At 47.5% G+C, this 71,692-nt stretch overlaps 5 protein-coding genes across 5 annotated transcripts; 2 read left to right on the top strand and 3 right to left on the bottom strand.

Annotated features, from left to right (window-relative positions):
• The first annotated feature begins 13,573 nt into the window (after positions 1-13,573).
• Positions 13,574-17,477, top strand: LOC135384709 (keratin, type II cytoskeletal 3-like). Its single transcript, XM_064613920.1, has 2 exons — positions 13,574-13,585; positions 17,049-17,477. The coding sequence occupies exons 1-2, from the start codon at positions 13,574-13,576 to the stop codon at positions 17,475-17,477; spliced, it is 441 nt and encodes a 146-aa protein (XP_064469990.1).
• Positions 17,478-22,351: 4,874 nt separating this feature from the next.
• LOC135384635 (uncharacterized) lies at positions 22,352-23,527 on the bottom strand. The gene has a single exon (XM_064613849.1). It carries the CDS (start codon positions 23,525-23,527, stop codon positions 22,352-22,354), a length of 1,176 nt encoding a protein of 391 aa, XP_064469919.1.
• A 20,344-nt stretch (positions 23,528-43,871) lies between these two features.
• LOC135398140 (uncharacterized) lies at positions 43,872-47,970 on the top strand. The gene is made up of 3 exons (XM_064629573.1): positions 43,872-44,007; positions 44,763-45,352; positions 47,907-47,970. The coding sequence occupies exons 1-2, from the start codon at positions 43,996-43,998 to the stop codon at positions 45,300-45,302; spliced, it is 552 nt and encodes a 183-aa protein (XP_064485643.1). The 5' UTR covers positions 43,872-43,995; the 3' UTR covers positions 45,303-45,352; positions 47,907-47,970.
• A 5,133-nt stretch (positions 47,971-53,103) lies between these two features.
• LOC135384572 (uncharacterized protein K02A2.6-like) lies at positions 53,104-54,318 on the bottom strand. The gene is made up of 2 exons (XM_064613789.1): positions 53,754-54,318; positions 53,104-53,444 (listed from the first exon to the last, which is right to left on the bottom strand). The coding sequence occupies exons 1-2, from the start codon at positions 54,316-54,318 to the stop codon at positions 53,104-53,106; spliced, it is 906 nt and encodes a 301-aa protein (XP_064469859.1).
• Positions 54,319-55,971: 1,653 nt separating this feature from the next.
• LOC135398131 (uncharacterized) lies at positions 55,972-57,327 on the bottom strand. Its single transcript, XM_064629562.1, has one exon. The coding sequence runs from the start codon at positions 57,165-57,167 to the stop codon at positions 55,980-55,982; it is 1,188 nt and encodes a 395-aa protein (XP_064485632.1). The 5' UTR covers positions 57,168-57,327; the 3' UTR covers positions 55,972-55,979.
• Positions 57,328-71,692: the final 14,365 nt, after the last annotated feature.

Genomic DNA, 71,692 nt, shown 5'->3' with positions numbered 1-71,692 from the left:
GGCGCAGGCATGAGCGGTCACTTGGCGGTTGCTGGTGGGCCACGAGTACCGTCGAGGAGGGTGGCGAAGGCAGGCAGGGCTTGTGCGGTGGGGGCGACGTGAGCCGTAGTCACGAGCGTGTTCAAGCATTGCCGAGCTGACGCGTCGTCAGGGCGAGTGTGTCGTTGCGGTAAGGGAGCACGTTGCTCGACCAGGTGCCGCTGGTAGATCCGGGGAATACCATCACGATGTACGTGGAGGCCTGGCGAAGTGTGAGAGACCACGGCCTACTACGGCCTACCGCGGCCGGTACGGGGCGTCGAAGCCGAAGGGTGCCGGGTCAGAGCGAGAAGATAGTGGCCTCCTATTACGAGACCCCGGTGGAACGACGTATTCGGGGACTGACGAGTTGTGCCGTAGCGCCATCAACTGCTGTCTGCACTGGGATTGGTGGTGGTGAGGTGGGCCGACCTTATGCCTAATGGTGGGGGTGATTGTCGAAATTTGGGATTGTAAGATGCCGAATTACGCCGAACATGGTGTTCTTCGTTCGGGTCAACAAATGTAGAGGAGGCGGTGTTCCTATACACGAGTTCTGACCGGCGATGATGGAATGTCCCAGCGGGCAGATGTGCGTGGCCTCACGCTAGGACGGTGCCGGTAGAACTGACGAGCCAGTGCAGTAGCGCGTGGCAGCAGGGGCACATCGTTGTTATCATCGGTGGCCACCACAAAGGAATGCTGCTGCGAACGGAACGTTCAGTCGCAGGCGACGGATGACGAACCCTAACAGCCTTTGCACCTTCGATGGGAGGTAGTATGTGCAGTCGGGGTCGATTCGCGCGAGGGACGAGTGATTCATGACGTCGCCTGTCCACATGGTCTTAGAGAGGCGATTACGTAGGGAGGCGAGCAAGTACTTCAGATTGCTTGAAGATTTTATGAGTAGTTCTGTTACGGTTAGCAATTCGAGCAGTCTGGTCCGCCTTCTCATTTCCACTGATACCGCAGTGCCCTAATATCCACTGGATGATGATGTTGTGACCTTTTGTTTCTGCAGAGCTGTATGCTGCGATGACACTGCAGACGCCCGACGCAGTGAGGATTTCGTCGAACCTTGCATTGCTTTGAGGCCAGATATTGAGTCAGAGAAAATAATCCATGAAGTCGGGGTTCCTTTTGGCGCTATGTGTAGGAGAGCCTCCTCGATGGCGTAGAGCTCTGCAGCAGTTGAGGACGTCCTGCGAGACAGATGGATCGCACGGTGCTCTCCCGAGGACGAAACGACGAATGCGCATGTCGACGACTCTTGTGATGTGGACGCATCTGTAAATATCTGCTGGAGTTCAGAGCACTGAGCAACCACATCCCGCGGGAGCTGCATTACAACTGGCCCTGGAGTGTCCTTCTTTGACATGAGGCCTGGAACCTGTGGTGACACTGTAGGTAGTTTCAGCGTCCAGTAGGGAATGAGAGCTGTAGGCAGAGGCTTGAACCGATGTATTTCATGGAAGTAGGGCGCCAGAGCTTGGTGAATAGTCGACCTTGATCGCGTACGAATCCAGCGGGCCAACGGGTGCTTGACATGCCGAGACACCAAACGTGTATAATGCCTGAGGGATTCCGTCACTCGCAAAACAGATATGACACAAAAAGGCGTACGGCCCCCTCTCTCTTCGAATCGAAAGCGATGACACCGTCATTCATGACAATGGTTGGCGCACAACGTGCTGTGCGGTGAAGTTCTGTTTTTAAAGTGTTTTGTACATTTCATTTCATTTCATTTCACTTTATTTTTCCATACACAATTAATATGGACGGAGGCGAGGCAAAAAGCTTAGGGAAGCTTCAGGGGAGACTCTCCCCCGGGTTACAGTAGCAGCAACTGTTAAAAAAACAAAACCGGAGGCAAGCCACGTTGGTTTCGGCTAATAGAAAATGATGGTTAGGGCAAAAAAGGAATAATACATTTTGTACAAAATCCGAGAAAAAGACATGGAAACAAAACTCAAGTAGAACACATCAAACATCCAAAAGAGAACACATTAATAATTGATCCACGGCAATGACGTCTGTACACTCAAAAATTGAGACAAGTACAGGGTACACAAGCGCAGCATCAATATCAAACATTATCACCTTTAGCTCACAAAAAGAAATCCGTTCTATGTCAATGTTTAGACGATGAAGATAGTTAAGAAGACGGGGCACGACTATCTCCAAACTCTGCAAGCCATAGTTAGATCGAGAATAGGGTACGTGAAACATTGTGCTTACGAAAAAGCGGCTCAGTCGTTGCATTAAAAGCAATCCCCTCGATGACACGAAGAGCTCTTTTTTGTAAGATGAAGTTGTTGGAGCAGGGTTCTGGAAGCTGTGCACCATACTAAGCTGCAGTAGTTTAGGTGCGACTGAACAAGCGCTTGGTAAAGTAATCGTTTGCTCCAGGTTGGAAGCATATATTTATGCTTTTGGAATAAACCGATAGTTTTGCTAATTTGGGATGCAATATAAGAAATATGATTATGCCAGAGTAGTCTGTTATCGAAAATAACTCCCAAAACCTTAATGTGCTCAACTATCTTGATCTTTGAGTTAGAGATAAACAAATCATGAGCGAGAGTAAAGTTAGAGCCACGAGGGGCAAAAAGAGTGCCAACAGTCTTCTGAACATTAATATTTAGCTGGTTGTGAGATGCCCAAGTGGCTACACTGGAAATCATAGCATTTGTATCGCGAAACAAGGCATCGATAGATGACCCACTGACCAAAAGTGACACATCATCAGCATAAAGCACAATTTCAGGATAGTGTAACTATATCGTTGATGAACAGCAGGAAAAGTAAGGGGCCTAAAATGCTGCCTTGTGGAACTCCGGAATAAATGGGGAGTGTAGCCGAAGTGCTAGCTTCATCTAAGTAAACGTATTGACGGCGATTAGATAAATATGATTGAAAGAAAATCATGCGCGGCATGATGCACATTGCATTTTTCAATACCGATTTACTGAATTGTAGCCCACAACAATAATCCCAAATGTTCTAGTGGCAACAATTACCTTCACGTCCTCCGGACAGCGACACCAGCATGCTTCGTAAGTCGCGCTATGTTTTTCGCCGGTACTGCTCCATGGCGTCGTAACAGGTGCGTTCACACGCAGCATGGACTAGTCACCCGATGTATACCCGATGCACGAGTTGAAGCGGCGTTCACTGCGAAAGAGTCCAGTATAATAATGATTGTAGCTTCGCAACGGAATCAAAGTTTTGAATTACGTAAACAAGTGCGAAATTAACACAGCCTGGAACGTAATTTAAGTTGTGGTGGCATGTCAGTGCCCCTTTAAGTCGTTGATTTGGGACAAACGTCGCCAATGCGTGAGATATGCCATTTTTTCAAGCTTGGTTCAAATTCTAATAAAACTGAAGTCGAAGAAGTTTAGATCACCAATAAATTCGATGGAGAGGTGAATGAGTTAGCCCTGGCCAATCTCTCTTGGTGGATGACGGCCAGAGACGAACGTGAAAAGAACCTCAGGTGGTCGAAATTATCAGCAGCCCTACCCTGCGGCACGTGCAACATGTCGCCATACAAATAGGCTGACACACTTTCCGTGTAAATCGACTCCAATTACCTTAGAGGCGGAAGAAGAAGAGGTTGATGATGATGATAAATGAGTGATCCAGGTAAAAAATTTTAAGAAAAACTACTCGTTCTTAAAAGTGCTAGGGAGTTCTTTTGCACAAAATGCTGCGAGAGAGAGTCCAATTTTTGGAGCAAGCTCCACCTCCCTCGGGTCGGTCTTCGTGGCTGAGACACAGTTCACAGCATTCATTCACATAATTCACAGCACAGCAAAGCATTCGCATTCCAACTATATAGTACAGTTGTTCCCTACATCGCGCATTTGTGCAGTAGACTGCGCTTTCCAACTCGGTGGCTGCATGGTGTCGATGGCACCACCTCAATTGTTCACCAACCTCAACCGCAATTGTGCACCACCTCAATTCGCACTGCGTTTATAACTTAAGCTCTTCTCGCTACGTATACTGTCTCCTATGTTCGGTTGAGTCTGTGAGTACACAGTTGAGTTGACCATCTACAGCAACGTTTCTTTGGATGATAAGAAGTTGCTCTACACCGTTGCTCGCAGTAATTTGGGTGAAGATATAATGAAGAGCCTGACAGTGAGAATCGAAGTCCCACAGTGTCCAGAAAGGTGAGCAATGCTTTAGGGCATGGTGTCTGAGCTGGAAAGGAGGGATATGTAAAAAAAAAAAATATATCATGCATGAAGATTGGTCACAAAAAAATTAGGACCTGTTACTCTGAATTTATAGGTTGTTAGCTGCTGGCAAATGATCCATGTGCCACCAAAATGAAAGCAGGGGTGTCAAGTTGGTGTGATCTACCAAACTGCATTGCACCAGAATTGACATGATATGCTAAAGACGAGACTTGTATCCGGAAGGAAATGTCCAAGTATATAGTACTATAACAATGAATTCGCAAAAAGGCCAAGCAGTAGCCCCCAAACTGAGCTGCACTTGAGCATGGACCAAGCAATTTTGTGGTCCTACAAGAAACACACGTCTTCATGAGAATCACGGCCTTCTATATTCGACACCTGTATCTTTTTTATTCCTTTAGAAAACGAACATATTGCTGTGGCGTGAACAGAAGAATGCCAGGGCAGTTAGTGGTGACCTTTCCTCGAGTTTCGATCTCGGATAACGACCCGCAATGAAAGTGCAGGAAAATGCCGAGGAACCGCGTATTTGATCACATTCTCATCACGTATACAATTCCTGACATCTGCTTCGTCAGAGGGTACAAGGTGGCATTGACCATGGACGATGAACTACATACCAATATATATATATACGCTCACGTGGAGCCGTCGCTAGTGGGTTATGAGGGCGTTTATGCGACATAAGAAAGGTATAAATGCCGGCTTTTGCAGAACTTCAACACACCAAAAGCTAGAGAGCTGAGAAACGGACAATGAACGCTCTTGTAAGTACCACCGTATGCTCTTGACTACATATAAGCCTGCTTGTACAGACATACCAACAGAGTGTATCGTTGTGTCTTACGTGAAGGGAATGGTTCAAGAACCTTACTATCCAAAGCGCACTGCGTTCAGGCGTGTAATTTCAAAGGCATATATGAAAGACAAAGGAATAATGGCACGACGTTTCATTGCTGACCGACAGAGGCCTCGTGCTGTTCATTCCCTTCGTATGAAAGGGGAAGTTGACGGAGAACGGGTGCCCAGGAGAATTAAGGAGCTTTAGCAACGCATTTCGGAAGATACTTTATTGATAGAATTTGCTACTAATCCGTTCAACGTCATTTGCATTTTCTCAAAATGCGAAAGTACGAAATAAATATGGAACTTTATCAGGCGCTGAATAATAGTGCGACTATATATGTGAAACGTGGGATGCCAAAGAGGGAAAACAATGGACAACACAGTCTCTGTCAGACTTTTAGCCTGTATTGACTATACTACGTTCTGTATCTGTCCTGCAGTGTGTGCTCAAACTCGAGAAAAAGCTGCCAGATTCACGTGTACACCATAGAGCTTGTCTTCCCCTGCACAAATAATGGCGAGTCATTGAGGTTTACATTTTAATATGTTATGTAATTATGCAGATATCGAATAATATAAGTAATTAGTACTGTGCTCTACTGAAGGAATATTGGAGCGCTTAACGCGGTGATGTCGTGTCACAAAATCACAAACGGACATAAAATTTATAAATCATCGCATGAAAATGAAATTGTCCTACTCGTAAGTCATCTAATTTTTTAGTTCCTCACTTGTTTTATTATTAACATGATTTCTTTCAGTATAGTGCATGATGGGCCACACTCGGTTCTTAATATTAATAATCTTTATTCTTATCATACACGTACATTTCTTTAACGGCTGCTTCAGCCAAATGGCTTGAATTCCAGAACCATGTACCAAGACAGTACGCGGAGCACAAAATATAGCCGACAGTTCAGACATGTCTGCAGCTCTCCTTCTACGCACCCCTTTATCATGGGTGGGACGGAGGTGGGGGTCTCCATCTGTCCACATTTTAAAGGAGAAGTGAAATTTCATGTAGGACTGCTCGGAACCCTGTTTCGTTCATCAAGCGGTCTATCAGCAGCAACCATGCAAAATATTTCGGCATAGGAGGCGTCTAATCCCAGCGCAATTAAATTTTGAAAAACAGTCTCAAAAGGCAGCCTTGTGCGGAGCGCGGTCTCCGTGGAAATTGGCTCGATCTGTTGCCCTGACGTAAGGCAGCGTTCACACGGGGCAACTTTTCCCAGCAACTATGAGCAATTTTCGAGTTGCTGGCAGCCGGCCGACACCGGCAACCTCCAGCAACTCGAGTTGCTCGAAATAGCTCCCCGACTGAAAACTTGAAGTTGCTCGCGCACCGGCCAATCAGCGAGGGGAGCATTGCCACGTGACTCCCGATGGCGTGGTGGATTTCGTTCGTGGATTCATGGGTTCAAATCCTGCAGGTGCAGCTGAGAAATAACTTTTTAGTCACGAAAGTCATAAACTCACGAAAACATGTCAATTGCCATTTTTTGAATGTAATAATGATATATTCGCGCAAACAAAAAATCTGACTAAAACTTGAGTCACAGCAGCTAAAGAAAAGACTCCAACAGTTCGATTCCAACCCGCATTCTCCGGTCGCCGTAAGATTGCTTGTGGGTGAAGCTATCGAGTTGCTACGTGTGAACGCGGACTCGAAATTGCTCATAACACGTTGGTTCGAGTTGCTTCGAGTTGTTGGGAAAAGTTGCCGCGTGTGAACGCCGGTTAAGGAGCACAGTGCGAGCGAGCCGTCCTGCCGGTACTCGCATCGGGTCCCCGTGACGTCACGGAGTGACGTTAACTACGCTCATTCTCTTACGGGCTCTCTGAGGGAGTTGAGGGCTTCCTAGAGGGTGTGCAGGTCAAAGACCTCTCTCTCTCGTGCGCTACACGTCAGCTAGGATCATTGCTTTTGTGCAAGAACGCTCGTTGCATCACGTGCAGCCCGACGCAGCATGAAAGCTTCTCAGGGGCCATGGATCCATCGATTACCCTAGCGATTTGTGCATCAAAGCGCTGCTACGCTTCCTCACGAACACCCGATGGGCTTCTCATGTCTGTGTCTCTGTGATGTTAGGCTGAGGTGCCCTTCTGTGGATCGCACGCTCGTACGTTGCGCAACAAGGACATATGTAGTTTATAGCCTCTGCCTGACGCAACACACGAGTGTGGAGTAGCAGGTCCTTATAGCTTAGGCCAACCTCCCCACGTATTCCCTTTTACATATTCCCTCCCACATTTCTTTTTACTTCAACTCCCGAGCAATCGAAGTTCAGTCTGCACTGACATCCTTGACTTCTTGTACAGAGAGTATTGTCCGTGAGGTAACCGAATCTTCGTTTGCCAACACAAAGAAAAATACTGTCAGCGTGCCCCCTGTAAGAATGGCGTGTATGAATTCGAACAGAAATAAGCTGATAAATTCTAGTAGCGTAACGCCACCTTCAGCATTAGTGTCGAACGGACTATACGAGCCCACGACAATTCCAAATCACTCAGATCAGTGGTTTATCCATAATCCCAAACATAGGGGGGAGGGGGGGCAAAAAATGGGCCAGGGGAAATAGCAAAATCCACTCTTGTAGGGAGTGCCCAGGTAAAAAAGTTAGGGGGTGTCACCAAACATTTGGGGAGGGTTGTGGGATCTGGATATATCACTGATTCAGATCGACGAGTTTCAGTGCTATTTTATTCTCTTGGCAGGTTTTTGTATTATCTGCGCTGGTGGTCACCGCTTATGCCGGCGGTGATGAAGAACAATCCGTTGTGAGAGCAATTCATGCTGCAAGTGCACAGGGCGGAGGCTTCGGCGGCGGTCTCGTCGATGGCAACCTACCTGTAAGGGCAGTAGGCGGTGTGGCGCCTGGAGTAGTAGCAGTGGCCGCAGGTCATCCCACTCCAGTTGCTTCTGTCACCTTCCTGAAACAGCCTGTCCTTCATATGCACTACGTGACGAAGCCCGTTCTTCGATTCGTCAAGCAGCCAGTGGCTACTGTCCACCATGCCATCAGGCCCGTTGTTCACGTTACACACGCCGTACGTGTCGGTGACGTTGATGGCGGTGGACACGACGCACTCGGAGCACTTGGTCTCGGTGGCTTCGAGCTTGGAGGCCACGGTCCTCACGCACTTGTCAGTCACGCTGGCGACGGCTTCGGGGCTCATGGATTTGGGGATTCGAAATTTAGAGGACCCGTTGTTGTGAAAGCCGCTCACCTGGATGCAATAGCCGTCAAAGCAGCACCCGTCTCGTATGGAAAGGGACCGTGGTCTTGAATGTGTGTGTGATGTGACAAATGCGACCTTCGGATATAACAAGAAGCCGCCACACCAAGACCACAGCGTTTCTTTTATGTGAAGCATTACGGTAATGAGCACTGTAACTTCGCTGGCATGTTTGATGACACAGGTGTCTCAAGTATTTATCGAAGTGAATAAAGCATCAAAGTTGCTTAGTTCGTATGCTGTTCATGGGAACAAAAAATTGTTCTTTTGATCCTGCGAAACAGGTGCACTTGCACGGCAGTCACCAATGCAGCGTTGGCGAGGTTTCACGACACTCACATGCTATGCTACTTTGTCCCCTACTATATTTTTGCCTGCGTGCTTGAACATCGACACTCAATACCGCTTATTGCGACGTCATTGTGTCAATTTGTAGCTTTGTGTACCCCAGGGTACACTGGTTACATGAAGACATAAGACGCAGTCTATATAGCTGCTCACGTACACGATGAAAGAAAGACCCCGTCTCAGGGTTTTTCTCCCATTACACTGATTAGTACGAGTTATGAAATGATGAGGTGATGGGATGAATAATGATATTACATCCTTGCCCTTGGCATGACTTGAAGCCCTCATGGCCAGATAATGTCAGTGCACAAGCGTATAAAAGTCACAATATGAATCCAGCTCCACTAAAGAGTGTGAAGAAGACCAGCGTTCCTAAGAAATTCGATGAAGAAAAGCAGTGGATGACGGCGCTGCATGATATTGGGCTAGGGGGCCTATGCCAGCATGAACGGTGCCGCCGTGATATCATTCATCCGTCTCGTAGGGCCTCTCTTGCATCACACTACAGATCAGTCTTTCTCTTGTTTTTTGTTTTTGATTCCGTGTTAGCGCCATGAAGCAACTGTGTCTATGAGCGACGTACATATGCGGACAGATGGAGAGAGGACAGCAGAAAGGGGTGGGGGACAGGGGGTTAGTATGCGTCCTGGGCAGATTTTAGGGGGAACTGTGCCGACATTCGTCTGGAAAGTCTTCGGAAAATCCAGGGAAAACCTCAGACAGCACTACCGGTGGTAGGATTCGAACCCACCACCTCCCAGTCTTCAACACAACCTTGGCTACCACCAACGAGCGAGAGCACAGTCTGTGATGTCATGCCCGCTGTCTGCCAACGCAGCACAGTTGGAACATACCTGTGTATCACAGATAGGCAGCCGATTTGGTAGGAGGAGGGCAACTGTGGCAAGACGGGACAAGCAGTAAAAGAGTAAAGTACAATCGAAAAGAGTAACTAGAAAGGTAAGGTTATCTGCATCTAATATTTTTACTTCAGTCTGAAGTTTAACTTATTCATTTCTGTTAAAGGAAAATTTATTAAACTCAAGAACGGACCATGAACTGCTACTTTACACCTTAGTTGACATACGACTTACATACAAACACACGTACACACCTACTTACATGCTTACTTTACCTACACCACATAGTACTCCTTAACACCACTCTAGATGTCTGCGATTATCTACAGTGTGGAATGCAGTACATAATGAGTATTTACAGGGCAAATGAGAGCACGTGAATGACGCTCAGGGGGGCGCACCAGAGACGGTCACACGCCCACTGTGAAGCAAGATAGAAAGGTGATGACGCCATTTGCGCACGAACTCTTGCACACCTAAAGCAAATAGTTTATGCTGTAACACTTTGGTGAGCAAAACGCGCACGTTGCGAGAGAGAGAGAGAGCGAGAGATACATGATGACGATGATATGGGATGTTGCGAACTACATGCCGAGATCTCCTTTTCCCACGTGTTCATGGATAAATCATGTTAGTGAACACCCAAGGAGCACAATGCTTTTTAACTTTCATGTTAACACCGCGAGGCAACTGTGGCTATGATCAGCGTGTACAGACGTGGACTGATTGAGAGAGGACAGTAGAAAGGAGCGGGAAACAGATTAGGTTAGTATGCGTCCTAGGCCGACTTCAGGGGAGCAGTGCCGACATCCGCCTAGAAGTCTTCCGGAAAACCAAGGAGAACCCTCGAACAGCACCAGCCGGTGGCAGGATTTGAACACACCACCTCCCAGACTTCAGCATGATAGTGGAGGTACCACACACGAAGGAATGCTGTATCTTATACTTAGGGCCTGACTTTTTCGGGTTTTATTTTTGGCCAAATTCGGGGGGTAAATATCGGGTGATATTTTTCATTTGAAAATTCGGGTGTATTCAGGTTAAATCCCGTTACGGCATATTCTGTCGTCAGGAATTCGGGTGATTTTCTTTTTTTTAATAAAAATTTGTCTTAACATGGAACTAATGTTTAGCAATGTTATCAAACTTTATTTTAATGCACGCTTATGAGTGTGCCACGTGACCCGGATGTTTTCAGGTAGATTCGGGTTAAACCCGAATTTTACAGATTTCGTTCGGGGGGTAAATATCGGGCAGATACGGGTTTAACCCTAAAAAGTCAGGCCCTACTTATACTCTGCAATGTCGCTAGTGCAGCACAATATTCTGAAAGTGTAAATACATAGGGGTGGACGGATAATTACGAACAGTCAAGCTAGGTGACGTCGCGGCGCGAGCCACTTGATTGGCGCTCCTTTCGTCGTCACAGAGTGACGTCAACGTTACTTGTTCAGGTGGGGTTATCCGAAGGAGTGCGAGAGATTCTAGAGTGCGTCAAGGTCAAATGACCTCTCGCGCAGGCCATAGGTAAGCTATACGCTCATTGTTCTTGGGTCGGAACATTTATTTGTCATACAGTGCATTGCAACAAAAAATGAAAAAGAAAGTGTAGATAGGGCTGCCGCAGCTGCTTTAAAACACGCAAACACGAATTTGCGCAACGTTGGATGCATGAATGATTTTTTTAAACAGGTAGAAATGAGTCACTTCACACCGAGGTCTAACTTCTAAAGGAATAAAAGAAACAGAAAACGAGGCGAGACGGGAAATGACTAAGGGGAATACGTAATCGTATTCCCGATGAAGTGCATTGAACGTGCTCGTCATCGTATCACTGCGGCTGCCTTTTTAGATATCAAACCAGCGTCGGTCAGCTACAGCCACGCCCTCTATGCTCTGTACAGCTGAAGGATCCGCGGTCGATCCCTCCGTTGGATTGTAGACTACCTCACCGGCAGGACAGTGTATATGCATACTGAAGATGGAGGCAGTGATCATCATGATCTTTCAAGTGGAGTGCCCCAGGGCGGTGTCCTGAGCCCTTGCTTTTCAATGTGGTTATGGGAAGTTTACCACATTGTCTTCCCAAAAATGTGCACATTAGTATATACGCCGACGACATGTGTCTGTGGTCTTCCGGAGTACAACTACCGGCATTGCAGCAGCGCCTCCAGAATGCAGTAGATTGTATAGTAGTCTTTTTAGCCGAAAGGGGCATGGATGTATTCGCCGAGAAGACTGTTTTCCTTCCCTTTACTCGAAAAAAAAAAAGTCACAGTTTCAACTGAGTCTTAATGACCAGGCAATAAAGAGGGTGTTCCATCACCGGTTCTTGGGAATAGCTATTGATACACAGCTTTCATGGGCTCCCACCTAAGCTCCTGAGCCCATAAGTTCCCGAGATTATTTATGCTCATGAACTACTGTATGGAGATTAGTTTGATGTAAAAATATGAAGCTGATCTGCATTCATTGTTTAACTAAGCGATCGAGAATATCGACCATTCGTAAAAAATGACACTTTTGGGATAGTGTTTTCACATACTTGAGGTCGTGTAGCAAGTCAAAAAAAAAAAAAATATCGTACCATTTGTAGAACAAATTCTCTCCTATAATATATTGAAAGTCTACAGGTGTATTGTTTGTTACACGAGAATTTTCCTTTTTTTTTTCGTCACCATATCCGCTGCAGCTCATTCGTCAGTTGAGGTAGTTTAGGATGTAAAAAGTGATGCCTTTGTAGCCCTCTCAAGAGACTGTCTCCGTTTCCGTTTTCAAAATCTACAGGTGTATTTTCTCTTACGCGAGAAAAAAAAATCGTCACTATACTTATCTGCAGAATCTTCGGGATCAAAGATTCCTCGGGAACGTAATCCCAACATACCTTGTCTAGTTCTTAGACGGGTAGAAATCCAGCGAACCAGTAAGGAAGTATGAAGGGAATTGCCTCAGGACGAGAGCCACCCATATTTCGAACAGAGACTGTTCTTCTTCTGCTCTTCTCCTTGGTCGAAGATCAAGAAGAAGGTAAGCTGGGAGCACTCCTGTAGTTGCATGCGTTGTCACTCTGTATATATTTCCAAATACCCAAGGACCGGCTGCTTAACAGGCCTCCTCTCCAAAAGTGAATCTTGCACAAGCTGTTTGAGGACACGATTGAATCTCTCGATCTGAAAATTTGCCCGCGGGTAATACAACGATGAATTTATATGGTCCGTGCATCGATCTTGAAGAAAACGTTCGAAGTATGTAGATGTAAACTGCCTCCCATTGCCTGTCACAATACTGTCTGGGTACCCTTCTTGAGCAAAGAATTCCAACAAAAATCCTACGACCGACTGTGAGGTTATACCGTGGGTACGAACTGCATATCTGCAACTTCTGCATTATACCTTTCCGGTCTCAAAATATTTTTAGTTTCGCTGAAAAGTTGATGGAAAGTTCGGTGGCGGGACCGGAACCCACACCTCTGCACACCGATGTTTCAGCTTTTTCGTTGTGACTTTAGTGACCTACGTTTGATTTGGTACCGTATTTCAAACTCTTTTCCGAAACATTTCGCGTGACACTCACAGTTCCCCGACTCCCTACTACAAACCTGCAATGACACTGACCTATTAGTATTGCTGACCGTAACACCTTTTATTACCACCCCGGGGCAACAAGGTAGACGACTTCCTCAACTAAGACAATCACGCGCAACAGCAAAAATCTGTTTCATTTCATCTCGAATCAGACCGCGCAGGGAAAAGGGAGGTGAAACTTTCAAACGCGCGCCAAATAGGCCGAGGCGACGCTTCCGAGCGTGCGTACGAAATATCACGTGCAGGTCAGCATTTTTCTGCGCCAGGCTGACGAAATCCAAGGTTTTCTACTTCCTGTTATCCAAACCGACCGTTTCAACCGAATAGCTGCAGACGCCTCCTATCCCAGCCCTTTGAGTTTACGTAACAATATTCTCCTCTCGCCCTTGTAGGATCCATATAAAAAAGGTCTCACACTCCCCAGCTTGACATCACTGCTGGTCATCGAAGTACTACTTGATACGACATGAACGCTCTCGTAAGTACACCTTGTCCTTGTCGGTCATATTATGTACTTGCGCTTACTGTGCAAGGTTTGTAAACGAATTTGCGAGGTTCCCATGCAGTTATTAGTGAGAACTGAGCTTGAAATGTCTGTCATGTTGGCTGACCGTGAGCTTCACAGTGTCAGCCATCATGGCAATCCGCCGGACGTTGAGGAAGCAATGCAGTTCAACCTGTTCATGCACTCTTAAAACAGAACTTCACCGCATGACATGCCCCTATTCAAACTATCATCCTGACTGACATTATTCTGTCTCCCGATATGTTCAAACGAGAGACATACGCCTGTTTGTGACATTTATAGTGTTATGTACAAAAAGGCGTATGCTCCGCGCTTTCCACAAATCAAGAGTGATAACGGTATCATTCTGTGCAATGACTGGCTTTCAGCGTGTTATGTGGTAAAGTTCCGCTACAGTTCCACTGGGAGGTATAGCCGAGTTCCGCGGCTGTGCTGTCTGGGGTTTTTCCTGGGTTTTACTCAGACGCTGTCAGACATAGTCGGCATAGTTTCCTTAGAAGTCGGCCCAGGACGCACATTCCCCCAGGGCCTTAGTCGTGACGTTGCCCACCTCTGTGAGGCCGACAACGCCGAGCTGCTTCGGCACTATACCACCACCGCTACAGTTATCACTTCCAATCTGAGGAGAGAGCGGGGCGTACGCTTACTGCGCCATTAACATAAATAAAAGTGACACAAGGTGGTGGTGCTTCTGAAAGAGCTCGCCGTTGTCGGCCTCACAGAGGTGGGCAATGTCACGACTAACCCTCTGGGGGAATGGGCGTCCTGGACGGACTTCTAAGGGAACTGTGCCGACATACGTTTGACAGCGTCTGAGGAAAACCCAGGAAAAACCCCAGACAGCACAGCCGGCCCGGGATTCGAGCCCAGGTACTACATCCCAGTCTAGACGCGACGTACGTGGTCAGCACGCTAACCACTCAGCCACGCAAGCTGGTAAAAGTGACACAAAAAAGCGTACGCCCCCATTTTCAACAAATCAGGAAAGGGGGCGATATTACTCCGGAAGAGAGATATGCATAGGATGATAGACATATGGAGAGGTCGGTCGCGGGCATGAGGATCCACTTCTCTGCATTTGTGCGTTGCTGCGAGTATAGAGCCACCAATTGTGACGATGGTTGGCTAGGGGGTCGAGTGTTATGCGGTGAAGTGCTGCTTTTAGAGCGCGTATATAAACTGTTCAGGCTCCTTTTTGCTGGTAATTTCCCCACCATACCTTTGTTCGATTGCCAACTACTGTGCGGCCCGGGAGTTTTATGTAGCATCACTGTGGAGAATGAGGATAATCGAAGTGCAACAGAAATCAAAGGCCGAGAATGACAGACACTAAAAACATCCATGTGGGCCGCATGACGCTAAGTGGGCCTGAACCTTCTGTGTTCCGTGTCTGTAAACGAGAGTGCTGAGACGGACGCTATTTATTTATTATGGTACCTCAAGGACCCCATAAAGTATAGTATGATGTCGCCTTGAAAATATAATTGTTAACACCAACAGTGTGCGAAAGTTATTATTCATTTGATGCGAAGTAGTGAATAAAAAAAATCAATAATGAATGTACATGGAAATCAGTAATGAGTACCAACCATGACCTCATCCCTGGACGAACATTCTAGCCAGTTGAGGTTTTTACAGGAAAGGACTCCGAGAAGTACTTAGCACGAGGGATGACTTGTTTTACGTTTTCCTAATCTAGCCAAAATATGTGTGTCGGGAACAATGTAACAAGAACGTATAAAGGAGTTATGAAAAAAAAAATCGAACTGGCAAGGACGAGAAAACTTATGGCAAGCGAAAAGAGTAGGGAGTCCACGAGAAGTTCTCGGAGCGCAGACGGCGCCAAATTAAGTAGTCCAGGAAGTAATGAAACACGCAACTCTATTTTAGACAGATTCCACATAATTGGAATAGTATGCTTGATGTGGATCCCATATAGCAGAAGCGTATCCAAGTTTAGAACGTAGTAGGGAGAGAGAGCGAGGGAGAGAGTATAATGGCGAGTGGGAAGTAAGTTAATGACTGCGTCTGATGAAGCCTAAAGATGAGCCAGCGTTAACAGCATGGTTAGTCCTCGTGAGATCTGAGGAGCAAGACAAGTCAGGACTAAACGTAGAACCCGAGACAAGGAAACAGGAAGGACGAGGCGACAAGTTTATAATCTATCAAGTTCTGTAATCCGGTAGAGTGGGAAAAGTCAGGTCCAATAGTAGAGCAGAATAGAATAGAATAGAAGTAGAAAGAAAAAAATGCAAACGTAGGTCGCACTGGTGGGTTCAGTTCTAGTTCTAGTAGCAGTCCTAGCAGTTCAAGTTCTAGAATCTTCAGATAATATTCTACTGACTTGGTTCTGGAAAGTTGTTTATTGTCTTTGATCGTTTTGTTATATATACCTGCACCGCAAACGTATTTGTGTAACCTTAAGGAGTGCAGCCTCTTGCACGAAAGTCTCGTTTATAATAAACCTTAGTCATAATAATAAACCTTAGTATTATTAATTCCTTAGTAAAGCTCTAATAAACAAAGGGTATCTGACGGCGAGACATCCCGTAAATTATTCATCGTAGGATGAAGAAATAGCAAAAAGGAACGCAATAACATTGGTCGATATATGAAGAAAGTAATACTCGTACTTAAAGCCAACGTAAATAAGCGATTGTATTTTATCTCTGACACCTTAGTAGACGTTGTGAGTAAAACTTTAAAAAAAAAAGTTAAAGAATGAATCTCATTATGACTGAGCTGTAATATGCTTAGATCCTTGTGTTTTCGGAGTTTGTTTTTGAAAATCGGGTAGCAAAAATCAGGCTTTATTTCAGAAGCCGTACAACAGGGTAAAATCCGGGAGATACCGGGTGGAAGATTTAAAAAAAAAAAAAAATCTCGTATTTTTTTTCATTCCGTGTTAGCGCCGCGAAGCAACTGTGGCTATAAGCGGCGTACAGATGTGGACAGATGGAGACAGGACAGCAGGAAGGAGTGGGGGACAGGGGGTCAGTATGCGTCCTGGATCGACTTCAAGGGGAACTGTGCCGACATTCGTCTGGAAAGTCTTCGGAAAACCCAGGGAAAACCTCAGACAGCACAGCCGGTGGTAGGATTCGAACCCACCGCCTCCCAGTCTTCAGCACGACCTTGGCTACAACGTATTTTACGAGATGCCAATGCTGCAGTGCTCAATGCGCAGTGCTTAGCTTTCACTAGTACCCGTGTTAGTGGCTGAATTTGACTAGTACTTTGACAAGTTCATTTTCGGGTTTTTTCGGGTTTTACCCTAAGTGACGATGATGCAAGTCGGGGGATAGGGGCACAAACTGGTTTTACCCTAAAACGTAAGGACCTATACTATATATATTGGCGCTTTCAACAAACGTTGTGTGTCGTGTAGTTCACAAGAGTTGTGTACGTTTCCCAGGTAGTTTTTGCTGCACTCATTGCCTACGCCTATGCTGGAGGCTATGGAGGAGGCTTTGGTGGCGGCTTTGGCGGAGGGTACGGAGGCGGGTATGGTGGTGGACTCGGCCTCGGCGGTGGATTGGGAGGTTTCGGTGGTGGCTACGGTGGAGGTCATGCCATCGCTGTCCCAGTAACCAAGGTGGCCTACATTAAAAAGCCCGTCGTAAGCGTCGGCTACGTCACGAAACCCGTGGTTAGCTACGTCAAACAGCCCATTGCCCGCGTCTCCCATGTGGTGAAGCCTGTTGTGTCCGTCGGACACGCAGTGGTTTCTAGTGGCTACGGCGGTTTCGGCGGTGGCTACGGAGGAGGCTATGGAGGAGGATACGGCGGTGGCTACGGAGGATTTGGTGGTGGATTTGGAGGAGGCTATGGCAAAGGCTGGTAAAATTCATCACGAACCAGGGACGGTAAGTGTAGTACGTGTGTAATAAGATGTCGTCAAAACAAACTGTTCATCCTGGACAGCTGACGCCTTGCTGTGAGTTCATGACACGCAACGAGATCCAGCTACATAAAGAAAGGGGGAAAAAAAACGATCCAGCTTTCACAAGCTGTCCTCCTTGTACTGTAGTGTTAGCAACAAACGTCATGGGAGAGATAAATAGCAAGACCTCTGGCTATAATAGCGAAAATAGCGAAATACAAGACTGCTAACAACATTCAGTTGGTTTAATTCGCGTAAAGCGCACAGTTTGTTCCTTTCTTTTTACCTTGGTGACCCGTTTGTTGGGTCACCCTTCATATGAGCAGATGTCGTTTCCTGGAAGCATCTGGGCTACAGAACGCAGCAGTATATAAGCGAAACCAGAAAACCATTAAGGTATTTATTTCCAACTTATTGCCCGTGAACATTTTCGTGGAACCCCTTGAAAAAAAAAAAGGAAAGAACCCAGGGGCTACTGTTCTTCACTGGGAATTGCGTCGCCATATTACGAAGAAAAAATGAAGAAGGTAGTAAGTGCAGCTGGCAGCAACGACATTCTGTGTGGCACGATTACAACAACACAAAAATATTTCTGAACTGCATGCCTAAGCACTCATGTGGGCTTCTTTTTCAGGTCAGAAACTAGCTCCGTCACCAATCAAGAAAGCTCCGATTTCGACTACCCAGTTCTGTATTTATTCTGTATAGTTTTTTTTTACCATGACGAATAAAGATAACATGTCTGTACGCAAGCAACATATGAAATCGTGGTGATTTTCTGACTTTAAACGCTACACTATAGTTACACAAGCTGTCATGTAATACGCACGGGACTAGCTCGTCCTTACGCGAGAGCAGGGCGCCTGTACTTCCGCTTTTACTTTCAAGACCAAACTAACCGCCACCTCGCTTGCCTTCCATCGCCTCAGCAACCCTCAGCGACTCTACTGAGGGCTGGAACCGGAGACATGGAAGAAAAGAAAATCAACGTGTTCCCTTCTGGCGTCAGTCGACTCTACTGAGCATGAACTCAGTATATGGTTTCATAAGCTCCAAGGTTTATTTTATTTTACTAATTTACTAACTAGCTAACTAAGTGAGCTGCAAGTTGATTTGTATCTAACCGTTGTATTCTTGCTCCGCCCTGAGGGATCGCTAAAGCCTTATTGAGAGGGACCCTTGAAGCGCATCAGACTCGAGGGATTTGTGAGGGGGGGAGCGAGAATGTTACCGCCGTATTCCCAAAGTTTTATCAGCTTCGCCCCCAAAGGTCCCTGTCGTCCCTGTTATAGGGGCGCCCTAAGCCGAAGCGCTTCCTCACGGAATCGTCGCTTTCCGAAACAAAAACGCGCGCGCCCTAGTCAAGGGCAGCGCATCAGAAATCCCTAGTTTCCCTACAGAGTTCCCGCCGGCTGAAAAGCACGCGCATGCGCAAAACCACTGACACAGCACTTCCGTTTCTGTCCATCGTGTTGCGCAGGTTGTCGTCTGCTACGCTTTTTACGTTCGTCAACTTGTCGTTTTCTCTTGTTTTCTTCATCACTCCTGTGCTAGCATGGGTCCGCGTGCCCAATACTGTCCTGAGGAACGCGAAATGTTTCCAAAACTCGTGGAAAAGTACCAAGGAGCAATACGAAACAAGAAATTCGACAGCACGTCACTGAGCACGAAAGCGAAAGCTTTCTTACAGTTAGCGAACTAATTTAATGCCCAGGGCATTTCGCAGGAAAGGTCCGTTACACAGCTTAAAAGACTCATGGAAAATACAAAAGCCAAAGCTAAGAAAGATAAGGCTTCAGAGGTTCAATCCTGGAGTGGCACTGGCGGCGGGTCAGCAACTTTTTCTAATTACCCTATTTCAGAGAGAGCAATGCCGCATCTCAACCTGCGACGACCTAATGGGTAAGCAATGCCTCTAAGCAATACTTAATTGAACCTGTGACAGGTAATCATATGCGGCGGATGATGATATCAATTCAAACTGAATGATAGAGACGAAAGCACCTGTATTTTCAGTTATGACAGCGACAGTGTGGCGGAAATACAGCACGAACGAACTCATCTGGTCGCATGTACTGTGGTACAAAATGTAGAAGCTGGAACCATAACATTACATGACGTTGACCTGGTATTCATGTGATGTCACTGCCATCCAACAGATCCAGCAGCGGCAAGGCCCCTATGAGCAGCAGCGTCATTTGCAATCACAGAATCAGGATCCTGTAAGAATGTATGTTTTACATTGCTAGTATGCTGCACCAAAATTGGCTGTTGATCAAGAGCAGCACAGAGCTGGTGCGAACAAGACGTGCTCAACGAATTTTTGTAGCTGTAACATTTCCATCAGGATATCGTTACAGCTCAACTAGCGTTGCTGCCTTATGCGGAATCCCGGTTGTTAATGAAAGCTGTTATTCCCTTGCGTTCTTTTCGTAGTATACGTACAAGAAGCACCATATATGTGGGGAGTTAGTGCAGCAGGGTCACCAGGGTGAAAGACAGATCAGCTCAGATCTTGCAGTTCACCATATAGCTATCTCATCTCGATCAGACAGCTCCACTGTAACGATCTCTGTGAACTTATACTAATAGGAAAATTACTTGAAATCCGAAAGCTTGATATAGCTAATAATTCCAATGCCTCATTATAAATACTCGCAGCTTGTCTTAGATGCAACACGATTAATTTTGTCGGTCATGCTTGGGCTATCCTTGTGTATAACCGTTTTATTTTACGTCTATTGATTTGTTGATCTCTACAGTGCTAGACAGGCAACCAAAATCCACGCGGCGCCACCTGAATGCAGCCGATGTCATCGAAGCCGAGTTGAACGCACGCCTATAGAAAATTTTGCTGCAGCGAAAAAAGGCTAAATGGGAACTATCAACTCAAAATGCAATTGTGAAGCCGATAATGGAAACAAAGCTTGAAGCACAAAAGCAGAAACCCAACAATGTCAGACTAAAGGAAACTTTATTAAAACACGTGTACTCTGCTCCTTAAACGTGTTGCTGAATAAATGCTCGCCTGAGCGCTGCACCCAATATATCACTTTGTCGAGCGTGATCTGTGATGTCCTGCTCGATGGTTGTTGTCCTGATTATGTCAACACGCGCTTCGTTCTTCTAAAGCGCGTTCAATGGAATTCTGGTTCTTCGCGTGAGCCCCGTTGTGATTGTGAACAAAATGTGTTCTCTAGGATTCTGCTGTCATGTCTAGATCCATGCCAGCGAGTTACAATGACATAGAACTCGAGTTTTGAACCGGAAATGACCTACAATGTTTTCCTCTTTCCTGTGTCTCAGGCATAATTATCATGCACTGATACAATGGCATGCTTCTATCGCCTTACGAGCACCAGAACACTACCGGGGGGGGGGGGGATTTATTGGCAGAAAAAAGAAAGGGGAAAGGTCAGCCATGCAGCACGCCGGTTTGCTATGCCCTAAAAAATTTAAAAAGAAAGGAAAAATATAAACAAGAGAAAAGGAAATAACAAAAAGATAAATAAATAAATGAAAACAAGAAAAATTGAAAAAGACACTCGGCTCACAGGGAGCGCAGGAGGCCCGTGTCACGCAGAAAGCGGTGCACCGCTTTTGTGACTCTCCACTGGTTAGCTCGCTGCACAGGGCCAAGGAGTGTTGCGAGAGAAACGTCTGTCCGTCCGTCCGTGCACCGAAGCTCTGAGAGGTGTTGCCAGAGCACGGCCCGCTGATGGTGGTGACGCTGACAGTGGAGGAGCTGATGAGAGATATCGTCTTCTACGGCGCAGCAGGGGCAAGTGGGAGATGAGACGTGGCCCGTTTTGAACAGCAGTGAACGGGTGAGGGCAACGTTCAGCCGAAGACGATGTAAAAGGGACTCCTCCTCGCGGGTACAGCGGCAGCTGATGACAAACTCCCGTGAGGGGTCGATGGACTGCAGGAACGCATTAGGTCGGATAGCGTCTACAACAAACTGGCGGGTGCCGTCACCGCAGAGACGCCGTATAAGCAGGAGACACGCAGACACCGGGAGCGGCAGTAGGGGCACTGGCGTGGCCACATCAAGCGCGGCGCGTCTCGCAGCCGCGTCAGCACAGGTGTTTCCGTGTAGCCCTGTATGCCCGGGTAACCACTGAAGGCAGATACGGTGGCCGACTGAGGAGAGTTGGGCTTACTCCTGAAGTACCATGGTACTCAGATCACTCACGACGCTCGGGTGGTATGCTGACAGGAGCGTCAAAGACGCCTTGCTGTCTGTGAGGACGACCCACGCATCAGGCACAGATTCAGCGATATGCCGCAGAGCGGCAAGCAGTCCGAGCGGACCCGCATCCGTTGAGGACACTGTGTAGGGAGGTCGGAGGGCGAGGTCACGGTGGTCACGGTTTACCTGCAAGACGTAGTAGGCCGCTGCTGATGACCCATTCGCTACCGATCCATCAGTATAAATGGCGCGCCTCAGAGGATAGGCCGAACTGAGATGCTCGAGCGCGAGCTGGCGGGCTCCTGTCACAGGCACATCGTTCTTCCTCTGGAGGCCGGGGATAGTGGCACAGATCTCGGGTCTTGCAAGCGTCCACATCGCAGGGACGTGCGAGGGTAGGGAGAACTGTGCAGGGACGGACCCTTTGAGGCGAACGAGAGCACGAACGAAGTCAGAGGCCGGGCAGTCTTCGTCGACGTGGCGAAGGTAGTGAAGAGGGTGCCGAGTAAGGTACCGTGCGAGAACGCGGAGGGTTGCGCCGTCCCGCAGGACATCCATCGGCGGTTCGCGTGCCTCGGCTAGGACAGAGTATGTCTCGGTGGTCGAAGGGACTCCCAAGCAGACGCGGAGGCTCCTGGCTTGGCTAAAGAGGAGATCTCGATTTCTGCTTCGGATGATACCATGCAAGATTAGACCGGGGTGCTTCGTTTGTTTCTCTTAAGGTCTGTTCACTCCTCAGAACGCTTGGGAAGACTCGGGAAGGCTCAGGAAGGCTCGGGAAGTGGTCAGCAGAAACAGGGGACGGTCGCTTGTCTGGCGGCGCAGAGCTGGCCTTCCCATTCAGGACCCGTCGCCGATGGGCAGCAGCAGCAGCCTTGGCAACTTTACACGCCCGAAAGGTTGCAGTATGTGGTCCGGCATAATTGGCACACTTCGGCTCGAGCCGAGCAGTGCACTCTTTATAGTCATGTGGGCCAGAGCACACTTTACATCTTTGTGGCCCACGACAGGCCTTTGCATAGTGACCGTGCTTTTGACAGTTGAAGCACTGAACAGGAGGGTCGATGTACTCCGAAACGCGGTAGTACGTGAACCCAAGGGGAATCTCTGCAGGGAGCATGAGGCCCGTTTGGAAAGTCAATAGGACGCTGGACTTCGTGATTGCAGTGGCAGATCCGTCGCTTTCACGGGAGAAGGCCATTTCTCTTTTAACGGCGGTGACTCCACGGGGTTTGAAGAACTCCAATAGCTGGTCCTCGCTATAACGGCGGGGAACACCCGATATTCTGCCCATGGTACGAGTATACGAAGCCGGAATACGGGGTTCGACAGGAATACTCGAAAGCGACTTCAGGCTGAGCAGTCTGCGCGCCGAATGCTCGGAGGAGACATGAAGGATGAGAGTGCCCTGCTTATTGATTCGATGATGGAGCACTTTCTCCTGAGTCGCTGTTAGGATGTCATGGGCGATAAGGTCAGGGTTCACATTCCAGAAGGAATCCGAGTCGCTCTTGCACCTGAAGACTACCGGGATGCCCCCTGGGCGACTCTCTTTGTGGGTGACGACTTGAAACGGCGGCTCGCCCTGTTCGTGACCCTGTGGGTCGCCTTCCGTGCATAGGGCGCTGTCAGGGCCCTGCAGGTCAGGAGCGCCGAGCATAAGCTCCGTTGTCGATGACCGTGGCCCGTTATCGCTCCCGAGAGCGCTGCTCTGGCACCAGGCAACCGGTGACCGGCTCGGGGCGCTGAGCGGCTGAGCAGACCTCCGGGAGTCGCCGATGGCACTTGATGCGCAGCGTCTCCCTCTGCCCACGTCCATCCGACGGGGTTGGAAGGAGCAGTAGACCAGCAGATGCAGTAATTGAAAGCAGAGAAAAGAGCAGAAAAGGAATACGTCTTCTTCTTCTTCGTCTTTCTCGGTCTTCGTCCTTCGGGTTCGAACTTCTTCTTCAACCACCACCGGCTTCTGAGTTAGTGCAGGTTATTTCGACGCGTATGTGGGTTTTGCAAAATGACTAAGGGCCCAGGCATTCTGGAAGGTTACGTCGTGAAAAAGGAATCCTAAGTCGCCCTCAAGCATTGATGCTTGTATGTACATGACAGTTTCAATGCAACAAAAGTAATCCGTCGTACATCCTGGGTACAGTGGAATGAAATCATCAAATGGGTGCGAATTAAGAGAAACGGTAAATCAGTATACAAGGATAATGTAGAACCGTATCATAATTAGAGGGGATTTGCACCCCACTGTGCCATCGCAGTAATTATTCTCTCTGCTTATACCTGAACATTTATGGAAAACGTCTTTTCTGTTGCGGAAGACGTCAGCCATTTCGCCACCAGGACACGAAATAGCGACGTGCGTGCCGTCGATGCAACCATTTACACAGACAAACCAAGCAATCGCATCAAAATCTGATTTCACTGCATTTAATTCAGTCGGCTTTGGCAAACAGACGAATTGCTGTCGTAGGCTGGCGACGACTCTTTCCATCATGGCGACGCAACAACTGACAGTTGGCTGGCTCACGTTACCGTCTCGTCGTCAACATTCTGGAATGAGCAAAGTCGCAAAGTAGCGAAGGGCCGGAAAAAACTGCTGCATTGGCGGGAAGGGGCAACCACGGTTGTACATGCTACGTCTGACGTCAAGTATATAGACGATACAGCCCAACCGAAGACTTCGTCAACCGGTACTTCTCTTTGAACAGACACTCATAGTTAGCATTGTTGATCTAAGCCGACACTTTCCCTGGCTAACATTTCCTTTCTTTTTGTTTTTCATAAACATATATCCCCCCCCAGTGTCCCGTCGCGAATTCGTCGCACCGTCAACACCGCCAGTGTGTAGACAATAGTAGACAGTTTCCTGAATCGTTTGGGTATGGACGCATTATCTTGCTCCCCATGAACTCTGGTGACCCGGCCTTCCCTGAAAATTGGCGGCAATAACTCTCTTGAACTGTGATTATATCGTATATATATCGTAAACTCCGCGCTATAGTCAGCATAATGCAGAGTGTACTTTCGTCGGTAATCCATAACTAACTAAACTATACATAACTAATCCATAATCCACATAACTAATCCATAATCCATTTTTGTGTCCGTCCCTATCTCCTCCGTGTCTCTGGTTCCTCCTTCTTCAATCCATAACTCTCCTGGGCCTGCTCTGGGCCTGGGTGCCTGTATCACAATCACCGCAGCAGCCTATCTCATGCGACGTTTCCCTCGACAGTTTCGTATGACCAAGGAGGTACGTCAAGACTGTCCTCTCTTAACAGTGTCATTCGCCCTAGTCATCGATCCCTTGCTGTGGAATATAGACTATGGTGAGCTCGAATTCTAGCTCACCATATATAGACCATTTACAGCAGAGTTATCTGGGCGCCGCCATCTTGGCGCACGTGACCTTGCGCGCCACTGCTTCCCTTCTCTTTCGGCTGCCTGTTGACAAGGCGTACATAGTACGGCGGTGCAACCCAGAGACGCTTTCCCCAATTTTAAACTTTTTGCAATGAATTCCGGATGGAAGGATGACACGAGGCTTTGGCCGAAGCTTCAACGGTCAGGTGAGTGCATTTGCTTGATTTAGAGAGATATTTCTGTCCTCGTGCGCCCCATATGGTCGGCCACACTATAATGCTCGAGTTACAACATATTTCGGTGTTGTTGTTTTTTCCTCTTCTTTTGTTGCGCATACGTTACGTTGTGGGTACGTTCATAACGTAATATCGTAAGATCGTGGATTCTTGCTTTTTATCGCAAGAGTTGCGGTACAACTACCTGAGAAAGATGTGCATGTAAGGGCTGTTATGTTGTCTTTATGAAGTAGCATACTTTTATTGTTGATTTCAGATGTGTACAACCACATGGTCAACGAGCTAGAGAGAGACGGAAAGCCTGCGCTGAACTACAGAGAATTTGCAAAGGGAACGAAGCTGTTTGGCAGCGGCCATGTCGGTGTAGTACCGTGCCAGTGCAACGATGGTGTATGAATTTTAAATGCCGACATCAGGTCGACACAAACAGTGAGCAGAACGTGTAGTACAGAGACTAGGTTCGGGCCCACTTTGGCGGCAACATGCACATGTAAAGCGCGTTTCAGCAGCAGGTGCAGTCATATTTGTACACTGCTCATCAAAGTTGTAGAGGCGACAAACAAGGGGCTCACGAGTGCTTCGTGCACTGACAAGGCATGTACATGGAACCGTTCAACTGCAAGGAACGTGACCCCTGCTACTATGGGGGAAGTTTATTCTCACAAGCAGCAGCCAACGCCTACAGAAGAATTCGGGGCTCACACAGTAAGGCTGTGCCACTTTGAGGGCTGCATTACCTAACCTCGCTGATTTTCCGGGTTTGAAATCCTTCCTCTGAAGATTCGATACCTACCGTTGTCGAATCAGCGTGTTTTTCTCTCTTTGTGGAAACCCGTGCATTGCAAAAGGCCTCGAACGCGGGCAGTCTTTGTATAGCGACGGCTCGTGAATTTAACAAACAGCTTCGTCCCACACGATCAGATCTCTGTCGCAGTTTCTGCACTCAATCACGGAACAAGTCTTCCCTCTGTTTTTCCAGATTTTGCACAGAACTGCAGCACAGCGGCAAAAAAGGTCGGAAGCACTCACATAGGCAAAGGCACACGCAGGCACTCGCAGAAGGCAAGCAATGGCGTGGCTACTGTGGCGTCATCTATTAGCGCCCGAAGCAACTGGTTGCTGTAAACGGTCTATAGACACTAACGCTCGTACCCATGGGCTTCCTCTCCCTCGTTGCGGCGAATGGAAGGTAGCTGCAAGTACAGACGCTGTGGCTGTCCTTTTGCGGGGCGCGAGTTCGGTCACCTACGTGCTATGTATCTACGAATCTTACGCGACAGTCTCTAGTGGGCCACTATCAAAAGTCTAAGCTCATGCGTCTTGGGATCTCAGCAGCATACATGTTCTTCCCTATATAACGCACATCGCTGAAGATTTTGGGTGTATTATTTGGCAGACGTGGTCCTGCATCTGAGAACTGAAAAAGAGGTCTTGAAGAACTAACGGCGAAATGCGAAAACGCAAGGTCCTATTATCTTTCGTATCATGAACGAGCATATCTTGTCCGAAGTATCTTGTCAGGCCGCTTGTGTGCACCGACGAGTTCGTGCACAGGTGGCGATCTCATCCTTTGTTATGTGGTGTGGAACTCCAAGCATCACCGGTTCACCTCCACGAAGCTCATCCGGTTCATCCCCATCTCATCTTTCACACGTAAATATTCGCCGGAATGACCGCAGATAGTGACTGCACATAATATGTGGTGGGGAGTGTATGTATACGTGCCTATCACCAAGCGTGTCTTGACGTCTAATAAACAGCCTACAACAGCAGCACTGCAGCGAATACGATATTCAGGAATGCGTTTCTGCAGATGGGATGATTGTAGACAATATATTTCAATGTGTTCAACCTGAGGCGTGAGAGAAGAATCACGGCATACAATAGTGGCATACAATAGGCATGCAAAGTACATATGCGGGGTATAGTTGGTATGCATCTAACATAGCAAAAACAGCGCTGCTAAGAAACGGACTAAGAGGGAGACAGAAAGACTCAGCGTTATCCAGTCCCTGTCTCTCTCTTAGACCGTGTCTTAAAAGCGCTGTGTTGAATATGTTACGCGGAGCAGTCTGACAGAGCTTGCTTTGGTATAGACCGTTTATACAGCAGCCAGCTGCTTCGGGCGCTAGTAGATGCCGCCACAGTGGCCACGCCATTGCTTGCCTTCTGCGAGAGCCTGTGTACCTTTGCCTATGTAAGTGTTTCCGACCTTTTTGCCGCTGTGCTACAGTTCCGTGCAAAATCTGGAAAAGCAGAGGGAAGACTTGTTCTGTGATTGAGTGTAGAAACTGTGACAGGAGATCTGATCGGTGTGGGACGAAGCTGTTTGTTAAATTCACGAGCCGTCGCTATACAAAGACAGCCCGCGTTCGAGGCCTTTTGCAATGCACAGGTTTCCACAAAGGGAGAAAAACAAGCTGATTCGACAACAGTAGGTATCGAATCTTCAGAGGAAGGATTTCAAACCGGGAGAGTCAGCGAGGGTAAGTAATGCAGCATTCAAAGTGGCGCAGCATTTCTGTGTGAGCCCCAAACTCCGCTGTAGGCGTTGGCTGCTGCTTGTGAGAATAAACTTTCCCCATAGTTGCAGGGGTCACGTTCCTTGCAGTTGAACGGTTCCGTGTACATGCCTTGTGAGTGCACGAAGCACTCGATCGTGAGCAGTTTGTCGCCTCTACAACCTTGGTGAGCGGTGTACAAATATGACTGCACCTGCTGCTCAAACCCGCTTTACATGTGCATGTTGCCGCCAAAGTGGGCCCGAAGCTAGTCTCTGTACTACACTTTCTTCTCACTGTTTGTGTCGACCTGATGTCGGCATTTAAAATTCATACACCATCGTTGCACTGGCACGGTACTACACCGACATGGCCGCTGCCAAACAGCTTCGTTCCCTTTGCAAATTCTCTGTAGTTCAGCGCAGGCTTTCCGTCTCTCTCTAGCTCGTTGACCATGTGGTTGTACACATATGAAATCACCAATAAAAGTATGCTACTTCATAAAGACAACATAACAGCCCTTACATGCATATCTTTCTCAGGCAGTTGTGCCGCAACTCTTGCGATAAAAGAAAGACGATCTTACGATATTACATTATGAACGTACCCACAACGTAACGTATGCGCAACAAAAGAAGAGAAAAAAAAACGCCGAAATATGTAGTAACTCGAGCATAGTGGGGCCGATCATCTGGGACGCACGAGGACAGAAATATCACTCTAAATCAAGCAAATGCACTCACCTGACCGTTGAAGCTTCGGCCAAAGCCTCGTGTCATCCTTCTATCCGGAATTCATTGCAAAAAATTTAAAATAGGAGAAAGCGTCTCTGGGTTGCACCGGCCGTACTACGTGCGCCGTGCCAACAGGCAGCCGAAAGAGAAGGGAAGCAGTGGCGGGCAAGGTCACGTGCGCTAAGATGGCGGCGCCCAGATAACTCTGCTGTAAACGGTCTATACGGGCCGGCGGGCGTTCCGAAGAATCCTGAAGAAGGAGACCTCATTTTAAGATTTCATTAGCCATACGTTGTTAATTGGTCGCTCTGGAGCAGACAGCCCCACGTTAAATCAGGACTACATCTCAATTATTTTCTAATATCCTCATCATCATCAGCCACCTAACCTCAGGAACACGTCTTCTACTTCCATTAAAACTACTTGTTACATTTTGTTACTGATTGATGTCTATACTGCTCTATGACTATAATCACTTTGTTTGTGCGTTAGCTTCACGTATTGTACATATACGCATTGTCCACTGAAGACCTGCAAAATATGAATTTTGTTGACTAGTTTTTAACTACCGAACCTCTTCCTACATATCAACTCCAAACGTACTGCTGCATTAACTGATATGAAGGAAGACAAAAACGACAGACGAACACAACGAATACAACCGTCTTTTAACAACTGAGGTTTATTGAATAAGTAAACCTCAGTTGTTAAAAGACGGTTGTACGCGTTATGTTCGTCTGTCGTTTTTGTCTTCTATCATGTAACCAACTTACTCGCATCAGTGCTCTTTCAAAACACTACTGTTGCGAATAATCAAATAAACGAAATGGAAATAAGTGTCTCGTCCTACAAGCACACGGATTTGCAATGATTGAAGAAGGGGCTTAGAAGCCTTGGCATCTGTGTTTATCACGGAATATTGGGCATCATCGGTGCACGATGCACTGCATATGTGCGACTTTGCAGTCCGGAAAGGGCGTGATATCTAATTTCAGCGGATTCCTGGCCATTGTAGTATAGTAGGGAATGAGGCTGCGGACGCTGCTGCACGCAAAGCCCATCATCACGGTCACGTTCAACTAAGGTCTATGCACTGCACCAATAGCAATGTAAAAAGAATGGTCACTGAACTCAGGCAGCAAACGCGCAATGCATCCTGGCTAAGTGAAGTTTCACGAACTTGGCTGCTGCACAGGGATGACCCTGAAATACATTTCTGTGTACGTCCACCCTTCCCTCAACGAACTGCATCTCTCCTGCATTAAGCTACTGCTGAATGCCCCTTACAGCGCTCGATTTAACTCTGAAAGTCTCTTTCCCGTAACCGCAGCGAGTGTGACGTCTTATATGTTCCAAGTGCACCGACAATCGTAGCGTCCTGCATGCGGCTTTGGCTCGTCTGGACGCTCGACATCAGGTCGTTGGCCCGCAAGAGACATCCACTTCGGAACTTTCCCTACTTAAATGCACAAGGTCACTCGGCGAGCGTTTTCCAGCGGAAGCTCCCTGCGGTTCAACCGTTACTCTGTTTCTCAGCTTTCTTTTTTTCATTCTCATTTCCTCAGTTAATCTAGTGAAGGCATACCATAGGGTAGTCAGTCCAACCTCGTCGCGACTCACGTTACCATTTTTTCCGTTGTTCACATCGTCATCGTCGAAATGTCAAGATGAAATCCCAAACCTAAATTTATCCGGCCACAAATAATCTTGGACTATGTACGACGGAGTTGCTGACAACAAGCACGTTGCTACTGCTCAATAATAGTCGCAATGACACGATCAAGAAGAAAGATGACATTTGCATTAACCGTTACCGCTCCTAAACGTAGCTCGAACTGAGCTCACTGACGAACAAGTGTTATAAACCCAGGGAGATTATTTCTCCCTCAAAGGGACTATTGCCTTCGTCCCCATCGATTCCGAAACTATGGTGTCATTTCATTCCTCGTTGATCAGGATCACTGACCATGGTGCCGAACATCCAATGCGAATTACTGGCATAGTTTTTGTTGACAGTGTGGCAGAATTCCTTCTCTGAAAAAAAAAAAAGAAAGAAAGAAAAACGAGAAAACGTCATACTGTAACCGACCAATGACGACACACCGCAGACATCTGAGTGGCGGCCGTCCGCAAGGCGCGGAGCAGACGAGCTCGGAAAGAATCGTTTGCAAAGCCAGCCGACTGAGCACTGTCCTCTGATTGGAATACAAAGTACGTCATCATGAAGTTTTTGTCGCTGAGGCTTCCCCAGCTGCAGAGGCAACGCTTACCTATGAAACTCGTTCATTTAATATCTACTCGTATGCACTTTTCGGGAGATAAAATTGGCCAAATAAAGACTGTCGTACATTGTGGTAGTACTTCTTTCATACACACGCTTCCAGAGGCGCTGCCATTTCAAGGTCTGATTACGGACTAAGGTCCCAGGTACGGACAAGGTCCCAGTATGGACTAAAAAGGATATTTTTGTTTCGCACTATAAATCAACCTCGTTCAAAGGCTCAGCACGCAAAATATAGATCCCGTCAGTGAACATTACACGCTTCCACGCCACAAATTTTCGGAAGAAACGGCAGAACCCCATAGATTCGGATTCTTCAAGACTAGATGACGTCGTCGAGAGTTGACGTCTATCCCCTAGCAACTGCGCGAGCGTCTCGGCTCTAACCCAACGTTGCAAGCCTGCCACCAGCTGTGATGAGGAGACGGAAATCGACCTTCGGGCACGGAGGTATAAGAGATGAGGGGGCATGACCCTATCCCGCAAGCATTCCGATGTGAAGCAGGTCTCGCCGGCTTCGCATAGAACTCTGGGATAGCAACGCCATCTTGAAAGGACAGTGGAAACAGAAACAATGCAGTTTTCTCGTAAACAAATGTCATGGCGGCATGTGGGAGTGCTGCGGAAGAGTCGTCGTGAATTTGCTTGGATTTCGTGCAGGTGATCTTGCGTACGTTTTTTCACGGTCTCCAGAAGTATGTGCACACTAGAGCCCTCCACGGGCCCTTTTGTCTGACCCTGCCAGGGCAGACAAAATACGCCAGCACCGCGGGCCGGGCCGGGCCGGGCCCGGGCCGACAAACATGTTTCCGAAAGTCTGGCTCGGCCGGGTCACGCAGCTAATTCCACAGAATGCAAGACTATTAGCTCATATTATCACGTACTTGCGTCATTCCTGTGCATATATTTGCAAAAACAAGCATAAAAGGACACCGCATTAGCGTATGATTCGACCCTCAAGAACAGGGGTCTCCAACACTCCCGCAACGAAAGAGAGAGAGAGAGAAAGAAAGAAAGGGAAAGACGAGAAAACTTAATCGCAGTGAGAGAGAAAAAAAAGCTAGTAGACGCTATGGGCAATCGTTGGCCTGCGGAAAGCTCTTTAGTTCTTGGGCAACGTCGAATCACAACATTCACAGACCCACTTAAAATAATACACTTCACACGGGAGCTCTCTTCACTACAATACACGGGAGCTCTACCGCGGTCACTCAACTCTTCCTCGGAAGGACCGAGCGGTCGAAGGTCGTCCTATACCTATATAGTTTCGGAATTCGCAAGCGTCAAAGCGTCTCTTCCATAATCACGTGCTGAGCTATCAAGCCTCCGGTAGACGTCGGCTTGCGCTCTGCAGTGTTTCCACAGGAAGTATGGCCTGCTCGAAGCCACACCTGAAGCAGACGGTAGAGAAGGAGAAGCGTACCTTTCAAGAGCATTGGGAAGTAAAGTATCTGTTCGCAGATATAAACAACGTCCTGGAATGTCTGGTGTGCCAAAAAACTGTTGCTGTTCCGAAAGAGTACAATCTCCAACGTCATTACGAAGCGCTTCACAAAGGACAGTAAGCGGAATTTACTGGAAAGATTCGTGAAGAAAAGGTGATGCGGCTCAAATTGGCAGCCACAAGGCAAAAGGACATTTTTCGTAAGGTTAAAAGAGAAAGTGAGGTCGTCGTTGAAGCAAGCTTCGCCCTGTCGCAGTTGATCACAAAAGCGTCAATATACCCTTCACAGAAGGTCCTTTTATCAAGAACTGTCTCATTCGTGCAGCTGAAATTGTGTGCCCAACCGCAAAAGATTCTTTTGAGAAGATTAGCCTTTCTGCAAATACTGTCGCTAGGCGGGTTGAAGACATGGGTGCAGATTTGGAAATGCAGCTGCGTGATATTTCGAAGAATTTTTCTGCATATTCCTTAGCACTTGACGAATCCACGGACATAAATATATTGCTCAGTGCGTGGTGTTCGTCCGCGGTGTCACGCACGACTTGGACACACACTAGGAACTGTTTCATCTGCTTCCTCTGAAAGCGACAACGACCTGTGGAACGCGGTAAAAGGCAGCATCGAAACAGCAGGTCTTAAGTGGGAGAATCTCGCGACAGTAGCGACTGATGGTCCTCCTTCAATCGTTGGTCGCAATCTAGGTCTGGTAGCCCGCCTTAAAGAAACACTTACAGAGGAAGGCGTGCCCACAAACCTCCCAGCAATTCACTGTATCCTACAACAAGAGGCATTGTGCTGCCGCGTAGTTAAGTTGAAGCACGTGTCGTGGACGACATGGAAGTCGTGTCATGGACGTTGTCGTCAAGACCACTAACTCATTCGGTCGAGAGGCTCGAATCATCGTCTGTTTGCCGATTTCCTTCAAAACTTGGATGCCACGTTCAAAGACCTGCCTTATCATACAGAGGTCATATGGCTCAGCATGGGGGAAAGTACGTCAACATTTCTTCGATCTTCGAGATGAAATCAATGAATTTATTCACAACAAGCGGAAAGAATGCCCTGAAATGGCCGACCCCGAATGGTTGCGTGACCTGGCGTTTCTCGTCGACATAAACTCTCCACCTTTTACGTAGTTTTCGCAGTATTTGTGATTACGGTAACACGCCGTCGTCAGATACTATTAAACTCCCGTAGAAATCATAGTATTTTTTTACAGTGTATGTCATATTAAAGACAGTTGAGAAAGTTGCCGCTACGCCACTCGGCCTCGGCCACGCGGTCCCGAAAATAAGAAGCAGTTTTTGTGTATGTTCACTATCTATGGCCCGCCGTGGTGGCCAGGTGGCCGTAGGCCAGGCCAATGTGACCCGCGTCTCAGTTTGAGTTGGAGACCCCTGGTCAAGAACCTTCTTAAAACCACTTCAACAACAACAGACAAATTAATGATGATGAATGGGGAAATTCGCCACATGAGGTGCGGCCGACTGCCCCAAGCCACTTACATTGCTCCTGACTCCTCACATCTTTCACAATCACGTTCGCAAAGCTTGGTGAGAGGTGGTAGGGATTGGGAGAAGAAGTTTGCCGGAACCCCTCTATCTCCACAAAAACTTGCAGTGTAGGATAACGCGCTAGCACGCGTGCGATCTGGATTGAATTTGGTTTCGTGCTGTTGCAGTGTTAAACGGGCACTAAAATGCAAAAACAAAACTTGTTCTCAAATGAAAGCCAGTGTTTCAATTAGTACAGATCAAACAAAATTAGTTCACACAACGCTACCGTTTAGAAAAACGCAATGAAAATAGAGCCGTCTTTGGCGGCAACGGATGGAATCCCCAGGAGGCAAAGATTGGCGACATCCAATGAGACAGCAAGAGAAGCGCGCGCATATCTATCGTGCGTGTGTGGATTTGGAACGGATCCGATCGTAGTATTCCGTATATGCGCGGCATGATGCGCACTGCTGCATTTTTCAATGCCGATTCACTGAATCGTAACCCACAACAGTTCTCACAAATGTTCCACTGACAACATTATCTTCACGTCCTTCGGACAGCACCCCCTGCCCCAATGGCATTCCTCATGCATTTTTCAAAGCGCATAACTCCGCAAGGAATTGCTCCATTTGAATAAAATAAGTCTTGCATGGAAGATGTCAATGGGTTCTAATACTTAATGGTGCCAGAAATTAATCTTTTATTTTGGAAATTCTTCCACAGACGTCAGAAATTGCGTTTCGCGCTTCCTTGAATTTCGTTTGCTGGTCACAAAATAAATGGACCTGAGGTGAGAATTTTAATCCCATTAAGTACTAGAAAAATGTGTCTAAAATCGATATGTCCTGAAAGATTTTGTTTATGTCGAAGCATAGAGTTGCTACACAGATTCTTGTGAGCAGTGGTTAGCCGATGCTGACCCGCTGGGTCTCAGTTGTCTCGCGACGTAAACCCCCAATTATTATGACCCGCTGGGATTTTGGCTGTGCGCGCTAGTGCCATCTGTTTGCATGCCACAGAAATCTGCACAAGTGAGAAAAACGGGATAAGTTGTAAAAATTTCGTTTGGAATGTGATAATAAATGGAGCGTAGACGCGCAGCTGTTTGCTCGTTATCTCGGAATCCTTCGTTCCGTGGTTGTGCTGTGTCTCGACAGTCACGGTTTTTCGCAGTAGGTACAGGTTGGGACAAAAGTTTACGGAACACGCGAGCGACGTACTTTTCCTTCGGTGCGACACCCTAGCGGCTGCCGGAAGCGGGGGAGTTCACTGTTTCGGAGGGGTGGATAGATGCGCAGTTAGCGACACACAGTAGTCGCTCCTGTGTCGCTTCGGTGTGCCTGGGAAGTAGGAGTTACCGCTGTGTGTCGCTCACAGCACACTCTTCCCAGAGCCGTATATTAAAAGGGAGTCTGGCCATTGGGAGGAGTCACAAAAAGAGGCTCGACCTGTCAATCACAGTCTTGCTCCTCTGATTGGTTTGCTTTTTACCAAGGGGATCGCCATGACACCATACTGCCACCCAAAATGGCGTCGAAAACGAACACAGTGAAGCGGGGATTTCGTGACAAAAAATTTTCACAGACTACTCTGATTTTACACTGCAAATGCACATTGTCATATACGTTTCTCGGAAATCAGTTTCAACTTACGCTCATCCGTCGATATCTAATCGAAAATAATACGTTTTGTCGCCGACGTTAGGCCTAGTGAACACGGCGATCGCGGTGATCACAACGAAATCATAACAAAAACGGCACTGTGCTGTACAATCTTATATTTAATTGCTGGATTTCATGGATATAAACATTCTTGCCTTTTATATTCCAACTGTTCATGTAGATTTGTTTAAAAATCATTCCGACGACAGAATATGTCCCAGCAGGTGGTTCTGCCGGCAGCGGTGCAACGACGGAAGCAGACGACAACTCCCAACGTGCCTTACGCTCCCTAGGTGGCGCTCATCAAATTTGCACCAAAAATCCACTAGTTCTGCGGGTTGCGAGAAGTATCCATTTCAATCCCATCCAATCCACTTGCCACCCAAAATGGCGCTGCCCATGTTGGATAGGGGGACAAATAGTGAGGATAGGTTGATTGATAGCGCCCCATATTTCAAGACTCCATTGGTAAGAAAGCTGAAAAAGTGGGTGGAGCTTCCGGTATAGGCATGACCCATTAATGGCCAGACTCCCTTTTAATATACGGCTCTGACTCTTCCCAGACCCTTCCATCCCTCCGAAACAGTAAACTCACCCGCTTCCGGCTGCCGCTAGGGTGTCGCACCGAAGAAAAAGAACCTCGCTCGCGTGTTCCGTAAACTTTTGTCCCAACCTGTAGCAGGAAAACCGCTGTCTGCGGTGGGTGTTTGCTGTCTGCGGAAAACGGAAGAGACGCAAAGAACAAGCCCTGAACTTCTACAAGAGAACGCATCTGGATAATCTTTCAGTAGAACCAGACTCTCGTGAATCACGCAATATTTCATTGAGAGCTAGCTCAAGCGACAGTACGCAGAACGTGTCTCCAGGAACGTCCGTAAACGGACCTTGTGTTGTTGAAGGGTGAAGAATTGTGGACTGTGTGCACTTGTTCAACAGATTTCAAGCGCTGGGAATCGAGAGTCCGTTCAGCTGCACACTTGCAGACATGGAGATAACGTCAGAGAATAGAAATGAATTGCGGAGCGAAATTACGCTGCAATGCAAAATGTGCTTGCTGAACGGCGTTGTAGATACTGAGGGCCCACCAGATAGCATGTCAGATAATATGGACGTGAACACAGCAGCTGTTTTCGGGGTGCTATCCATTGGGGTTGGGTATACCTTCAGCGGTTCTATAATGACTAGCTGCTTGCAGAGCTCGTCGGCACACGCATACCACGCAGTAGTGCCGGTCAGAGACCCTGACTACAAGAAGAAATACAAAACGCAGGAGAGGTCTTCGTAGTGCAACACTGTCGTCAGACTATGTATTAAATACTGCAGTGGTACAAATACTAGAATTCCCTTTTCATTACACAGCTCTCCTTTGCTGTGTTACAGTCGACCACAATGGGGCTTTCATCATCTAACCGAAGTTATCGGATGCGCAACGCTGTAGTTGGTCAGGTTATTGCCCAATCCCATTTGTGTGCGGCAGTTACATATCCTGGTATGACAGCACTCAAACGTTATATTGTCTTGAACTGTCCTAGTGGATCAGGACATGCTGTATAAGGGATGCGTGAGTTTCAGTGAAATAACATAGCGTCCACATGCCCACTTTGTTTTCTTTTCATGGGGTAAAATTCTACAGGGAACAGTGACACTAATGTGCCACAGTTGCAGTGGCGTATCTAGGGTGTGGCAGGTGTGGACAGCTGCCATGGGCGCCAGGTGAACAGCGGCGCCATTATGTGGTCGGGTGTGAATGTGCCAGGTCGGGCACTCAACCTGGCACATTCATAAATGATCTAAAACACCCGCCATTAGAGAGGTTGTAGTGTGAAACCTAGCGCGGACCACACGAAAACGCATCCCCAAAGACATCATGTTAACCATGTTGCCATGGGCGCAAGTAGCTCTAGATACGCCACTGCACAGTTGACAGTACTACAATTTCGATGTTCTTCTGCATTCTGTGTAGTAAAACATCTGACAGCGAACAGTTTGGCTGACAGTTAAAATATTGGTGTAGAACTGGGTATAGAACTTCGCGTACACCAAGTAGCCCTTCTCCTGGTGAGGGAACGGAGGGACTTGTTGCAAGCACGATGGCCGGCGGTCAGCGTCCGCGTCTCATTGCTCACAATTTGCGCACTGAGCTCGTGTAAGAAAATCCAGCGCACAACTGTTGACGCATCGAACCTCGTCACAAGAGCATGTGGCAAGTGTGTCCGGTTGTTACAGCCTGCCCTTGCTGATGGCGACCAACAACCTCGTGCCGACACCCCCGCACGCTGTACACTCCACCTCAAGCACTGCATCGCTGGCACTGTTCTCGTGAAGGTAACTGCCACAGCTGTCATATGCAACTTAATTCCCGTCTTTTTAGACTATGTGTACAAGTATGAGTATCGGGGTTATGGTGTCGGCGTAAATGAGTCGACAACACCACTGTCAACTACACGGAGACACCCATCACTGTTCAGGTGATCAGATGCCACCAAGGCTGAGAATGAACGCCATGTAAAACCGCACTGCCGACTACACAACTTGGCTCGTCTTTACCGATCACACTGAACCCAAAATACAGCTTTATATGCGCCAGTGACAGAGCACCGTGATGTCGTAGAACAGTCCACAACAATTTTCAGGACAGCGCACTGATGATCTGGGGCTGACGCTGGTGCAGTAATTTTCCTCTTCACGGAATGACTCCGACGATGCCGAATACACAGAAGCACATGTCAGCTTGCCATGAATTTATTCATGAATTCGTACGGGCATCCGCAAGCCATATACCCAAACAGAACACCATCTCCCACGGACGTCCGAAATAGACCCCTATGTTTATATCCGAAAATGGACCTCCGTGGGACTCCCCTGGGATATTTATGGAGGGACATCCGTAGCCGTATATCCGCAGGAGGTCCTGTAACGGCTGTTTCACGGATTGTCCGAATCAGCTCCGTGATAGGATCCTGTATGGATCATGTATTGAAAGGGAGAGGGAAACGCGGGACGATTTAGAACTGCACAAATTCGACTTTCTATGAACCAGCTCACTTTCTCAAACCAAATGAGTAAGAAACAGAGACACTACCTCCACGGTGACTTAATACGCAAAGCAATTTCTCATTTCACTGTTGTTTGCGTACGCAGTCGAATTAAACGTAGACATCTCACCCTTCATTTCGACTCACGGGCGAACAGGGCGCTCGAATGTGTAGCCATCACCAGCTCGCGAGAACGCCAACGTACAGTGTCTGTTTAATGTTTGGAATGTGAACGCTCTGGTCTCCCTTCAAATCCGCGTATTGATCTTTCGATCATTCGCGGTGGAGGGAGGCGAAAGGGAGCCGTTCCTTCATATTTCGAGAAGGGCCCCTTGATAACGCGGTCCGCCCCCGGGTGGGCCGTGTCTTAGAATGCGCGGCCCATAAAACGGTCGTCGGGGCAGCATCGCTTGCGGTGTTGTTTCCGGGAAGATTTTTTCTAAAGTGAATGCCATTTCATTTCCAAAGCTTTGCGGCTGAGTGGCCCTATCTCTCGTTGCTGTTGATTTTTCATCTTTTGAAAACGCCGCGCTTATTTTCCATCATGGGAAATAAAGCGGAGCAACAGAAAACAAAATCACCGGCGAAGGTGGATGGTGTGAAAAAATGGCGGAAAGACGCTTTATATTCTACTACAAAGCCTATACTAACCACTAAAAAATAAAAAAGTAACAATCGCTCGAGGTACACGCTGCATCCCAGAGAGCTTCTGCTTACGTCCGTATCTCCTGGTTATGTCCGCAAAGTGGTAGGAAGTTCCACGCTCGGCCAAGTGGATCTCCGTAGTATGCACGCTGGAGAAATTTCATTATTCTGCGGATATCCGTATCTCCGTGAAAGTATATCCGATGGAGATCCGTGGGACAGAATTTTCTGACTGGATACCACTCCATTGCTTTCTCAATAGGTCAGTGACTGTTTTTCAAATTCATGTAGAAGGTCTGCTCAATCAGTTACTGTTCTTCCTTCCTTCTTTTTTTCTCCGCGGTTCCACAACGAAGGGCGGAAACATCTGATGTGTTCGTGAGGTTCTGCCCCAAGCAGCACAAAGTACTGAAAGTCGAGTGCAATAGGGGTGGACGGGTAGGTGGTTAGGCCTTGAACAGACTCGTGAAGCTAAAGAGCGCTGATGAGCGCTGATAAGACCGACCACCCCTATTGCACTGGACTTTCAGTGCATTGCGCTGCTTGGGATGTTGAATGAAACTGGCGATCTGTCTGCTATCACACGCACAAATAACAGATAACACGCGGAAACTGTTCTCAAGATGATAAGGCAATCTAGAGGGTGAAGTTAATACAACAAAGCAAGAGGAAAAGAGTGCCTTGTAATCCCTTCCGCTGATATGGTGGATCAGTCGCGTAATGTAACATGTAACTGTCTGCCGTAGTACCAGGAGGCTCCGCAGTGAACGCTAAGTTAACAATTAGATCCTTGTGTGCTCCATCTATCGGCCGGCAGGGGCTATTTTTTAGCTGTTTGCAGCACTGCGAGGAGGAAAATATAGCGCTGTTTTGTAGCGCGATACATAGCTATACAGCGAATCCCTATATGTAGGAACAGGCCTACCGGGAATGCTCCATGGCGCGGCACGCGCGTGCACGCGCATGTTAGACTAAAAACCACGACCTACTAGATTATAACGACCACGTCAGGCGCACCCCTCCCATGCGCCGCATTTTTGGAAGGCAGCGGTGGCGCTTCTGATCGTCCTTGTTATTGCTTCCTCAACTTCTACAATACTTTGTACTTCAGCTTACCTTAGTATTTCTGTACAAGCTGTAGACTTCCACAGATGTTTAATTCTGAGGTTGATTATTATCATCATTCTACGCGTTTTCATAGGAGCTATCGCTGTCGTCTGCTACGGTTGTCGTATATACGCTTCTGCGAGTTCAAAATTCAAATTTCCATCGTCCAATCGTGCGCCAGTCTGCCAGGGTGCGTCAGTAGCGCCCCTGGCGGATCGTGCGGACAGGCACCTCATAGGGTTTGCTGATTGTGACATGGTCGTTATAATCTAGTAGGTCGTGCTAAAAACACGGATGCACGAGCTGGAGCGTCGTTCACTGCTTAGCGCCGAAGCAAGAAAGAGTCCGGTATAATTATTATTGTAGCTTCGAAACGGAATCAAAGTTCATAACAAGTACGAAATTAACATAGCGTGTAACGTAATTTGAAGTGAACTTGTTGCATTTTAGTGCCCCTTTAAACCGGTCGTTCTTGTATGTTTGTGGCCTTGTCTTCGCTTCTTATAAATTTACTTATAAATTTGTTTGATAAGCTCTAGAAACGCGCAAGTCACGGCTGGAAATGCTAGGCCGGGCTCTATTCACCGAGTCGGGCCGTCGTATAAAAACAGGAAGGCCCGGGCCGGTCGGGCCATGTTTCGATGGGCCCGGAAAAGTCGGCCCGTGCAGAGCTCTAGTGCACACTCAGTACTGTAGGACAGTGGCCCCCAAAGTGTGGTCCGCGTCGATCGAAGACAGCCAGAAGCCGTCTTGGCGAGTGCTGGTCGCGTCATCTCTGAAGGGGACGATATTGATATATGACGGTATATAATACTAAAGAAGGCAGAAATAACTACCTTCTCATTTCCTGCATGGCGGTGCCTTGTTTGTTTGTTTGTTTGTTTTTCTTTCGTCACGCGCCTTATTTATGTCAACATGAATCATACTTAACGGGGGTCCTCGAGCGGATTCTCATTGTTTTGGGGGGTCCGACACAACGAGAAGTTCGGGAAACGCTGATGTAGGACACTGCTTTTATAGTAAAGGTTATGCCCGATAAATAGGTAAATTATTTCAATGCTCTGTTTGTTTACATTCGAGTGTAACATGCATGCATTGCAGATACGTTTAGCTCAGCGTAAACTGCAGAAGTTTTGTCAACATCTATTCCTTCTGGAGGCTTTGTGACGCCTCTCTGCCTGTGTAATGGAGGCGAACGTTGAAACATTTCTGTGCGACGGATGAAATAAGGTCTATAACGTGATCTCTAGCGGAGAATGTGGCCAACCGAAAGCATGTAAGCAAGTGTCTGTGAGCTAGCCTTCTCAGAACTTGCTAGTAGAACGTGATACCAACTTCTTTCCTGTGCGTTCGGTTCTTGCAGCGCTCAACAGATCGTCACCACACCATATCCGTGACTTGTACAACGGAACGGGATACAAATTCGCGCTGATTATTCACTTGAACGAGAATAATTTTCACGGTCGAGCTGCGATGCTTCCATCCCGTAAGGTAACACGAGAGAAAGACACGAAGACCACCTCTCTCCCCATCACGCATGACATACATAGGACTGTGATATAACGAAACCAAAACATGGCCGACGGTAAGAGAAAATTGGCCTATGGCGTCATACTTCTCAAAATTAGAAATTAGTTTTACAATGCTTCCGCTTCACATAAAGAAACAATAATCTGGGACAATACGGTGTGGGACACGTGGATTGCAACAGCATAAATTCGTGAACATCCTGAGGACACGAGGTCTATAGTCCGTAGTGCAAGCCCTGAACTTTAACGATATGACAGGACGATTTTTGTTCGTGCGCAAAGTGGTGGAGCAAACTTCTGTAATCTTGGATTTTTTTTTTCATTCCGTGTTAGCGCCGCGAAGCAACTGTGGCTATGAGCGGCGTACAGACGTGGACGGATGGAGAGAGAACAGCAGGAAGGAGTGAGGGACAGAGGGGTTAGTATGCGTCCTGGCCGACTTCAGGGGGAACTGTGCCGAAATTCGACGGAAAGTCTTCGGAAAACCCAGGGAAAACATGAGACAGCACAGCCGGTGCAGGGAAATCTTGCATTATGACTGAGCCCATGTTTCAGAAACGTTGTCATTAATACGGTGGTCATTAATGCCGTAACAGACGAGGTTCTATCTGTGCGCACGATTTTCAAGCACATCGCACTGGGTTTCAGCTTTGCAGCTTGAATCAGCCCCCATCTAACGGCAAATATCAAGATGATGGGTGTAGCCATTCTCTTCTGGTCTTAAATTATGATCAGCAAGAACTTGCTCGAACTATTTGGCGTTATTACGATACTTCAGTTCCTCCCTAATCATAATTACCTCCTTGAGGTGCTCAAAAGATATTTCTAAAATGATCTTTTGACTAACAGGTACAGGTACAGCAACGAGCAACATGTTTGTTGAAATCACCTCACCTACGTTTGTTCTTCCACTCGTTGTAGAGATGTGAGATGCGGGAGTTGCGAACTTCACATGTTGGGAATCAAATTTGCAAAGTGTTGCAAGGCTCGTAATCCTCTTGCCTGCATCTCAAGGACCACTGGCGCTTCTTTCATGTCCTTCTTCCTTTTGTGTGACGTAGCGTTGAGCAACCAGAGGACGGGAGTTCAAGAGTTGTACTTGCACATAACTTCATTTTCATATTTCTCATCTCACTCTTCTCGTGTAATGGGGTAGTGTACTGCTCTCAAGCGGTGAATCACCCCAGGCCATAGTCATGATTTAGTAGTAGTAGTAGTAGTAATCCTCTTGTCCCCTAGAAATGTGCAGCTTGTTATAACAACAATATTAATTTTCGTTTAAAAATTTTAGACAGATGACTGGTGTTCATCGAATCTGTGTGTAAAGCACCGAACTAAGAAAGTTATAACGACACGTTCAAAAATGTACCACAGAATGTTCAGCGAACAACTATACAACGCACAATTGCTATGGCAATAAATGTAAATCGTATCTTCCTCTGTCTCCTAAACTGAAGAAAATGCGAAAAACGGGATACCTGTTAATAACGATATACCTGACGAGAAAAAAGGGAAAAGCCTTTCGCTTTCCTTTTTTCTCAATCATCAACTGAGATGCCATAGGACGTAGAATGTATAGGGGCAAAATTGTGATGCAGATTGGCAAAGCACATGCGAGGCCCGATATTCTCTCGCATAGCCAGTGCTGCCAGCTACGTGGATGAATATATGCGTAAACGGAGATCCAGATCTTACGCTGTAAAAGGGAGTTCGGACGCATGATTTCTGCTGGGCATTTATACCCTAGAATTATTTGGCACCCTGCATCAGGAGGCAATCTTAATGACCCCAGGCAGAATAATTTATTGCAACTACTTCCGATCTACAACACCGGAATGATTGCCTTCCTCGAAAAAAAAATAATCATAATAATAACTCGGCTATACCCTCCGTCGGCGTCTCCTCGAATCTACAAAGAAAAGCGAAAACATTACGGAGCGAAACTTGCAAATAGGACGAACCGACGCTCCGGGGCGAACTGACGAGTGTCACGCGGAGGACAGCCCCAGCTTTTCTGTCTTTTGATTTGTTTGTTTTTGTTTTTTTCGCACGGGTGCGCAGGGTGCTACTCTGCTTCCGGATATGAAAAATGAAACTTTTCTACTCTAATATCCGCAGACACGCCCCACCTAAATCCCCTCCGACTGGGTCATCATGCACTCTCTGACCGAATAACTTTCATATAAAAGGACCTCGCACGCATTTACCAGATATCACTGCTAGCCAGAGTGGAACAACTTGGATACAACATGAAGACTCTCGTGAGTTTCTGTCGTTGGCGTATTATTTTATTTGGCAGTGGAAATAGTGTTACACACGTTGTTGCACGTGGTGTACCACGGGATCACTGTCAACTCCGTTGTAAGCGTTAGTCTAACAACCATTTACGCATCCATACAAGAGCTTTCTCCCACTAATGAGCTCAACAAACTAGAAGCTCCACGTGGACTCCGAGGCCTAGTGGAGGTTCATAGCATGTTGAACCCTATATCCTTGGAAATGTTAATGGCAGATAAAATCGTGTAGATACTGGCAAGCTGGTGGAGGAACTCCATAGACAACAGCTCAACAAAGACAACACGAACACAACACTTGAACGTTTCAACTTCATCTGCTGTGTTTGCGTTTTTTGTTTGTTTTTTTTTGCTCACGCTCATGCTTTTTAACTATGGATAAATGTTAATGGATGCCTCGAATCTGTACCTCCTTACATTAATGCCGCAAACTGAAAAGAAGAACCGAAACTTGTTGAGCCCTCTAAAGAGAATTTATATCCGTCGAAGAAAGGTATATGGACCAGCTTGCACGAATGTTGAGGAAATTCCTCAGTGGTGTCCTCGGTAGCTTCAGTAGTGCTTCGGGACACGCTACTGTCCTCAACTCTATTCGTTCATAGGGCACTTGCAAAACTACTCAGGGCAGCACCGAGGAAATTCCTCAACGTTCATGCGAGCGGACCATGGGTATTTGTAATCAAAGACGCCTTATAGCAGCCATGATGATGACTTTATTTCAGATTGTTCTGGCTGCCTTCATTGCCTGCGCTTGCGCGGGAGGTTTGGGTGGAGGCTTCGGTGGTTACGGTGGTGGCTATGGAGGCCATTTTGGTGGAGGGGGCCTTGGAGGGTATGGTGGCTACGGCCATGGTGGAGGCCATGCTGTTGCTGTTCCTGTCGCCAAGGTGTCCTACGTCAAGAAGCCCGTCGTGAGCGTTGGATACGTCACAAAACCAGTGGTCAGCTACGTCAAGCAGCCTGTTGCACACGTTTCCCACGTGGTCAGGCCCGTCGTTTCCGTTGGCACAGCCGTTGTTGCTAGCGGCGGAGGTTTCGGAGGTGGCCTCGGCGGTTTCGGAGGTGGCTTCGGCGGTCTCGGTGGCGGCTACGGCGGTCTCGGTGGCGGCTACGGCGGCGGTCACGGATTTGGCGGTGGCTACGGCGGTGGCTACGGCGGTGGCTACGGCGGAGGCTACGGCGGAGGCTACGGCGGTGGCTACGGCGGAGGCTACGGCGGAGGCTACGGTGGTGGATATGGCGGCTACGGTAAAGGCTGGTGAAATGTGCCGCAAGAACTCACTGTGTAAGCCTTTCTCTTCGAATGCGCAAGGTGAGCATTAACGTAATTCGTGAGGCAATTCTATCCGAGGTACGAGAAGTCAATGACAGTTATAGAATGCAGTTGTTTGCGATTTTCGTTTTACTCAGAGTGCGAGGTAACTCGTTACTGTAACTACGTTCCTTTTTTGGTAACTTGTAACTTAACTCGGTACTTTTGCGCCGTGGTAACTTCCAGAGGAACTCATTCCTTTTTCAGGTAGCTTTGTCAAAGTAAGTTAAGTTCCAAGTTACTTTTAATTCGCTTTTCGCTAACGTCTACATATTTTCTTGGTTTCTCTCCGGTTCCTTCATGGCATTTTTTGCCCTAAAACGTGATATTCAATCAATGACAGTATTTTATTCAGGAAGTAAGAACCGCTGCCATTGAAATGAAGCTGAAGCAGTGTGCGCCCACAGGGAGTAAGATGCAGAGTTTAGTCCTCTACCAGAGAAACGTCATCATGACGTTGGTAGACAGACTGACCCCGAAACAAATCGGAAGGAGAGGGCTGGGTTCCACGAACGTGCACTTGTTCGCTGCCTCCTATTGAAAGAAAAGTAGGACCGGAGGACGTGTCCTCTCCAGGGACCATCGTAGTCCCCTCAAGACCGTGGCTTTCGGGCGTGACTTTGTTCACCTCTAGCTTCGAGCGCAGTTCAACTCTACCAAATTTGTGGAGCTGTCAAACACTATGGCGTCATTTGTTTACAAACAGGGAGAAGTCTAATGTTGGACATAAACGAAAACGATCTAAGCGTGTTGCACTCCCGCAGGCAACTCAATGTCTAACCCAACTGCACCTGCTTAATGCTATTTTGTGTCCGAAGTAACTCGGAAGTAACTGGTTCTTTTTTTTTAAGTAACTCAGTAAGTGCGAGTTGCGTTTCAGGCTGAAGAACTCCGTTATTAACTTAGTTACATTTTTCACACGGTAACTTAACTCGTAACGAGTTCTTTTTGATGGGTAACTTCTCAATCTATGGTTTCACTCAACATTGCGCACCAGACATGAGTGATAACCCGTCGAGGGGACGGAGATACAGAAATCAAGTTCCTTACGACTGACGCTTACAAGAGGTGGTTAGAGGCAGTGACAAGGCAAGGCAGACTGGCTGGATGTAAAAAAAAATCACTGAGGCATTAGCATACTCTACGATTACGACCATTCAGCTCGGCTGTGTTCAGTGTTAGGGGACTCATCGCCTTCATGAAAATATTTGTCATATCTATCTATACTCGGAGTTGCGAATAAAGCGCTGCTCTACAACTATAGTCGAGTACCTACATATTATAATATATCTGCTCCGTCGACTGTAACATATCTCGCACAAACATAAGATGCAACTTAAACAATTCAATAATTTTAGTAGTAGGCGGTAATTTTAGTAATTGGGCCAACCTCTCCATATTTTTCTTTAAGTCAACCACCCAGTAACTATTGAAAAGGGAAACGATGAACCACATTTTTATGTCAATGTAAGCCAATTGCTCCAACTGCTCCAATGCCAAAATTACAGGAAGAACAATACGCCGACCCAAAGTAAGATGACTTTACGTGCAGGAATATTCCTGTCGTGCACTTCAAGTCAGGACAGAGTTTATTCTCATAGCGAAATTGATTTTCTAGGTTTTAGAACACCTGAAGAGAAGTGTCTGACCTCGAGCACAGACACCAGACGCTCAGCGTGTATTAGTGCCATTTCGAGGCTAGCGAGTTTCTCACCGTAATATGTGTCATAAGGGGTAACATTCTCCACGGTCTGCAAATAGAAGAGTCTGGTACATGGAATAAGAAAACTGAGCAGACATAACCGTGGACACCTCGGCAGGGAATTTTGTGATCACTCTGCGTAAATCGTTCGCCGCAAGACGAAACGGAAGCCCTAATCAGCTTTAGAATGTGCGCGTTGTGAACAGAGGAGGAGAATGAAGTGAAAAGTGGACGAATACCTATTTATATTACTATTTTGGATCCCAGTTTCACACTGTTATGTACCACTGCACTGATTACAGTGAATGGCCCATCACATCATCCTATACGATTATGTATGTGTACGCTTGTGTGCGAGAGTACTTATTACAGGTGAAATGTACGCTTTCGAGCGTAGAATATTCTAATGCGTACTTCGTTGTGCCAAGCGCTGCTGTGAAGGTATAGGAAGGACATGTCAGACAACAGGCGTAAGACAAACACACAAGACAACACAAGTTACACACCGACAATGCGCTTTGTGGCGTATGTTTGTCTTACCCTCTGGTGCCCGACATTTCCTGTACTGCAGTGTTTTCGCAGCAGCAGCGCCCGGAACAAAGGAATACTTCCAAAGGACGAAGCCCACTGGTCGTTGTAGTGCAGAAGAGCTCATACTGGATTGAGTGTGCTCTGGCTGCTTCTTTGCAACGTGCGTCGCGTTTCATTGGTCGTTCCGTTCGTTTCTATACCGAACCTACACCGGCACACTAGACACGACCAGCGGAATTCGCCACAAGGAATACCAACTAACTCTTCACGAAACTTTTTCAAATATTCTAATAGTCGAGAATTTTTCATGGCCTGTTTCAGGACTTCTGTTGTGCCATGCCAATACCGATGTGCGTCAGTGAAACGGCCACTTCGGGAACCCCTGTACTGTATATTTTTTGTAAAAATTTCTTACTCGTCGTAGAAAAAATAAAAAACAAACGTGGCGAATTTTATCTTGTTGCTTGGTTTTTCCACAGCAGACGCCAGGCAACCAACGCAGAACCTTGCTGAGACAGCTAGAGCTGCAGACTGTGCCCAAAGCGAGTACTATGAAATGCGACAAAACGAAATTGCTACAAAAGATGGACGGATTTTATTATAATTGGGGGTTTACGTCGCGAGACAACTGAGATCATGCGACGCCACAGCGGTCGGCCTGTGGATTGCTTTTGCCCACCTGAGGGTTCTTTAACGTGCGATGAAAGCTCACCACACGGCACCCGTTGATGAAAAAAAAAAAAAAATAATAGGGAGAGATTGAATTCGTCACACGACAAATTCGGCTACTCTCACTGGGGGAAAAAATAGAAAAGAGAAACCCCCGCTTTCGCGATAACTATCGGCCAAAGGCCAAGTCACCGGTTAACGTAGCGCACAATGAATGACACGGTCCTAATAGACTGACTCCAACGCACACCTCTGAATAAATGTCACAAGCGCTGACAAGGCAGCACCCCTCTTGTCGGGTGGCCAATGACTCAGCACTTTTACGAGGTCAAAGTTGCTTTTGTCCAGTCGGTCGAGATCAGATTTCACGGTAGCCCTTTGAGGTGCGTATCTAGAACAGTGCACGAAAACGTGCTCAGTGTCCTCCACGGCTGCACAAAGTGTGCAGGTTCGCTGAATCAACTTCCCAATTTTATGGAGGAATTGGCGCCCGTATGGCACGTTCAGACGGAACCTGTGCAAGAGCGTCTGGATAGACCGACCGAGGTAACGTGGACGGAACTCTAAATTTCAGACCCGGGTCAACTAGATGGAGCAACGAGGAGTTCCTGTCGCCTTGTAGCCATTGCTGTCTAGTCATAGTCTCATAAGAGACCTCAATATATATACACATATGTCCGGCAGCGACGTTGGCGTCGTCCCGCACTTTCGCCTGATCACAAGCATAGCTTGCGATATGGTAACCTACTTGCGAGCAGGTCACAGCTTCCTCTTTGTCATTCGTAGTATCGGTGTCAATTGAATTTTCGTCGCTACTGCTTTCGTAAAGATCCATGCCGTCAATGGTGAACGCAACAAAGAAATAGATGACAGGCACACAGCCGCAGGAGCAATACGAAGCAGACGACACCCGCGAGGCGCATATATGGCGGCCTCTCGCAGCAAGAGCCAAAAAACTGTTCTTGGGGCGAGCGAACTGCTCCGTAGTGCATCACCCGAACACTCGGCTCTTGCTCTGACCGCACCACCTGAATTTACCGCTCGGGTTCGGGGCAGAAAAAAGTGCCCCAAATGCATCACCCAAAATCGCCATAACTTTTGCTCCCATACTAATGTCGTTGCGAAAACTAAGGGAAATCGGCTTTGCTTACGTGGTTCATCTCGAATATCAGAGCCCGGATTTCATCCCCCTCATTATGAACACATTTCTTTTGTGTGTGTTGGATGTGATGACATGTTGTCATGGTCACGTCTACACCATGTTTTACGACTTACAGTACCCCATTATGCCGAATGATTCCTCCAATATACTCCACAACGCAACGTCTACGAAGCAGGATGCCCGTGCTTTACAGTGTTGTCTATTTCAGGTTAGGCCACATTTAGCTCATTGCTTTGTGCAGACTTGGCGCCTTTGAAATCGGACTATGTGGCTTGGGAATACTATCGGTAGAAAAATCTCTAACAAATGAATTCACTTCCTATCTAGTACTTCCTGAATTATGCTCTCAACCTAAAGCTGTAGCCAATGCTGGGCTATTTTCAAATAACTCCCACACTTAGCTCTATATTCTGCTGGGAAAGTAGCCTGGAATTAGCAGGAAAAAAAAATGCGCTGCCATAGAAATTCGTTCGTTAACTTCCGTCAAACTTCCGTGATGCCAGGCAAGAGGGGTGCTGCCGACGGGTGTGTGTGTGGACAATGCTTTAAGTGTGAAGTATCTGAGCGCCAAGTACAATTACCGAAATCTGCATATTAGCTTTTTTTTTCTCTCGCTCGTATATTACTCACTCTTTCTTTAGACAAAGGTAGGAAAGAAGGGGAAGTTGATAACGTTCTTGAAGCATTGACGAATGCATACAAAGAACTTCTTTCTTTGCACTTCGCTATATGTTGATGCTATGCAGGAACGTCGACATGAAGATAATCCAGACAGAAAGGAAAGTTCTGGACTGTATATTTTCGTTTTTGACGTGAGTTCCGTGATTTTATTTAATTTTTATTTTTTTTTGGTAGTGAGACTTTGCTTTGTTTTACCCGTGTTTTCGTTGTTGGGTATGTGCCTGGGCTTGTCAAGCTGTTCGGCACAGTTTTTTCCCCACCCTCCTCATATCTAATGCAAGGTAACTACTACATGTATTTGAACTGGAACTTGAATTGGAATAAAATGAAATGAAAGTACACATAGTGAGAAGACTGACGGATTCTAAGCACGAGATGAATCTTAGTTTCATCTCAAAGGTGAACGCCCGTGTGACATTGACATTTAAACATATTAATTTAAAGATTATGAGGCAGTAAAGCAGGGAAAGGTAACGGAAACGGTATTATAGAGGAAACGACATTATACCGGCCGGTTCGGTAACAGAAACAGAATACTGTCTCATACTCCGAACACCTGAAACAGAAACTGAAACGAAAATTATTTCCGATAATAATTCGGCTACTGCAGGACCCGAGATGTTACAATACAACGTTTTACCGTATCATTTAGATAAATTTACGAAGTAAAACTGAACGAAGCGAACTAAAATTAGGAAGTAAAGCTGGAATCAATTGTCAAACTGCAACATATCAGTAAATAGTATGCAGGAGTAAATAGGGGTTCAAGTAAACAACGGTTTAAACAACAATTCTTTTCGCTCATGGTGACTTGCAAGTCGTAAGCGTGTGCAACATTCGTGAAAACCATGTTCATGTATTCGTAGAAGATACGTACTGTACTTGAGAAGAAATGTTCCCTGTTGTGTGCACGTACCCCCGAAATATATTTCCGAATATATATGTAGAGGTCTTTAAGTTTTATGACGGTCTCAAGGCTTGAAAAAAAAAACAGAGGGGATACATACAACAAACCGGGGGGAGGGGCGGTGCCGGAACCCGATACGGAAACGAAACCAAGGGAGTTTTAGGAAACCGTGAGAAACCGCCCTCAGACTCCTTTTCCGTAACACTATCAGCCAATCAGCTATCAGTGTAGCAATAGCTGATTGGCTGTGAGCGACAGGAAAAAGGAATCGGAAGGTGCTCATGGTTTCCTAAAACTCTCTAATGGTGGTCACGGAAACGGAAACAGAAACAAAAATGGGCCCGTAACGGAGGCGGTAACGGAAACCAAAAGGATTCAGTTACCTTCCCCTGCACTAAAGTGCGAAAATGTCTCATCGCCTAATGAAATATGCCGTTACCTTGACATCGACACAAAAGGAACGGGATTCATTCCTTGCACTGTGTGTCTTGGTGTGTACCGTTTTTCAGTGTTTCCCCCTTTTTTTTTTCTTGCCTTTTTCTTTTCTCTCTCTGTGGCAACTTGCCGCCCGTCTCGGCAGGCAGACCGCCCTCTCTTTATTTTTTTTCTTTCCTCCGATAAACGATACCCCCACCCCATCCCTTGCGCTCTGTGATTTATGAGCAGAAGAAGCCGCTATCGGTTGCGTTCAATAATGAACTCAAGTTGCTATAGTGCGCGCTGTCCTGTGTCCTCCCTTTTGTCTCTGTCCCTGTTATCGTTATCGCCCTTCGAGACAAATGAGAGCCCGCTCCGCATAGGCGGCATAATAAAATAGGCGGATGTATGTTTCCGGGTCCATAGAAAAGGCGTATAGTTTAGAAACAAGAACCTGCATGCTCGAAAACGAAAGAAAACGAAAGAGTTTGAATCGTTTGCACAGCTGTGTCCGCGCTAATACGGACAAAAATTAATGGAACAGAATTTATTTATTTTCTTTTTATTCTTTTTTTAGGTACAATAATTACGACATATTCCAGGGGTGAAGCTGGCAACGTTATGGTAGCACTTGTAATCTTCTGAGGCGTTGTCCCGATTTATTCTGACTAATGAACTTTTTAATTATGAAAGATAGCAGTTGGGCGCACAGGCAACACCTGCTCCTCTTTTTTTTTTTTTTCCTTACAAACAAACACCACCTGCTCATTTTGGGGCGCTGGCGCCGTTGCCGTGGGTAAGACTTCCATCACATCCTCCTGGTCTGCGGAGAGTACGATGCAAGCGCGCCATCATGGAAAATGCCAGTTCGACTTGGCCAAAATTCTCGGGCCATGGTCGGACCCCTGACATCAGATGCAAGGTCTACGAGTTGTTGCCGAGTTCCTCTCCAGCACTCGACTAATGGACGAACTCTAAAAGGTGTGTGTGTGTGTGTGTGTGTGTGTGTGTCTGTGTGCGTGCGTGCGTAAGAAGATCGAGCCAATATAACGAGAGGACATGGCACCGGAAATAAAGGAAGATTTGGCGGTCATTTTTGTCATTCTGCAAAAAGCACAGTATCTCTCTTGTCCCTCAATGCGATGAAGAATATATAGGAGCTGCTACAGTTAGCTGAGCTCCCTGCGACGAGCCAAAGGTTTAATTTGCAGAAGCAAACAAAAAATAAAGATATCACGCAAAAGCCTTTGAGCTGGCGTTCTTATCTGGGGGTTTAGGAACAAAGTAGGAATCATGTGCCCGTCTGTTAAGAGAATTTGTTTCCTCCTCGCGGCAAGGGTAAACGATTCGCTATTGCAAAACGACAAAGAAAAAGGTGCCGCTTGAAGTTGTGACCTACGTTTGTCTGTCACCCTTGCAACAAATCAGGAGAAATCCAGGTTGTTGTAGTCTTGCGTGGGTAGCGGAGCCTCAGGGAGACGACACGCACACAGTAAAGCAGGTGACAACCCAAAGACGTTTATTGCAAAATGCGCAGCCTTTTGTCAACTCAACACACGGGGCGGTGCCCTCCGATACAGTTATCATCAAGGTCGGTCTTCCGTTATCACATTCCTTCCCCCTTACTTTTGAGGCATCAAACATAACTAGTAAATACATGAGCATGTACTGACATACATTTTTCATTTTCTGAAGTCTGGTGCTTGGTAGCGGTCGGGAAGTCTTGAAACGCGGGAACTTGTGCGGATGACTGGTGTCTCGTGTTGCGGCGTCGTAGCTGATGTGGAGGGGAATCCAAGTTGATCGTTCCCAGCGTCTTGCGTTGCAGGCTGTCCACTGGGTGACCTCTGAGAACGCGGAGTGGAGGGGTTCCGGGTCTTTTCCGGGTTCGCAGCCTGCTTGTCCGGAGGCGGGGTAGACGGAATATCGCGACGGTGGATGTCAGCTACATCCGGCGGCTGCTGGGCAGATGGACTCGGAGCCCTGGTACTTGTCACTGGCACCTTATGCTTCGCAAAGGTCTCTGTAAACACTGATCGACATCGCAGATGATCACTATGCACAAACCGGTCCTGTTCGTTTACGTTCACCACAAACGTCACAGGGCTAACCACACTCACAATTGCCCCTTCTTCCCAGGCGATACCTTCTCCTCATACGGTCTTAACGTAGACTGGTTGTCCCTCGCTGAACAATCTGGGCTTGCGGCGATGCAAACTTTTCTGGTGATCAATGCCTTGATTGTTGCGCATATCATCTAGGAAGCTTGGTTTGAGTAGCGATAATATAGTACGTGGTGTACGTTTTAGAAAAAGTTCGGCTGGTGTCTTACCAGTTACTGTAGACGGCGTATTCCTGTACGCCATGAGGAAGCTGTCGATACGTTCAGAGATTGGTCTAACCTGACCAGAGTTGTGGTCCTGAAGGACTTGCTTTCGTAGTGTCGTCTTTGTCGTCTGTACCAGGCGCTCCGCGGCACCGTTAGATGACGGGTGGTATGGTGGCGTCTTGGTGCGTTTCACCCCGTGAGTTTGCATGTATGCTTGAAACTCTTGCGAGGTAAATTGTGGTCCATTATCACTTACAATTTCTTCAGGATAGCCGTAGGCTGAGAAAAGCTTCCGTAGCCTTGCAATTGTTGCTGTGGTAGTGGTCGACTTCATGCTAAAAACCTCGACCCATTTTGAATACGAGTCGATGACAACTAAAAGGTTGACCGAAGTGCGTGTTGCGAAATCTAGATGAATCCTTTGCCAAATCCTGGCTGGGTATGTCCATGGCTGATGCGGAACTGTCGGCACGCCAGCTTGAACAGCCTGACAGATTCGACATTTACGAACTTTCTCTTCGACTTGGCTGTCGAGACCTGGCCACCATACGAAGTTCCTGGCCAACATTTTCATTCGGTTAATGCCTGGGTGCTCCTCGAAGTATGGCCAAAACCGCTGGCCGAAGCTGTTCGGGAATGACGACACGTGTCCCCCAAGTAACACACCCTTGCTCCAATGACAATTCGTCTCGCCGTGCGAAGAACGGTCGATACTGTTCATCAAACGATGCGGCCCATCCGTTCAGCGTGTAGTCCGCGACACGACTGATGATCTTATCACGTTTCGTAGCTTCCGCGATATCTTTTGCGGTGATTGGGGAGACGTTGAAGAATGCTAGACATTCTGGTGGGGGGTCGCACTTTTGACTTGCTAGGGGAAGCAGAGATAATGCGTCTGCGGCTTGCATGTCTTGACCTTTACGATATCGCAGAGCATATGAGTAAGCAGAAAGCGTGAGCGCCCAGCGCTGTATCCTTGCCGCTGCTAAAGCTGGGATAGCCTTGTTTGCCGCGAGAATTCCAAGTAACGGTTGGTGGTCGGTATAAATTACAAAATGTCTTCCATATAAGTAGCGATGGAAACGTTTGAGTCCAAAAATAATAGCAAGTGCTTCTTTTTCGCACTGTGCGTAGTTCTTCTCGGAGGCTGTCAACGTGCGGGACGCAAAGGCGATTGGTCTTTCGCTGCCGTCGCTCATGATGTGGAAAATAATGGCTCCCACGCCGTAGGCTGACGCGTCGCAAATTAGTCCAAGCGGTTTGCGAACGTCGTAGTAGACGAGGCATGTGCTTTTCACGAGAAGCTGTTTTGTGTCTTCGAAAGCTCTCTTGCACGCTGGTGTCCACCTCCATGGCTGGTACTTTTTTAGGAGCTCGTAGAGAGGTGCCGCGACCGTAGATACATTTCTGAGGAATCTTCCGTAGAAATTTAGTAGGCCCAAGTACGCCTGAAGTTCTGTCTTGTTGCAAGGCTCCGGTGCTTCGACGATTGCCTTCATCTTCGTGTCTGTCGGGAAGATGCCTTGGCTAGTGATCTGGTGCCCGAGGTACGTCACAGACGACCGGAAGAACTGACACTTTTTCTCCTTTATCGTTAGACCGTGTTCCTGAAGTTTCAATAGCACTTCTTCCAGCGTCTTCTTGCAATCGACCAAGTCTTTCCCTGCGATGATCAAGTCATCGATATAGCATCCGACTTTCGGAATGTCTTTTAGTACTTGGTCCATGAGGGCCTGAAAAATCGCTGGCGCGCTGGATATCCCAAACGGAAGCCGTTGGTATTCGAACAGGTCTAGAGGAGTGTTGACCGTCAGTAGTTTCTTCGACGCCGGACTCAACTTTACTTGTTGGTAAGCCGCTGCGAGGTCCAGCACGCAAAACACGTTGCCTCCTACAAGTTTGGCGAATAGTTCCTCGGGATGTGGCAACGGGTAATAGTCCGTCTTCAATACAGGGTTTATGGTGATTTTGTAATCGCCACATAATCGAAGGCCTTGCCCGTTCTTCTTCGGCACACAAACAAGTGGTGTGGCCCACTCACTGTGAGATACACGCTTCAGGATCCCTTCCTTTTCTAAAGAATCAAGCTCCTTGATTTGCTCGCGCAGCGCAAATGGAACTGCCCTGGCTTTACAGAACACCGGTCGCGAAGCTTCTTTGACCACGACCTGTGCCTCGAAGTTACGAACTACGCCGGGCGACATACGAAATACACTGCTGTATTTGTCTTTAAGTGTTTGCAACTCGATGACTGCAGGGTTTTTTTGTTGCGTAGTGAAGAAACCCATTCCAGTTGAGTTTTAGTGTTTGCAGCCAATCCCTTCCAAGAAGCAATGGGAGGTCTTCGCCGCAGTCGTCAACGACAGGGAGTATTTTGCTCTGTCCTTCGTACTGCACGTTGACGTGAAGCTTTCCGACGACTGTCAGTTTGCCCCCTGCGTAGGTTCGCAGTACTACTTCAGTTTGCTGGCACGGCAGCTTTTTGAATCTCTCTTCGTAGAGTTGCTTTGGCATATTCGATACAGATGCTCCTGTATCTACTATCATGGAAACAGGCTGTCCCTCGATTGAGACGGTGACACTATATCCCTTAGCTTTAGCGGTCACAGAATATACCATGAAGGCGTCATCACTTGACTCGGTTTCAACGCTTTCTTCTACACAATCGACCTTTTTCACATTTCTCCGCCGATTGTTGCTGCACCGACACATTTTCTTCAAGTGTCCAACTTTTGAGCATGAACAGCGATATTCCTTGTACCAACACTGATTTGGGTCGTGGAATTTACCGCATCGATAACACTTTTGTGCTTTACCAGTTTTTCTCTGGCGCTGTGCGTTCGCTGTCTTCGTGCTATCTAATCTAACCATGTTCACGTCTGGCGGGAACCGCTGGTGCATTTGGCTGGTCTGTTTTGCGGCCTGTTCCTTATCTCGTGCCGTCTTACAAGCCTTTTCAAACGTTAAGTCGTCCATGGCAAAAAGTGCTCTTTGCGTTTCTTCGCACTTCAAGCCGGCAACTAGTCTATCACGCAATGCGTCGTTCAGAAACGAATCGAACTCACACTTTCTGGCGAGTTCTTTTAGGGCTAATGTGAAGTCTTCAACGCTCTCATGCGCTTCCTGGCAACGTCGATTAAACTTGCAGCGTTCTGCAATTATAGACGGTTTTGGACTATAGTGCTCTTCCAAGAGGCCTTTTAGCTCCCGGTAGGATTTATTCCCTGGCACGTCCGGAACGACTAAGTTCTTTAGGACTTCATATGTCTTTGCACCTATCACTGTGAGGAACGTTGCTTTCTTTTTGTCTTCTGAAATATCATTTGCTGTCACATAATGCTCAAATCGTTCCATGTAGGAGTTAAAGTTGTCGTGAGACTGGTCAAACTCGAGCAATCTTCCTACCCTGGCCGACATCTTTCTCCGCTGCTATTTACTTGCTTTTAACTGCCTGAATTGAGCAATGGATGTGCGGTGCTCGCCTACCTGGAGGTAATTGAATCCGAATGTCTTCGTCGCCAGTTGTTGTAGTCTTGCGTGGGTAGCGGAGCATCAGGGAGACGACACGCACACAGTAAAGCAGGTGACAACCCAAAGACGTTTATTGCAAAGTGCGCAGCCTTTTATCAACTCAACACACGGGGCGGCGCCCTCAGATACAGTTATCATCAAGGTCGGTCTTCCGTTATCACACAGGTAAACGAACTTTTGGCCTTTCCCAAAAATGTCTATCACTATATCCGAGCCTGGTAGCACGGTAAAAAACTGAAAGCGCATGCTAGGGGTTGGGTGTGGCGCTTTTCCTTACGCGCTCCATGAGCCCGATATATCTGTCTGCTTCTGCAAGCATTTCCGTCGTCGCAGGAAGCACTGCATCAGCTCTTTTGCTCCCGGACGCAAGAGAGAAAGCGCTCTTCAGGCGAAGCGACAAAAATGACCACGAAGTCTGCCTTTATTTTCGAGGCTGTTTCCTCGAATAACATTGGCTCGATTCTTTTTCTGACACCATCATCAATCACACCACATCAACAGGAGTAGATGTTTACTTATATCCTCCATAATTATAAAGTTCATTAGCCAAAATTAATTAGGACAACGCCACACGAGGTTACTAGTGCGGTCATAATGTAGTCCACTTTATATCCCCCTTATCCTTGAATATAGTGTCATATATTGTAATTAAAAAACATTTCCTATTTTATAAAAGTTCGCATGGTTGCAAAATTCCATAACTGCACGTATGCCCTCTATATTCTGCGTGTTATTGATTATATTAATTATTAATTTATTTCATAGAAGAACTTAGGTTAACAACGTTGCCTAAATAAGGCGTACGTCTAGTATATGAGACCGAATGTAGAAAACGGGGGGGGGGGGGGGGTAATATCTTTATTAAGAAAAAAAGAAAGGATAGGTTAGTCAGGCAAAGAGCCGGCTTGCTATTCCGAAAAAGAGGAAAAAGGGGAAGGGGAAAACGAAAAAGAAAAGGAAGGAGAAAGAAAAAAACAAAAAGGGGAATCAAAAAGAAAAGGAAGAAAAAAAAAGGGGGAATCGAAACAAAGGAAGGAAAGAAAAAACAAAAACGGGGGAATCAAAAAAAAGGAAGGAAAGAAAGACAAAAAGAAACAACAAGAAAGGAAAAGGAAAGAAAGAAGCGAATAAACACTAGCACAACGTTACATGCAGTTCACGAGTCCTGAGACTCGGAGAAAACCGAGGAGAGCGGCATTGACAGCCCGCTGCTTGGGTTGCAAGACGGGGCCAAGAAGAGCGGCCAACGAAAAGTCGTTACAGCCAATCTGGAGCAGACGGCAGCGGAGGGCGCCCCTATGTTGAAGGTGCTGCTGGCAATACAAGATCAGGTGTGGGATGTCAGCTTCCACTCCACAGACATTACAGTTTGGTGAATTTAGCCGACCCATCTTGAAGAGATGTGAGGTTGTACGAGTCGTAGGCAGTGGAGAAGGGATTCTTCTTTACGGCTGCAGTGGCAAGTGATGACGAACTCCATCAATGGGTCGATCGACCGTAGGCATGAGTTGTAAGTCGTTGTTTCAGCACGGAACTGCTGAGCACATGTGGCACACCGACGGCGTATGTATAGACGGCATGTGGAGGCTGTAAGCGGCAGAGGTGCCAGGGCCGAAGTGTCATCAGACCCAGCGCGTCTCGCTACTGCGTCTGCTCGGGTATTTCCATACACGCCTACGTGGCCAGGGACCCATTGAAACGTGATGTTGTAACCAGTGGCGAAGAGTTGATTGAATTTTTGAAGCGTCATGGTGTGCAAATCGCTTATTATGCTGGGGCGAGATGACGACAACATATCTAATGATGCCTTGCTGTCGGTAAGAATGACCCACATTCCGTGCCCGGATTCGGTAATATGCTCCAGTGCTGCCAGGATACCAAACAGTTCGGCTTCTGTCGAGGACACTGTATAGGGGAATTTGAAACCATGCCCCAGGTCTTCATCCGGAACGTAGAAAGCCGCGCTCGAACTATCTTTGGTTACTGAGCCATCAGTGTATATATGGCGACTTAGTCGGTGCGTTGAGGCGAGGTGCTCCAGTGCGAGCTGGTGGGCCACGACTGTGGGGACGTCTTTCTTGCGTTGGAGGCCAGGGATGTTAGAGTGAATACAGGGTCTTTCAAGAGTCCACATCGCCGGTGCATAGGATGGTGTAGACGCGGCAGATGGAATGCTCCCTTTCAGGCGGGCAATGGCACTGCCGAAAGCAGACGACGGGCAGTCCTCATCAATGCGATAAAGAGAGTGGAGCGGGTGCCGTGTAATATAGCGTGCATATGCGCGAAGGGTATCACCATCCCGCAGTATGTGAACCGGCTGCTCTCGCGCCTCTGCCAAGACAGAATACGTCTCCGTTGTCCTGGGGACTCCCAAACAGACACGGAGACTACGGGCCTGGATGTTGCGTAGTTCCTGTTCTTGGGTTCGACTCAGACCATGCAGAATGGGTAAGCTGTACCGCAATGTCCCCAACACCAGGGCCTGATGGACACGATAGAGGTCAGAGCATGATGGGCCCCAGGATGCACCAGCAATACGCCTGAATACATTTACCAAACCGTTTGCCTTGGTAGCAAAGCAAGCAGCTTCATATGGTGGGACCATGTCAGGCCACGGTCAACTGTAATACCCAGGTATCGACAGGTCGTGACAAAGGTCAGGGGTGAGCCATCAATGAAAAGCAGGTACTTATGGAATGATCTTCGTGAGAATGCCATGGCTACAGTCTGGCTAGGTGAGACAACCAGGCCGCGGTCAAGGAGGTATCTTGAAATGATGTCTAACGAACCTTGTAGTCGGCGTTGGGTCGTGTCACGCCGGACGGCGGAGGTTCAGATACAGATGTCGTCAGCATATATTGTAATGTGAGTGTGATCAGGAAGATGCGCAGGAAGAGAAGTCATAATGATATTGGATAAAAGGGGACTGAGGACGCGCCCTTGTGGAACACCACGATACACGTGGGACGTCGCAGTATCCCCCTCAGCGGTGCGCACAAACAAGGAGCGGTCAGCCAAAAAGACTTTGATCAATGACCTTGGGCAGCCCAAGACTTCAGCTTCTGAAAACGTTGCCATGATTGCGTTATGGAGGACGCGGTCGTACGCTTTCTTGACGTCGAGGAAGAAAGCGGCTGCCAATAAGCCATCGGCCCTTGCCTATTGTGTCTTACTGATTGGAGTTGATGACGCTGTCCATCACCGACCGGCCTCGGCGAGATCCCGCCATCGCCTCAGGAAAAAAAAAAAAAAAAAACGTGCTCTCAAGGTACCAGCTCAGGCGATTGAATATCATGCGTTCCAAAGTCTTCCCCACACAGCTTGTAAGAGCTATTGGGCGGAAAGAATCGATGTGATGCGGCGATTGACCTGCTTTAAGTAAAGGGACCACCATTGCGGTCTTCCACTCCTTAGGGACTTCCCCTTGGCACCAGCTTTCGTCGAAAATCCGTAAGAGGGATCCTCGCCCCGACAGGGGGAGATTCCGAAGGGCCTTATATGTGATCAGGTCTGCTCCAGGGGAGGTATGCTGATGAGAGTCCCGTAAGTGCAGATTCCAGCTCGAAAGGGGTAAAAGGCAAATCCAGGGCATGGTCTTTCGAAGACAGCATACCAAGGGGAATATCTTGAGCTGATGGGAGCACGACTGGAGGCTGCGCTGTCAGGCGTGGGCAATAGTCCTTTCAAATGTGCAGTTCAGAACGCAAGGTAGATATGGACAGGGAGCGGAACGGGTGCCGTACCACAGGAGTAGAAATTCCCTTGAGCACTCCCCAAATCCGAGACATCGGGGTACGGGGAGACAGAGATGTCGAAAAACAACGCCAGTCCGAGTTTACACAAGTGCCGGTGAACAGCCTTTTGCACCCGTCGCGCTTCTTGGCGGTCATGTGGTAGATGTGTGCGTAGCGCACAGTCCTGCTTTTGAAGTGTTGCAATAAATTATTGCTGATTGCGATTTGAATCGCGGTGTGCTGTTGTCCAAGTCTGTCATCATTCTCAACGAAATGAAATGAAACCCTTGTTCACACCACCCAGCTTGCTTGCTTTATTCTTCTTTGTTTCTTTTAGTTCTCTAAATGCCAGATGCCAGTTCGTCTTCTCAACAGCCTGGTACGTAACTATTCCGTGACCTAGTATGGCGAGACCACTCTCCGTGTTTTATCGAAATGTCCGTGGTTTGTGAACAAAATCTGACGAGTTTCCACTTAATCTTATGTCCTGCCACTACGACATTATATGTCTCACTGAAACCTGGCTTAACGATTCACATGTTGTTCAGGATTACTTTCCTTGCGAGTACAATGTCTTTCGTTGTGATCGCGAATATAATACTTGTGGTATGCTTTTTCGGGGTGGTGTACTTATTGCAGTTCATACTTCGCTTATCGCCCATCAGCGGTTTGACCTTGTTCACGGGTATGAAGCTATCTGGGTTGAGATATCTCTAGGACCTAACAACTCACTTTTGATCGGTAACTGTTACTTTCCACCCCAATGTGATCTAGCATATTTCGTAAGTTTTTTGAAGCGCTTGAGTTGAACACCAATGAATTTAACTCCCCCTTCCAATTATACGGAGACTTCATCGTTCCTGGTGTAGATTGGAACTCAGTGGACCTGTCGCGATCTTCTGGACTAGCTAGAACAAAGCCCCCCCCCCCCCCCAAACTACTTGCTGAACTTTATCAATATCACGGTCTTATTCAACCCAACACATTGCGAAATGTATCTGATAACACACTTGACTTGGTTCTTTCTGGTCTTGCTGTTGACGGTATTCAGCTTGTTCACCATCCTCTTGTATACATCCCGATAAGTTTCACCCGCCATGTCCCAAGCAGCAAAATGCACTGAAAGTCGAGTGCAGTAGGGGTGGACGGGTAGATGAAAGGCCTTGAACAGATTCATGAAACTACAGAACATTGATAAGACACATATCGTCCACCCCTAATGCACTCGACTTCCAGTACATTGTGCTGCTTGGGGTGTTGTTTCGTTTGACGCCCATGGGTCTTGTTATCAAAGCAGAGATGACAGGCTTCCGAGATATGACTACAAGCGTGGTGACTATCTCGGGCTGTACAATTTTTATCATCCGTAGACTGGTCTGCGACACTCCGCATTGATAATGTTCACGAAGCTGTTATGCAATTCTCTGACATTGTCCTCAGTGGTATTAACCGCTTCGTTCCAGTAACGAGACCCCGGTCAAACAGTCACCCTGTCATGTTTTCGCGCGAGCTGAAATCCCTTATGAGACGTAAACTTCATTACCACGCAGGAAGTACAAGTCTACTGGACGGCATGACTGGTATGAAAAATTTAAAGAGACACGTAAACGTATTAAACGCATCTTTATGCGTGACAGCCGTAATTATGAAAGTTTCGTTCAGTCGTCATTACTCACAAACCCAAAATCGTTTTGGAAGTACGTAAGAGACCGGGTCTCCCCTCCATCAAATTCTATCAAGCCAAAGCAGGGCGGGTGCCTTCTCACGGAACCCTCTGTTGCATAGGTGGGGAGTAACGCGTTACATTCGAGTAGTGAAATATGGTAACGCATTACATTTGGGAGAAAAGTAATGAGTAACGTAACGTCATTCCATTTTTACTAACTAATGCGTAACGAAAATAAAGTTATTATTATTAAATGTAACCACGAAAATGATGACGAAAGTGTTCCTTGGGTGTTGACTTGGGTGTTGTGACGAAAGTGTTCCTTCCCAGGGTGTTGCCTGAATAAAAGATCCTTATTTCATCCCGGAACATTCACTGCGTAAAAATCTTTACCAGAGGTCCTAAGCTCTTTAGTAAATGAGACACGTGTCACAAGACGTGTGACAAAAAGGTGTGAGCTATTTGCGTGTTGTTCAACGCTTCAACCTCAGTGGCGCTGCGGAACCCTTTGCAGTTTGCACCAAACAGATGGGTGGCGGAGCCGCTTCACGCGGAAACCGATATCTCCGAGTACGATGCAGGCTGATGAAAGTAGTAAGGGCACGCTCGCTTGAGAATACGTGAAGACGTGTTACGCATTAGCCAAAATTGCTTCAGAAAATGGTAGAGTATCTATAAAACTAATTTAACATTATAGAGACAGAAAAGCAGAATGGAAATACCTGTTATAAACGAGCAATCAAAGCGATGGGTTTGATTTACAAGGAGCACACTTGAAAATGGAAAACACCCGTTGTTCTAGTGCCTGTAACTTCTTGCCCTTTTTCCTACTAACAGAGGGTTCTGCAGACGGGAATTTTCCTTCAACACCATTTCTTCGCATGAGGCCCGATGAGACACCCCACTCATTATACACCCCACACACCCACCAAAATAAGGTTCTTGTTCTTTGTTGCTTCAATAACAATAGAAAAAGCGGTAGATGTATGTGGGCTGCTAAGAGGGAGGAATATATGTTTATTATGAGAAGAAAGAGGGAAATGTTAGCCTGCGCTAGTTGCTAAGACTAAACAAACCAAAACTCAACTGAACAGCTACAGGGGGGTAAAAATCATAAAGCGGTAAGAATGATCTTTGCGACAAACTACCAATAAAGCACACAGCACGGAGTAAGAAAGAGAAGAGGTGATCGAAACTTCCCATGGAAGCAAGCGGCAGCGCGCGACCAGAAGTCAATTTTGGAAAGGAACAAATATAGTTTCCGACGCCTCGCAACACATGGCGCAGCGCTGGTGTTCCCATCGTTTTTGCGTTTTCGCATAGAAACGTATGGGAAAACCATGCACTTTTCGAGCTTTACGGCAGCTTCCACCGTGCTTAACAGATGGAAATCTAGAAAGGAACGTGTACAATGGTTGTATTTACAACACATATCCAGGTGTGAGCTCCGTGGCGCGCTTTGTTTTCCGCAATCAACGATAAGCAAGACCGCTCTGCTGGCTCAGATGAGCAGACGATGCGGCACGGCGCACGGCGACGGGCGGCATGCCGAGCGGGGAAATGGACGGCGGCAACGGCGAACGGACGGAGCAGCCAATGACCCGCAGCATCACGTGACAAACTTTTCCCGCTCCGCCCTACAGATGGCGCAGTACTCCAGTCCTCCACTCGGTGTGCATTGAGTGAAACACTTCATCTGGTGCCAAGTGATAGCGTGAACGGACCATAACACAAAAACTTGGTTTATGCTTACAATTCAATTTATTTACCTTCACTCAATTCAGTTCAGGTTTTTTCTACACACGAAAGCGAAAGTCTGTGGGTCGGTGACTTTTCGTCATCCGGAACGGATGAATGCTCACACTTTTCAAAAACATGTGTCGTTGTGGATCTAATGATATAGTATGTATCATGCTTTGCCCAAAACAGATACCTGTAGGCATAGCGACAACGTATATTGGGTCTGACGTTTTCTGGTTAAATGTCTTTCCTGGAGTAGGGGGTGGAACTCGGGTGCTATTGTGAAATCGGAAATTCAGGTGAAATCGAGTGCTACCGATACAATGGCGTGTTATCGGGAGACTGTTTCTTGCTGTCCGCAGCAGGCGGCCCGTAGTTAGAGGTGCACATATTGGTCAAACATGCATTCCTCGCGATTTATAGTCTCAAACAGCACATGATGTAACATTCAATGTGCTTCGCATAGTTTATTGTTCCACTCAGATCATATTTTCATCAGATGTGTGCATAGATTGCTCCTAAATCGTGCACGTGATACAACGTAATACGTTATTAGAATCCGGGGAGATTCGGGAGTGAACAATCGGGCGGAATCGGATTTAACCCGAAAGAGTCAGACCCTTGATTCTTTTTAGTGCCTCATTCGTGAGTGTGTATGTATTTTCGAGTATTCATACCCTCATGAAAATGGTTTTATCGCGTCTCTTCGCCAATGTTCCTTATGTTGCAGTGGCGTGTCTAGAGCTACCTGCGCCCATGGCAACATGGTTAACACGATGTCCTTGGGGATGCGTTTTCGTGTGGTCCGCACTAGGTTTCACACTACAACCTCTCTAATAGAGGGTGCTTTATATCATTTATGAATGTGCCAGGTTGAGTGCCAGACCTGGCACATTCACACCCGACCACATAATGGCGCCCCTGTTCACCTGGCGCCCATGGCACCTGTCCACACCTGCCACACCCTAGATACGCCACTGTTATGTTGTGCCGTAGCTCTTTGTTATACTATCCTTGTAGGCCTAGCAACGGCAGAGCATCGTGTTTCGTTTAATTGAAATATGGCAGTCGTCGAAAAGGCCAGACAGCGGCGGGAGTCGAACCACGCATCCTCTCGATGGCAGGTCGAGGCTTGTGTTTTGTTCGTCTGTTTGTGTTGTTTCAGCTTCAGAACAGTTAGGGAAGACCGGGGAGAGTTGTCACACTCGCTACTTAAAGAAAACGAAGCAGAGCAGCCGAGCCATTTCCCCGCCGTTTGTTAGCGGCACGAGCAACCACTAACTGAACACACACACACACACACACACATAGGATCATGATGATGTGGGCGATTCACCGCCGCTGAGGCGGTACACTGCCCTATTGCGCATTCGGAACGGATGAGGGGATGATGATGGGGGATTTCAGAGAGCCGTCACCAGACCGGTGGAGCACAAGTACTCCGCAAGAAGACGAAGGCCTTGCATCTGATGGGCAGCGTTCGACCACGGTCCGAGGATCTTCGCGAGGTTGAACGGCAGCTTGTCAATGCGTTGCATAGCAACTTCCATCAGTGTACGCTCGTGGTGATATTGCCCACAAGCCAGGATGACGTGGCAGAAGTCGCCGTGCACTCCACAAGTGGAGTCGAGACGGTGTTGAAAGGCAGGTGTAAAGGCAACGTTGAGCCTCATGCGGTGGAAGAGTGCAGTCAAGAGGCGTGGTAATCGCGGAGGAAGTACGAGAGAAAGCGTGGGGTCTACATCCGAGAGAAGGGAGTGAGCTATGTCGTGTTGCCACTGAGCCTGCATCTTGGGGCCGGTGAGTGTCGAAAGGAGGTGTCTTCGGTCGCCCGAAGACATCATTATCGTGGAAAAGGTGGCGTGCTGATGGGCGCTCAAGGCGGCTCTGTCTGCTTCTTCATTGCCGCTGATGCCGATATATCTGGGGGTTCATTGCAATGCGACAGTGTGTCCTGCAACGGCCGCCTTCTTATAAACTTGCACGATGTCAATGACAATAGGACCGAGGGAGCCACGTATCCCCATGTCGGCCACACACTGGAGCGCGGGCCTTGAGTCTGTAAGGATGACCCAGGACTGAGCTGAACTGGCTGATATTTTTTTGCGTAGCAAAGAGAATGGCGTAGAGCTCGGCACATCTAGATGATGCTCTGTGAGAAAGATGGTGACCACAGGGGACTGACTGATATGGAATGACAAATGCCGAGGACGAGCCATCCGGAGTAGATGACCCGTCAGTGAAAACCGACGTTGACGCCGTGTACCTGTCATTCATCATGCCCAGGGTAAGCTGCTTGGCGACACACGGGGCTGTATCCCTTTTCCTTCCATGCAGGCCAGGAACAGTTAGGTGGGTCACTGGGCTTGACAGAGACCATGGAGGGGTACTGCGAGCCACTGTCTTCACCACGAAGCGCGGAACGCTAGGCTTCAGCTGAGCAATCACCGGGCGGACCTTGCAATGCTTGCGTCTCAAGATCTTCGATACGAGCGGGTGCCGCCGATGATGCGATAAAAGGCGGAGGAAAAGTCGGCAGGTCTCACCGCAGCGAAGAACGTCCAGCGGGGTCTCCTTCGCTTCAGCAATAACTGCTCGGGTCTCTGCTGCTCGGGGGACGCTAAGGCACACACGAAGGCTTCGCGCCAGGAGGCACTGCAACCTATGGTGTGAAGATGTCGGGGGGCCATTAAGCACCGGCAGACTATACGCGAGGGACCCTCGAACCAAAGCCCTGTGGACGGCCAACAGAGAGCTCGTGTCACTGCCCCATCTCATGCCTGTCAAGCGACGGATCACCGCAATCCAACGGTGGATCATGATCGCCGAGCTTGCAATATGCTTCCGCCAAGAGAGCCCAGCATCAACTGGCAGTAAAACCGAGGAACCTATGGTGAGACACGTGCTTCAATGGTATGGCATGGCTCAATGGCAACGTAACATCACCACCCACTCTCTGCTTTACTCCGTTGACCCCACATTGTGCCTTACTCTCCCCCGCCGAATGCCGCGTTCCTTTACCACAGTATTCCACCGCATGAGGCTTAATGTGGCTTCTACACCGGCTTTCAAACACCTCCTCGGTGTCGGCGCGTCCAGCCTCTGTTCCACATGTGGTGTGCGCGGTGACCTCCATCACGTCCTCCTGGTCTGTGGACAGTACGAGCGGGAGCGCGCCCTCATGGAAACTGCTCTCCAACGCGTCGATCAACGCCAGTTCGACTTAGCCAAAATTCTTGGACCATGGTCGGACCCCTCACATTTGATGCAAGGTCTACGAGCTGTTGCTGAGTTCCTCTCAAGCACTGGATTAATGGACGAACTCTAGTAGGACACCTTTCCATCATCATCACTTTCTCATCCCTTCCACAAGCGCAATGGGGCAGTGTACCGCCATAACGGCGGAGAATGACCCACCACATCATCATCCCATTTATGTGTGTGTGTGTGTGTGTGTCTGTCAATGGTATGCCAGCAACAGAGAGCTGGAAAGGCCGCATGTTCCGCCTCGTAAAAGGGAGTATTACTGTCTTTTCCGTCGAGATGTCCAAGCCCGCCAGTGATAGGTACTGCTGGATAGCGTCGAGAGCGAGTTGGAGGCGTCGCTGAAGGGCAGGACGGGATATGCCGCTCGTCCTGAGACAAATGTCATCAGCATAGATGGATATAGCCACTTTCCGGCCGACGCAACCTCGAAGACCAGCCATAACAATGTTAAATAAGATGGGGCTCAGAACGCTCCCCTGGGGCACCCCATGGGCCAACGTGACATTGTCTGTATCTCCCTGGCTTGTGCGGACGAACAGTTCCCGTCCATAGAGAAAATCAGTAAGCCATGAGAGTGCTCTGGAAGGTAGGGCGGCATCAACAAGACCATGGAGGACAGAAGCGTGACTGACAGTGTCGTATGCCCGCTTAACATCGAGGAAGGCTGCCAGCACTGTCTTCTTGTGCACCTTTGCCTCTTCCACAGAAGTGATTAAATCCAGAACCGAATCTATTGTTGCTCTGTGCCGACGAAAGCCTGACATTTCTTGCGGGAAAACGCAGCTATGTTCGAACCACCACTCCAGTCTGGCGAGTACCATGCGCTCAATCAACTTTCCAAGGCAGCTAGCCAGGCCCGCTGGTCTAAAGGAGGAGAGCTGCGATGGCGATTTACCTGGCTTTAACAGCGGAATAACACGTGCGCAGCTTCCAACTGTCAGGTACTTTCCCAGACCTCCATGATCTATTAAATACCTCCAGCAGATACTTCGCACATTTCTGATCGAGGTTGCGGAGAGGCCTATAGGTGACGTTATCCGGCCCAGGAGAGGACCGAATCCGAGACAGCAGCAGCGCACTTCTGAACTCAGCCAGTGAGAAATCCATATCCATGTCCGGGTTACTGGCTGTGGGCGCAGCTTGAATCCGTTCGACTAAGGTAGTCACATGGGAAAAAAACCACGTTGTAGTTGCAGCCTTCGAAGGAGCGGCAATGGTGTCACCTCCGCTTCGGACTTGGAGGAAGATAACGCAAGCGCACCTAAGGGATGCTGGTTCGTTGGAGGTTTGCTTAAACTTCTTGCCACACGCCAGATCTTCGCAGCGCTGTCAAAAGGTGCCAACGATCCGCAGCGCTGTCAAAAGGTGACAACGATCCGCAGAACTGCCTCCAGCGCTTACAATCAACCGCAGCCAGCGTCTTAGTGACTGCCTTGCTCGCGCGGCGGGCTTCTTGAATGTCTTCGAGCAACCCAGTTCGACGGGCTGTGCGCTCCGCGCATCGACGGTATGCCCGCAGCTGCTCAACCCTAGGGTTTGCGCCGAGATATCCAGGGACGACTTTGAAGAACCTTCACTAACCACTAACTGAAGAAACCTTCATTGTCATGGAAAGTGTGGAAGGTGCACTCAGCATAATACTTGTTTCTGTCACGAGTAACTAAAATTTTACGTTCTTCCAATTTTCAAATGTTGCACGACACACACTACAGCTCAAAAGAATGCACGAGTTCGTAATGTTTATTCAACTTTGGGACATCTTTTCACGGATTTTCAGCTGAATACGCTCCACAGTTAAGTCCACTGCTGAGGTAAAGTCATTGCGGGTGTCGTAGGGGTCAGTTGTCCCATACGAGGCAGGGTAAGTTGTCACGTGCAGTGACGTGCTTCACTGGTAGAGCAACTGACAGCGAGAACTATATCCGCGAGAAAGTGCCTCAGTAGCTTTATTAGTACATCTTGGAGATCGTGTAATAATTTAGTGCCGCTTTTCACATTTACAATGCAGGTCTACCAGCCAGTAATGGCTAGCTTGCATGAATCCTGTACAGCTAGGACAGACGTGGAAATATAAAATGTAAGGATTAAGAAAATAGGTTCTTCTCTGCTCGGTTAGTTTGTTTCCCATGTGCACTTCCAATTGTATTTCATTCGGTACACCTCCACAACAGAGATTACGAGAAAATGCAGCTGAGACAACCTGCCCCGCTACTGGGGCGTATTGTCACACTTGACGACCTCCGAGCAAATCTCTTTTATAAACTGTGTTTGGAAGCCAGCTTTAGTTTAATATGTGCATTGCGTAGCCAAAAGATCGCACTAAAATCCAGCCTTGGTTTCATCAGCCTGACGAACGTACTTTCGTTACAGCAAAGTCAGAAGTAAAAACTGTGACAACTCTCCCCGGTCTCCCCTAATTTCCATCGTGTTTTGTTTGTTTGTTTTTGTGGTTGTGTCTGCATGAGAGACAGAGAGAAATATATAGGAGAGAATGTGAAGACGGTGAGTACGTGCCCTGTTCGATGGATGAGGCCCCTTAGCAAGTCTACGGTAATCAGTATACCAGTATACCGTAGTGGTTAGCGCTCCTGATCAGCGATCAAGTGGTGCGGCCACCATCTGGCTTTTTTCGTCAACTGCCGTATTTCAATCCTTATCCTTGTCCCCAAGCGAGTGTGTGTATGCATCTTGATTGAAATGGCATCTTTAGCTTTTCTTTTTTCTTTTCATTTGACGTAGACGATTCATCTCCAGGCGTGACAATGTTCCGCCGATATCATGCCAACGTGTGTGAACGCTGTTGCCACGGCGACGATGCTGGGAGGAGGCCACAAGAGGTTCCCTGGACATTACGTGTACTCCTGCTTCTCGTGTAATGAGTAATTGAAGTACTTTAAAACTGAACAATTTTAAATGAATGTGGATTTAAATGTGTCCTGAGTGAAGTCTCTCTTCTGCCTGTCCTTGACTGCACTCCATTCCCCCTGTCCGCCTGCTTATCCCAGGGTTGAGGGCTCGGACCCGGCCGCCAGCAACTTGGCAGCGCAGTAAAATATGCTCAGAGACATCGTTTAAATGCAGTGTACCGTGTGCTGAGATTTTAGCGCACGTTAAAGAACCATGATATGGGCAAAATTGACCCACAGACCGACCACTGCGACGTCGCTCACTCGTCATAGTTGTCGCAACGTAAATTGTTGCACAAAGCAGTCTCGGGAAGTAACTTAGTGAGCGATTAGCTACGTGCTGTCTGGTTACAATTACTTTAGAATTCCCCGTTTATCTCTCTAATTTCAGAAACTAGTCGAATCTTTGTTCACTACCTGTCGCTGAGTGGCATTCACCATGAAAGTTGCTCTCTGAGCAAGTTATTAAATTATTAATCAGAGTTATAAATTACATGCAGTTCCATTTAATTGCTCAGCAAGTGATTACTTGTAACTAAGTTATTTCCCAAGACTGCCCAAGGTACCTCGGTTGTCTCGCGACATAAAGCCACGCATCATCATTATCATTCCGAGGATTGATTGATTGATTGATTGATCCCAAGGAAGGCCATTTCATCCGTTCGAAAGCGCTTTAAAATGAGAGATAATGCTAAATTTTCACATTTGTAATCGAATTACCTTCATTGAAACTTTAAAGAGGAGAAAATGAATTGGTACGGTATTGCGAGTAGAGCACCGAATAGGAGTGGCGATTCCAGTCACCTGATTAACGCTTCACAGCCCTTACAATGTGTCGTTATAGAACTCCATCTAGTTTGCTGCAGGTAGGACGAGGAAATATACAAACGTCAGGCATCGTCTTTAAGCCGCCCTTTCAAGTCCGAACCGTCATTGTGTCCACACGAGCGAATACTTCCCGGCGGCAAACCATCCGTGAAGGTACAAGTTGCGTTTTCTCTAGCCTTCGTTCTAATAGCGGGAAGTCAACGGACTATCGGGTTCACCGCAACCATATATTTTTAAAGTCAGCCATTCTTTGCAATTAACGGGTGGATA

This window comes from Ornithodoros turicata, chromosome 1 (assembly GCF_037126465.1).
Source record: "Ornithodoros turicata isolate Travis chromosome 1, ASM3712646v1, whole genome shotgun sequence".
In the NCBI taxonomy this organism is placed as follows: Eukaryota; Metazoa; Arthropoda; class Arachnida; order Ixodida; family Argasidae; genus Ornithodoros; species Ornithodoros turicata.
Note: the sequence above shows the minus strand (reverse complement) of the source record. Positions and strands in the feature narration are given on the sequence as shown.

Excerpts from the sequence above, each read along its gene's own strand:
- LOC135384635 (XM_064613849.1), bottom strand. The coding sequence starts at position 23,527 with ATGGACGTGGGCAGAGGGAGACGCTGCGCATCAAGTGCCATCGGCGAC.
- LOC135384572 (XM_064613789.1), bottom strand. The coding sequence starts at position 54,318 with ATGTTGGCCAGGAACTTCGTATGGTGGCCAGGTCTCGACAGCCAAGTC. Across the intron at positions 53,445-53,753 it reads TACGCCGTCTACAGTAACTG|AGACCTTTGCGAAGCATAAG; the intron begins GTAAGACACCAG and ends CAGTGTTTACAG.
- LOC135398131 (XM_064629562.1), bottom strand. The coding sequence starts at position 57,167 with ATGTCGGCCAGGGTAGGAAGATTGCTCGAGTTTGACCAGTCTCACGAC.